Genomic DNA, 72,089 nt, shown 5'->3' with positions numbered 1-72,089 from the left:
CTAAACAGGCAGCTTGAGATGGCGCAGACGAAGGGATACCCAGAGGCTGAGATCGTCGAGGGCGTCCTTCGTGCCATCAGCCCTGGGATGAGGCTCCGGAGTTATCTAGAGAGCAAAGCCGATCTCACACTATCTACATTGCGGGACATTCTAAAGGCCCACTTCAGGGAAGGAGATGCTACCACTTGGTACAAAGAACTGTCGGCGGCAGCCCAGGGAGGGAACGAAACAGCCCACGACTTCCTCCTTCGGATGCTGGACTTGCGACAAAAGGTTTTGCAAGCCTCGGAGAAAGCAGGAACAAATCTGCGGTACGACCCAGCTCTTGTACAGCAAATGTTCTTGCATTCTTTGACGACAGGATTCCAGAACGATAATATCAGGATGGACATGCGACCACTCCTAAGTGATCCTGGAGTGTCGGATGAGGCTTTGTTTCGACATCTTCAAGCCTCAGAAACGAATGAGACTGAAAGAAAAGGTAAACAGAAAACGACGAAGGCAAAAATAAACCAGGTAGAGCCGGAGGTGAGCAGTCTTCAAAAACAGCTGCAGGACATTCGAGCTGAGTTAGCAAGCCTGAAGGCTGGCAGCCAAAACCGCCCGACAGCGCAGCAGAATAGACCACCAACCCGAGGAAGAAGGCCTGACTGGGGATGCCATGCGTGTCGACAGCAGGGCAAGGGTGCAGAGTGTACTCATTGTTTCCACTGTGGCAGTGGAGACCATTTTCTTCGTGGCTGCAGAGCTCGTTATCAGGCGGGAAACGTGACGGGGTTGCCAAGGAGGGACGACCGGCAACCTTTGGCAAACCAAAGTCCCAACCACCACGCACAGTAGGGAGAAAGAAAACACAAACACCCCAGCCAATCCACAACCACAATAAACCCAACCATCCCAAGTCATCACTAGCCGAAAGAAATCCATCTAATTCCAAGTATCCCCATGTAGGAGTTGGCCTGATTGGAAGACAACATAGGAGATTAGTAAACCTCATCGGAGAAAAGTGCATGGTGAGATGTCGAGTCAATGGTGTGTCGACCAGTGCTCTTTGGGACACCGGAGCCCAGGTGTCCATTGTCTCCCGTGCATGGAAGGACAGGAATCTGCCAGACGAGGTCATCCAACCCATTGCTGAATTGATGGAAGGGCAGAATTTGCAGCTCAAGGCAGCAAATGGCCAAGAAATACCCTTCCTGGGATGGATGAAAGTTAGCTTCTCACTGGAGAACAGAGAAGAGGCTCCTGTCATCGATATCCCGATATTGGTTACGCAAGACCCTCTCAGTGAGCCAATTATTGGGTTTAATGTAATCAGCGAGATCGTACGACAACCACCCTACATTGAGACCAAGCAGGGAACCGACACTTTTCATGATGCTTTCGACTCCAGCCCAGCCATCGTCGACTCAGTTATAGGTCTACTACAAAGCGTAGAAGAAGACGATGAACTGGGTGTGGTGAAACATCCTAAGGGTTTCACGACAATCCCTAAGCAAGCTTCAATGTTAATGACCTGCAGAGTGAGAGCTGCGGTACCCATCCAATCCCCAACTGAGGTGCATTTTCAGCCCGACTACTGTGAATTCCCCGATGGACTGTGTCTCGGTGAAGGACTGGTCTGCCTCAAACCCGGATCAAGCTGCAAGGTGGAAATTTTGGTGACAAATACGACAAAGCATGACATCACAGTCCATGGCCCAACAATTGTGGGACGGGTGCAAAGAGCGGCTGCCATCATCCCAGGTCATGTCATGACTCCCCATGAGTTGCCAGAGGTGAAGGTTGCCATGGTTACACCAGATACCCCTGCTGATAATTTCATCCCTGATGTGGACCTATCTAATCTTACCCCTGAGCAACAAGAAAAGGTGAAAAGGGTTTTAAGACAAGAAAGGGACGCATTTGCAAGGAATGACGATGACATTGGACGCATTGAAGACCTGCAAATGCACATCAATCTGACTGATCATTCTCCAGTTCAACGTACCTACATGTCTATCCCCCGACCACTTTATCAAGAGGTTCGAAACTACATTGAAGATTTAATTAGCCGTGGGTTCGTTGAAAAGTCTTCATCTCCTTATTCATCTCCAGTAGTCTGTGTTAGGAAAAAGGACGGCGGCCTACGTCTGTGCATCGACTACCGGGAGTTGAACAAGAAGACCATCTGCGACCGCCAGCCAATACCCCGCATCCAAGATGTCCTCGATGGGCTTGGAGGGAGCAAATGGTTTACTACACTCGACCAAGGCAAGGCCTATCACCAGGGGTATATGGACAAGGACAGCCAACCGATGACCGCGTTCGTTACTCCCTGGGGCCTATACCAATGGGTACGTATTCCGTTTGGTTTGAAGAATGCCCCGGCGGTATATCAACGCCACATGGAACGGACCTTGGATGGCCTGACTCATAAGTTCTGTGTTGTGTACTTGGACGACATTCTGGTATACAGCAAAAACTTTGACGAACATCTCCACCACATTCAACAGGTCTTGCAGAGGATGAAGCAACAAGGGATTAAGTTGAAACCAGCAAAATGTATGCTGTTTCAAAAGGAGGTAAAGTACCTGGGCCGGATCGTCTCCAACAAGGGACATCGACCAGATCCAAAGGATACAGCAGCACTACAGTCCTTGAGAAATAAGCGCCCAAAGAACGTAGGTGGTGTAAGACAAGTGCTTGGCCTTGTTGGATATTACCGCAGGTACATCGTTGACTTCTCCCGGAAAGCTAAGCCTCTCTATGACCTATTGAAGGGACCATCACACCAAGACCCAAAAGTAGACAAAAAGACAAGCAACGCAAGGAACAGGAAAACTAAAGTAAAGAAACATCTTGTCCCATCCAGTCAACCAATCACATGGACAAATGACCATCAAATGATACTGGAAAATCTCATTGACCAGCTAACATCACCTCCCATCATGGCATATCCGGATTTTGACAGACCATTTGCACTTTTCACAGACGCGTCACAGGAAGGACTAGGTGCCGTTCTGACTCAAGAACAAGACGGAAAGATTTGTGTGATTGGTTATGGTTCCCGGACACTGACCCCTGCTGAAAAGAACTATCACCTGCATTCAGGCAAGTTAGAATTTCTAGCTCTGAAATGGGCAGTGACAGAACATTTCCGGGATTATTTGTTTTATGCCCCTAGCTTTACCATCTTCACAGACAACAATCCCCTGACTTACATCATGACCACAGCAAGGCTAAACGCAACTGGACAGAGGTGGGTCTCAGAGCTGGCCGATTTCAACTTTTCAGTGAAATATCTCCCTGGAAAGAAGAACCAAGTGGCAGATACGCTTTCTAGGTTGCCAGTGGACTTGGCAGAATACCAGCAGATGTGCACGAAGGAGGTCTCCCCAGACACAGTTACAGCCATGTACGCTGCAGTGCAACAACAAGGGACTGAGGTAGTTTTCGTTCACGCCCTGTCCACTGACATTGCAAAAGAGAGCGAAGTAGGAAGCCCCGAGACACCACCAATCTTGACCGGCGAAACAATTCGGACCGCACAAGAACAAGACCCAGCGATCAGACCAGTCCTACAAGCCAAACTTCAAGACAAGTTCCCAAGCCGAGAAGCCCAGAAAGACATGCATCCCTGCTCTCGACGTCTGTTGCATGAATGGAAACAGTTGCATGTTGGCGAAGATGGCATCCTAGTTCGAAAAACTGCCAACCGCTGTCAAATGCTACTACCCAAGTGTTACCACCAACTAGTTCTACAACAACTACATGACAACATGGGGCACCAAGGCGCAGACCGCGTACTATCTCTCCTCAGGGATCGGTTTTACTGGCCTCATATGCAACGAGACGTTGAGCAGTACATAGGACGCACATGTTCATGCATCAAAGACAAGAAGCCAGTAAGGAGAACGAAAGCACCACTCAATCCGATCATTGCATCTCAGCCTTTTGAACTGGTGTCTTTAGATTTCCTCCACCTAGAGAAGAGTGTCGGCGGGCAGGAGTACATACTGGTTATTGTAGATCACTACACCAGATTTGCACAGGCTTACGCAACCTCCAACAAGAGCGCGAAGACGGCAGCTGACAAGTTTTTCAATGACTTTGTACTACGGTTTGGCCTCCCAAAGCGAATACACCACGACCAAGGAAGGGAGTTTGAGAATAAGTTTTTCTCACAGCTGTGTCGTCTTACTGGAATTTCAAGATCCCACACAACGCCGTATCATCCCGAGGGAAATGGGAAAGTAGAGAGGATGAACAGGACACTACTTGGAATGCTCCGCACCCTACCAACCACAGAGAAGGCCAGGTGGAAAGAGCATCTCAACAAAGTGGTCCACGCGTACAACTGTACCCGGCACTCCTCCACAGGGTATTCCCCATTTTTCCTCCTGTATGGCAGAACGCCCCGTCTCCCAGTCGATTTGGCATTTGGTCTGAAAACTGCAGAGGACTCAGGCACCCCAAAGGACTATGACGGCTATGTAGAGAAGTGGAAAGATCAAATGGAGGAGGCATACAAGATGGCTTCCCAACGAATGAGAACGTCAGCTAGACACAATAAACAACTCTATGACAAGAACATCTACAGTCCAATCCTTTCTCCAGGTGACAGAGTATTGGTCAAGAATTTGGCTCCTACAAGTGGTCCTGGAAAGCTCCGCGGATACTGGGAGGACACGGTGTACAGGGTTGTCGCTCAGAAGGAGGAAATGCCAGTATACGAGATTGCGCCAGAGAGTGGTAAAGGGCGAACTCGAGTCCTACACAGGAATCACCTTCTTCCTTGTGACTACCTTGAAAAAGAGTCCCCAGTCATGCCGGAACACATACCCCAAAGACCTGAAACTCGTTCCTCAGCAAGCCCGCCTCCGAAGAGAAGACAGCCGCCAGAGTCACCGCCTCCCGATGAGATCTCAGACTCAGACGACTCAGAATCAGATTACTACTTGGAGTACAGGCGGAGAGTTCAGGAACGCGACTCGGAAGTAAACCAGGAGACACCCTACCAATTACAGGAAGTGACTGAGAGAAATCAGATGGGTGGTGACCAAAATGTTGAAAATGTTCTAGAACACAGAGCTAACGAAGGCCCAGTTGAGAGACCTCAGGACATTGAAGAGACTCACCAACCACCTGAAAGAGAAGAAACAGATGAAAATCCAGCACCACCACAAACCCCACCGCAGACCCAAGAGAGAAGGACGTCTAGCCGCACCAGGAGACCCCCAACCACTTTCACATATGAACAACTGGGACAGCCTTCGACTATTGGTCATATGAACACTATGTTTGGCCACAGACAAGATAGTCTAGTCTATGGACCCCAACCTACAACATACAACCACCAACCTTTCCCCAACTTCTACACTGACGTGAATGCCAGCCAGCCTTTCATCCAACCCTCCATTCCTCCTCAATACCTCCTTCGTAACCAGTACTCTAACTTTAACCAACAACCTTTCCCCCTCTTTCATGTACCTGCCCAATTACATCCTCAAATGGGGATGAGTTCCAGTGGGCCGAACAGTTCATATCACCATCACCATTACCCTCCAGGCCAGATCCCGACATGATGTCCCCATGATGTCTGCTGCACACGCGAGATGGCTGCGAGTCTGCACATCATCTGTTCATGGCACCATGACATTTCCAGAAATCTACTGTCAACCTGGGCTGAAGTGCAGCGAGCTACATCGAGATGGCAAACAAGATCCTCCACAACAAGTAAAAGGACAGTTTCAACGAGGATGAGTGAAACTGAAATTTTATTAACTCAGACTGATACTTACAATTCGTCTTAGACTTATACTCAGTGTTGAAGATGAAAGAAATAACAAATAGGGATAGATGTATAGAGAGATATAGTAGAAGCAAACCTGTGCGCAGGGTTTGAAGAGAGATAATGATTCAGGAAGGTGAAGCCCATCTCTAGATGAGATAAGCGGTCTAAGATGACATACTGGAAATTACATTCCATTGTTAATTCCTGAATCCCTATTTGTTGAGAGTGTTTTTGTTGAGAGAATGCCACCGATGGCATATTATGTATCATTTGTAATCGATAAATCTAAGATAGATTGGAAGACCTATATAATAAAACAGGATATGTGCACACCCTGTTAAGGTCGTAACAGTCCCAGGAATGGGATTATGCAGAAAAGCGTGGAGGACGGATCCTCAACATTTATGATTATGAAAATGATATATTTCTATAGAAACACTCGGAAAAGGGTATGTTCCCTTAAAAGTGACTGATGTTATTGTCTGTAAAAGGGAGTTGAAGTGTTCAAAATTCACAAAGTTTAATAGAAGGGATATATCTATGCCACATTTGTTTTAATGTCGTGGAAGACATTATTTTTAGGAGGGGAGAGATGTAGAACCCACAGGAAATATGCCCCCCCCCATTTTTTTGTTATATAAGCTATGTCCTATGTGAAACAATAACCCCTCTGTGAGAGATCTTCTCTCACCCCTACACAAGAGTGGAAGAGTCGAGAACAAAGGAGAGGGTAGCATGTGGCCAAAGCAGCATCAGCAAGCCCATCACTTTTTGATTGCTGCTTGTGCCCATACAACCCACTAAGACGTGTCTCCTCCCTTCTTCTTTTGTCAAGGTAAGAAACTTCTTGATGCACTATATTCAATTATATTTCTACTTGTATGTATGATATATATATAGTCAATGGTGAAAGATGTGAGTTATAAGTGTGATTAATTGTGTCAATTTGTAATAATAAATGACAGCTTGAATGACGGGCGATATAAACAAGTTAGAGAACTTATGTTAGAGAGATTTTGGGTGTGTTAATACATGGTAACTTGTTCCGAGTATGTCTCTACTCATTTCATCCATCCTTATTATAAATGATTCCTAGAGTGTTAAATGAGGGAAAGATATCAAACAAGGTATAACAAAAAAAGGAAGACTTGTTGGTATCAAGATTTGCAGAAGAATACACATGACTATAATATGTGCATTCTAGTGATATGTTTCATATCGGATTCACCTATATATTTATATATTCTGCACATAACCATGTATATAAATATTCATCCATGTTCCTGTTAGTTTGGAGACCAATATATGTAGTTGCTGGAGTTAGTACAGCAATAGAGTTAACATAGGTTGGGAATAACTATGAGACAAAGATGTGAACGTGTTTGGTGTATACTGTGGGAACAGGCCAGGGGAGTTATATAGCAAAGGAAGTGGAAACAAAGCCTGATGCAGATTAATCTGTTTGCCTGCTCCCCCTGCACCACCTTCCATTCAATATCCAGTAGATGAGAACAAAGCCAGCAAAGTGTGTGTGTGCAACAGGGTAGAGTGAGGGCAGAAATTAGTACCTTAATACCCCTACCCCTTGCATTCAGTATCTTTGGTCTGTGTAAACACATTTGTTAAGACAAAACAAAGGTAGCAGCATGCTCCTTACAGGGGAGGCGCACTTAATGTAAGGTGTGAATTAGATGTTCTCTATAGTGATGCTGTCCAGATAGAATAAAGGGATAAGCTGGGGTTGATAGAAACTCTGGCAGAGCTTGTCTCCAGCCACACGCTAGTCTCACAAACTGGACCCATTAAGATTGGTTAGTAGTATGATATATAATTTGGATGTTGCAGTTGTCTCAAACATAATTATTTGAATGCATGATTTAAAGGAAGGAACATTCCTCATTTAGTTTAGTAGAATGAATGTATGTCTGTATATATAGTGTATTGAAGGTTTTATAAATGAGAGTAGACAAGTTTATGGACACAGGGTCTGAAAACATACACTATTCAGTACTGTACCAAGGAATGAGGTAAACTTGCTGGCACAGAGTTTGCAAACGAACGCTTTGTCTTTGAACTTGCCAAAGACGAGTAGAGTTTTCCTTGCTTTTTCCACTTGTTCCTAACTTTTAAAGAAATTGCACTTCACTTGGAAAATGGTTATTGAAATTAGACTGAGTGCAGCTATTTTGATATTTTGTGTTCAATACTATACATAAACATGATGAAAGGGATGGAATAATAGCGAGGTTGAATATGTTAAATAGTACACAGGTACTAGATTCTTTCCATATACAATTTATATCATTCTACTCACAGAGCTGAGTATTAGATGTATTGGGTGAAGTTATTATTGGTATAGTTGTTTAGTAGCATTGCATATTATTGACTAGATTAGTAGATTTATTAACAGAATATGATTACCTTATAAGAGAAGTTGTTTGATAAATCATGGTGAACATTCTGTTGGTTCAAAGTGGCAGTGTTGATTAACTCTTTTGGTTGTTTATTAGTGATGATGAGTTGAATTAATACTAAAGCCACATTATGCATTATTTGCACCATTATAATTAAGTTTGTATATAATATAATATATAGTTTGTTAGATTATTATTGGGAATGACAGGTTAAAAGATTATTGCATTGATATGTTTTACATTTATTTGGAGTAGAATAGATTAGAGTGTTATTGCAAAAGGAAGTAATGTTAATTCATTTTTATTAATTAGTTAGTTATCAGTAAATGTTATGTGTGTTGGTTTTATAGATTAGTTTTATTATAGAAGATCACACATACACAGGATGGTATATCAAATATTGGATATGGAGAATTATTGTTTTAGTATACATTATATATTCACTGTGAGCTGATGCTCCATATGATAACTATGAGAATGTATGAGAAAGAGTTATCAAACGGATAACAGTGAATGATTGTGAATAAATGATCACTTTTTGATTGCTGCTTGTGCCCATACAACCCACTAAGACGTGTCTCCTCCCTTCTTCTTTTGTCAAGATTGAGTATCACAGCCCACCCGGCCGCCCCTCGGCGCGGGTGCTACATTATCATTATTACTACTATTATTATCATTATTATCATTAGTATCATCATCATCAATATTATGCCAATGCCATTTGCAAGAAAGTAATGGCTAGAGGCAACACCTACAAAGAGATACCATGACCAGATTTAGTGATATACATGTAAAGGTATGATGTTTCCTCTTATAATTCGAAGTGTATCGTGAAATGATGCCACATCGCCGCATTCTGCTGTTGTTTTATGCACGTGGTCAAATGAGACATGGAGAACTGCAACTAAACTAAAACTCGTAGAGAAAAATCGACTTCCTATGTCAAATGCTGATTTATATAGGTATAGATATTTTGCTTTTCCACTTTAGTGGAAGAAATCAAAGCAAATATTAGTTGTTTGTTTGTAAATATTTTCCTTATTTATGATGGTGACTTAGGTCACCGTCATGACGCACATTATACTCTGAAAGCATTTAAAAATTACTCTCCCTGAACTTATCCTCATTTATTATGTAAATAATTCTCCATCATGTCAGATTAAAAGCCCGGTCACACAAGAGCGTATCGAGTCAACTATGTATGCTCAACGAATTCGAAAATTTGAAGATACGTTCGCATCCGTTGCTAATTACTAGAATATAGTTCGCAATTTGTTTGACGTTCTTTGCATCCATTAGCTTTTCGTAGGGAATCGCGGAGATACGCTGCAGCGAAATTTCATTTTGGACATGTTCAAAATAATAATGAAAGAAAATCGGCTCCAACCGCAGCGTATCTCTGCGAATCCTTGAGAACGTATCTTCAAATTTTTGAATTCGTTGCACCGTAAAAACATCGGTGTTAGATTTAACACCATGGGTGTTAAATCTAACACCGATCAAACTTCAATAGAGGACCACACCCACAGGTGTAGAGAATGCACTGTGATGGTGTTGAAAAGTGTTCACCTGACACTTCGTGGTGTTAATTTGACACTGTACCTGGTGTTATTTAGACACTGTACTGGTGTTAATTCAAAAATGACACCACATGGTGTTGATTTGATATTTATTGGTGTTAATATCAACGCTTTAACACCCGTCCAGCTTCAATAAGAGACCACACCAGCTGGTGTTACTGTGGTGTAAATTTATTTTCACATTTTTTCAAAAATCCAGTATTTTAATGTAAAATTCTTGATCGTCTTGTTTAGATTAAAAATCAACAAGAAGTGCAGTTACTAAGAAACTCTTGAAAAAACAGTTTTATATTTGGAAATGACACCCGGAGGTGTTAATTTAACACCATAAATGAGCACCGAAAATTTAACACCAGCTCGGCGTTCACTATTTAACACCGGACTTTTTGCAGTGTGGGTATTCCTTGGTTCGATATATTATACGCTCTATAATTGTGGGACGGCGCCCTAAGTCTTTGTCCAAGGTTGCCAGTGGGGAGGGGGGAGGGGGGGGGGGGGGGAGGGAGGGAGGGTCGTGATTCAGGTGAGAGAAAGTGGGAGAGATCGTTATTGTCACATTTCAAGGTTATAGATCAGTCTTCTTAGCTGCCGTTTAATGAAATATTAAGTAAAATGCAAAAAGACTAGTTTGGGGAAATTTTGGCTTTCTCGTTACACACACACACACACACACACACACACACACAAACACACACAAATACACACATACACATACTATATCCATACCTGTATTTTAAAACTCCACCTATACCGATACGTCTTTCATATTGATTTTTGTCCAAAAATTCTGAGAGTTCAGTAATATTAATCTTTCTCTCCTTGATATTACTGATCATTTGTCCTTTCGCGTCATTGATAACACAATCGCTTCACCATGTTTTTAACAGCCAAAACAGATTGAAATTCTTATCAGCAGTCGAGAGTGTAGAAGTTTTGATATGATTATAAGGTCGTGACCAACGTATCGAGAAAATGCGTAAGAGGGAAAAAAAGGAATGTGTAGCCCATGGTAGTGATAGAAAAACTTATCCGTATAATTGTGATACAACCGTGCAGTGCGTGTTCATTTATTTGGTTCCATGACATTAGTTTGCTCCTGCGACAATGGATTGTTAGCTCCCATGAAATATCTGCACGTATTTCTTAAAGCCAAACATAAATTCTACCTACACACATAACCCTAACTCTAATCCAAATCCTCACATCAAACTAAACCTAAAGCCCTATTACAAGCCTATCCCTATGGAACCCTTAGCCCTTCATAGTCCTTCCTGGAGAAAATAAAAGACCGGAGCAATATTATCATTGTTATTACAATCTCAGTCGTTGTTTCCCCATACCCAAGTCCTTACAGTGTCTTGTAAGCAGATAATAATATTGTTGCAACATGTGGCCTTTCTGTATCTTATTGAGTAACATTATTTGATCATTTTTGTTTGTTTTAATCGGTTCCCTCAGTCATAGTATGGTCTAAAAAATATCTGTACTAGTATTTCATAATTTCCCTTATCTGATTTATCACGGGTCCTGCGGCTGTACAAGCTTGCTTTTACGCAGGCCTCATCATATCCTCGCATTATGACCATAGCTCAGCTCTGATGTAAGTATATACAGACCTTGTGTTTATATACCAAGACAAACTTTTGGTCATTACGTTGAAGTTTCATCTGATTTATGTTTTGTATAATTTTCGTATCATATAATTGTACTTTTTTGTGCTTATTTGTGAGAAATATGACAATAAATTGAAATTGAAATTGAAAATTGAAATTGTCGCAGGAACGAATGTGATATCACCCTTGCATTTATACCAGACCATTCAAAGAACCGAGGGGAGTGTATAGCCTACATTGATGTAGTCACGGTAGACTTTGATCAAACTCTTGCGCAGTTTCCGAATTTACTCTTCACCCTTCATAACTGGTTGAAATGATTCCTAAAAGTATTTAAAGTCACGTCCTCGGAGTGTTTTGTTTCCGGACATTGTATGAAGATAGAAGGCATTCGCGCGCCGATCGGCTAATTATAATGTAGCAGACAGGGAATTAGAGATTTTCAGAAATGAGAAGAGAAGGGCACAGAGGGAAAGAGAGAGAATTAGTCAGACACAGAGACAGACAGAGAGGGAGACAGAGTGCATAGAGTCAACACATTAAAGAGATTACACATCCGCCAAAAGTCAAACACAACGATATCAGGTGTTAACTATCGCGATCACGCCATTCCAGGGACAACCGTCTGCTCCGCAATGCGGTCGAGACCAAGGCTTAGTAGCGCGCGTTATCTGCGCCGCAGGCTAGAAGTTGGTTACCCCCATATGCGAGCTCTACATCTCCCCCCCCCCCACAAACAAAATAGAAAAATAAGGGGAGAATAAGAAAAGAAAGAAGAGCAATTAAAGAACTTACAAGGTTTATTCTTATTTGCAGGCCATTATTGCCGCATTTTTGGGAGCATCGCGTTTTCACAGAAGAGTAACGTACAAACTTTCCGGGAAAAACATTTTCAGAAATTGAAATTGCAATGATTATAATTCTAATGTAATGTAATAATTCTAATTGTTTGAGATACAAAGATTACATTCTACAGTCATTCTCTCTATATGGTTGTCTATTGTTGGAGTTAATTCTCATGAACGTGCTGTAACTGAAATGGTTGGCTGTCCACCAACAATCCTTATATTCAACAACACCGTGAATATGAAGTGTGTCACTTCAGACATAAGATTATTTCATAACATTGAATGTGACATTCAGGTAGGAAATTCTTCATTTCACTGGAAATGACATTACAGATACGAGACAAGCACTTGTCACATCTAATTTTGTGCCATTTTCCTGAATGTTATTAGTACATAAGCACAAATATGTTTCACGAATGTCCTTTTCTTTTTTTCGGGAGTTATTAAGTAGGTGGTCTTGCATCACTTTCAATTTGACTGATTTATTGCTCATGCGCGATATTATATCAGTTACAGGCAACTACAATTCTCAGCGATATGTTTGTCAAATAGCGTGCAACCAAAAGAAATTGTGCTCAGAAAAGCGCAGGAATTTTGCAATAGAGTAATCACTGGTGGGGACGGTAGTACAATATCACTTATATTTCAGACAAGAGAAAAGACAAAACAAATTTATATGTTTTCACGAACATACCACACACACACACACACACACACACTCACACACGAGATAATCTGTGCGGGGACACAAAACTCCTATACACACAAACACACATGGACGCACACACACACACACACACACACGAATGAAATAGCTCCACAAGACCAGGATATAATATAGCAATACCCTCTTTGCCCCCTCCTCACTCCCTCCTTTTTATTTTGAAGTTGACAGAGATGACAAGATTCGCCACAAAACCATTCGTATTTTTTTTCATCGTCAGTAGATGTGAAACAATCATCTGCACGCATGAAATCTGACACAGTTTACACTTAAGCCCGCCGCACACTACACGATTTTGCCCCGATTCACCGGTCTTAAGACCTAAGACTATAAGTGTGACGTCACAGTCTTGCCATTTTCTAGTCGTACGACTGGGTCTTAGCGCCAGTCGTAGAGATTTGACATGTTGAATTTCTACGACCGGTCGTAGGCTTTCAGCCATTCACAATGCAGTAAAATGCAAGCGCACGCAGTGCGCACTGCGCGCGCTTTACAGTCGTATAAGCATACTCGTAAGGTTCGGTCGTATAGTGTGCGGTGTCCGGTCGTACGACTGGTCTTAAGACCCAGCTTGGCTTAAGACTTTAAGACCAGTCTGATTGTGTAGTGTGCGTTGGCCGTAACTTCTGATGCGGGAGGGGAAGGGTGGAAACGGATGGTGGGCATACACAATCCGCCTTTGGCAGTGAGAAAAGATGATATTTCCCTTCCTTCCTCTTTTTCTCCTCCTCCTCCTACTCCTCCTCCTCCTCCTCCTCCTCCTTCTTCTTCTTCTTCTTTTCTTCCTCTTTCACCGCTTTGGGTTTTTTCTTGATAAACTGAAACACAGGGGTGAATAGTTACTCCTATCGATGGGTATTGAGGTAAAATGTTTACAACGTGAGTGTGAGCCAAGGAAAAGTCCATTCTATTTTGAAATGGCCAACATTGTGTGTGCAGTGAAACAAGGGCTGCTATTACTAAAGCTTTAGAGCATCACCGCTGTCCTAAAAGACGAATATACACGCTCGTTTGATTTTTTGTTGTTATTATTGTTGTTCTCGGGTCATACAAGATGTTTATACCATTATCTGCATGGGACAAACATTTTTCTGTCATATTATCACGCTGATTTCTCCTGGTTTTCATCTATACTGGTATAGAGGGCTGTTATCTTTAACCTCCATTTTTTCCGAGTGGGAATCACAGTGTCCGGCTGAGGGCGGCGTCTTAACAGGTTACTTGCTTTTTGGATGAAATCACTGTAGGCACTGTCTCGGTCAGTATATATAGGAATGTGGTTGTTCCCTCTAAATTGCTGACACGAATCACTGATTTGCGCGTAAATTTATTGGGCGCGCCGAACAATTTCACAGATTTCCGAAACGCTGAATAAAGTACTTTATTGCGTTGTTCCCGCATCAAAGATATTACGGCGTTCAGAATTAATGAATGTCCAGATTATGTCTACATTCCTCACAGGGTATTTTTGTTCTAACATCTGAGAGCTCGCAAGTAGAGCGGAATTCCGACGACACAGAAATCGCATCAGTGAACAGGAATATCAATTCGCTTCTTTTGTCATGATTTTGTATCACTTTAACGTACAAATTCATGTAAAGGCAAACGGCAATGCAGAATGCTCGGCTAGCGCAGAAACCACTCACGTTTGTCTGGGTGGAATTATCATGAATCAAATAGACATGAAGTTGCTATCGATATTCACAGGAAATTGTTTTTGTTTTTGTTTTTTTTTTTTGGGGGGGGGGAGGTGTTTCAAACGTGAAATTTGTTTCAAAGTACCGTTTTCGAAGCGCCCTCATGATAGTGTGCTGTCTGATTGGCTGAAGTATATTGAAAAATTCTTACACATAATATTCTTAGGAAGTTCAAGTTGAATACATGCTTCAAAGCGTCGGTCATTCATTGCAGTGCATTGTTCAAATCGCAGGACCCACCTCACAAGAATAACCGGCTATCAATTTCTACCTTGCCCATAAAATGTAGCGTTGCAGCACAAGCCCCGACAAAGCCAAAGTTACCCTTTTTAACGTTAATGGCAAAACATAAATAGAATTCAAACCAAGTATAAGGAAGGTATAACACAAGCAAAAAGATTTGGGCAGTTTGAGGAACGCTGGGTCAGAGCGACAAGTCGCTCAGATCACTGAAAGTTCCAAGTTTATTCTGACAGGAACCCTGGAAATCTATCCGCTGTGAATGCGGTTTTTCATAACTATCCATCATGGTTTGCACTATGCGGCGCCTTGCATTTGACGTCAGCCGCCACAAGGCGACGAAATGACATCAGAACAAGACAAAACAAAATGAATGAAATAAACTCACGATATAACATGAATCAGAATCAAATGAACACGGAGCTGCAGTGTAGAATTTATGTGCTTGGAACAGCACGAGACAAACAGCGTTGCACGATGTATAGTGACTTTGTTAAACAAACAGACAAAAAAAAAAAAAAAAAAAACTAACAGAAGACTTGGCTTCCGATACATCTAGGTGTAAGATTACCCGGGATTCGCATTGTCCCAAGATGACTCAGATTTTGATACATGGTTACTATATTTGACGGGTGAGCGATTGCGCAGTGCACCAGTGTGGAATTCGGGCGTGATTGCCGCCAAATCTTGTCGACGTGAGAAAATGAGATATTGCGCCTTGTGCTTGGGAGCCTGTGCATCTCCGGACAGTGCTCTCACCTTTTGGTAACTTGGGCTCATTCATACCAGCAATCGAGATGAAATGCTCCGTGTGAAATGCGCCTAATAAAAGCGACCTGATCTCACTCGGGCGTAGATAATAGTAGAACCACCATTCACACGTGTCTATGTTGAAGGGTGTAAGAAGCCAAAACAACCTCGCAGTGCCCAGGTGCGTGCAGAGCAGATCACGACAGAAATAGCACAAGTGCCCCATTTTCTCGTATTCTGAAAATCAAATCGCAGCGACGTTAGATAGGTCGCTGTTATTGCCGGACGTATCACTGCTCAGTGTTTGGAATTGTATCGAGAGTGGCGATGTAGAACTCGGTTAGGTGATTGCAAACTGAAAGCTTGAAGGATTGTGAATAACGAGTGGATATTTAGTGATATCTTGAGCATAAAGGAGACATGCATGTGACTCGCAAGGCGATGGTGACTTGCTGTCAACATACATATTCATCAACTTGAGATAACTGACACTAAAGCTGCTTGGAAAAAGAATAACACATCTAAATTATAAAATGTTGATACTTATAATGATATATCTTCACAAATATTTCTTGTTTTGTAACGAGTGCGGTATCATGGAAAAGTTTACTTTTTTCTATTTGATGATGACCTTTAACAAAAATTGAGAATGTTGTTTATCTGTTTTTCATTCAAGTTCATCATAATCATATAGATAAACAAATAAATAAATAAATATATATATATATATATATATATATATACAGAGAGAGAGGGGGGGGGGAGGGAGAGAGAGAGAGAAAGAGATGGGGAGATGTATAAATATACAGATATAAGAACATAAATAGATGAATATATTGAGGATTTTATTCCATGGGTTGATTCTAGGACACAAAAATTGAGAGATAGAGATCTGTAATGCATCACTAATGTCCATTGTATTGTAATGGTTGCACCAAAATGTTGTCTGGGATCCCCGAAGGAGATGCATGGCGCGTTGAAAATCTGGTGCACTAAAAATACATTGGACATTGATAATGCATTACGGCTTAGGCCTACTTTTCATTCATTTGTTGGAGATACTAAATTATAGATGATAACATATCTGTGTTTGTGTGTATGTGTGTGTGTGTGTGTGATGCTGTGTTTTCACGTTGTAAGATGGTATTTTTTGTGTCGCGTCGGATGCAAGAGACCACTAGTCGATGATTCCTTTTAAAGGGATGATACAGTATTGATGGAGATGAAGATTGGGCTTTTAACTTTTTGCGAGATACCAAGAAACCACTTATAAAATAGTACAGAGCATACCATTTTAAGAGGAATTCAAAGTTTGTTTGATGAAAATTTGGTTTTGGAAAATTGGTTTTGGAATGGCTGAGATATCCAAAAACAAAGAAAAACAAAGCTATCATAATAAAAGGTAGGTCCCACCTTTTATTTCAATCGCTCTGTTTTGGATATCTCAGCCTTTTCAAAACCAATTTTCATCAATTTTTAAACATTGAATTCCTCTTGGAATTACATGCTCTTTCAAACTTCATTAGAAGTTTTTCAGTATTTCACCAAAAATGTAAGAAAAGGATATTTAGGTCTCAACCAAAACTATACTATCCCTTTAACATTTCAAAACGATCATAACATATTGATGACGTAACTGTCCCCCTGTCTCAGTTCCGAGTGATACGAGAGTGGCGCGGATGACTCGTGGCAACAGCCTCATCATCGAGTTCCCGGACCAGAGCACGAGGCGGAATTCGATCGCGATACCGACCAAGGAATCACTCTTCCTCGCCTCGGGACGCGAGTTCGTGAAGAAGATCTACCGCAGCGAGAAGGCGCTCAAGGATGAGCAGCAGCGGCAGCAGAGCATTAACCTCTTCGTCATCCACCCGTTCAGCAACTTTAGGTGGGTACTAGAATTTCACGCATTTCATTCCACGTCATTTCATTTCATTACATTCTGTTTCACTTCATTTCATTTCACTTCATTCCATTCCATTTTACTAGTAATTCATTCCATTTCAATTCATATCATTTCGTGTCATTTCATTTCATTTCATTTCATTGCATTCCATTTCATTTCATTCCATTTTATTCCATTTCATTTCATTTTCGTTTCGTTTCATTTCATTTTTGCTTTCATTTCCAAACAATATATATATATATATATATACATCGGTATTTTGCCAATGCTTGCACCTTTGTCTTTTGCAATTGGTTTGATTCTGATAATCATGGTGATGGTACAGGGGAAAAAAGGAATGCCTTCTCCTTTACTAGAAAGTTGAATGAACTCCAAAATGCTACGCTCGATATTTTGAGGTAAAGTTGAGCACGTGTACTGCTTTAAACTGCATCTAAGAGGGAATCTCGTTAAATCAGAGTGCAAGCTGACCGTCACGTCAACTTGTTTAATGCTTTGCACTAACATGTAGATTTTTATATCTTCTCCTTCTCACGTGGAATAGATTGTAATACTTTCAAAAGTTATTGCCTCTGAGAAGCTTTGTTTTTTTAGTTAAAGGAAAGAGTAAGTCAGAGTTTTATCTCCGGAAGCAAATAGAAGCTATTCTTTTGAAAGAATATATTCGAAATTAAGGATTATTAAAGTGATGTATAGCCCGAGATTATGGACGTTTTCATGCTCATCGCTTTTCTGAAGATGTCGCCGTAGGCACATGAGATTTTTTTTTCTCTTGTAAAGCTATTGCGGTAGCGACAACTAATCGTCACGACAAACAGATTTCGACAGATCAGACGATGTTTATATTTCCCCAAACTTGTCAAGATATCCTCATGGGCCATATTGACGCGCGTGATGAAAATGGTTTCCCCCACGTCCATAATGTTTCCCAGACCGCTCCGGGAGCGAGCCGGCTTGTCCGACATGCCTCGTTACAGAGAAATGTCGTAGAGAATTCCCGACATGTTGCCATGAATATACACAACGGCGCGGCGCTGAGAACTTGCATCACAACATAATTCCACCCCACGAGAGAGGGGGCGATCGCCTATCCCGAAACCTCCATTAGTTCCCGATACTCGTATAGTCGGCTTTCTTTCACGTGGCCTCAAATCGACAACTTTGTGACGTACATACCCAAAGTGGCGGAAAGAAAAACTCTGCTTCAGCGGTGATGCGTGGAACTCTGGTATTGAAGATCTGTAATACAAGCACACCCCCAAACTCCATACACAGTGCCGAAATTAGTTGCTGTGCCAGTAACCTCTCATAATAATTATGAAGTTAATTTCGGCAGCAAAGCGTCGAGACGTACGAGCCGACTGTAATTTTCTTCTTCAAAAGTTACTGTCCCATTGATATATTTTTAGCCTTCACCAATTAATACCTATCTGTTGAGACCCACTTATGAAACACCGTCGCATTTACATGAGGTAGAAGCGTGCTTGAAAAATGTAAAGGCACGATTATACCCCGGTCTTGTTCTAACTTTCTAATGTTACAACATGCACACAATTCAGTGTTTGTTGTTGCTGTTATTATTTGGGATGTAACAAAAATAGCAATGAAGGGCAAAAATTTTGTTAAATTAGCGTCTTCATTGTCGGTTATCTGCTTTCTGTATATCCTCCCCTTTCCTTCTATACTGTATCAAAATGGACTCATTATAAACAAATCATTTCGTTTACTTTGAGATAATCATCTCCTTTTTTTTTTCCTCACACTCTTTAAAAAATTAGAGCGCTTATAATAAGAGGATCCGCTTTCTGGGAATCTCCCTACGCGGTATCTTTTTATCATTTCTATCCGTATGTTAATTCTTCGTGTGTAATAGCATTTCTTTGTAACATTTGATGTGATGTGCAACTGTGATAATCATGTAGGCCCTATTTGTATGTAAATTGCTCAGCTGAAAGATAGTGTGACAACTAGTATTTAAAGGACAAGTTCACCTTCATAGACATGTGGGTTGAGTGAATGTAGCAATATTAGTAGAACACATCAGTAAGAGTTTGAGCAAAATCGGACAATCCGTTAAAAAGTTATGAATTTTTGAAGTTTCTGCTCAGTCACGGCTGGATGAAAAGACTACTATAGCTTGTGAAGTCACATGAGTACAACGCTATAAAGAAAGAATAAAGAAAATTCAACATATTTCCATTTTTCTCGCATAACAAAAGAACACTCAACTTCTCTCTTTCAGAAGGCAGGGGGAATAATATTACCCTTAACATACGTCAGTAGCAAGTCGAAGAAATGTGCACTTTATTCAAAAAGTAAAGTTTTGTGAAATTCTCTTTTTATTTTCCTTATGTAGTTGTACGCATGTGACATCATACACTGTAGTAGTCTTCTCTTCCAGCAGTGACTGCGCAGATACTTCAAATATTCGTAACTTTTGAACGGATTGTCCAATTTTCCTCAAACTTTCACTGATGTGTTCTACTAATATTGCTGCATTCTCTCAATCCTTATGTATATGAAGGTGGACTTGTCCTTTAAGTTGAGTTAAATCCAAGTGCAATGTTGGCCATGTATTCCATGTATAACGTATTCTGCTGACTGACGATGTAGGCTATAGACCAATGTGAAATTAGGGATTATTACGTCCTTCTCATTATTTTTTTTTTCAACAGTGCTTTAGAAATGTCAATGGCAGTGCAGATAGCTCTCCATGGTTGCGGAATTTAGCCCATTTAAAATAGATCCCCATCACCCCCTCATCGATGAGACTGATTCTATGTAAAAGACAAACAAAGGGAGTGGGAAGGAATGGGTTAAGGACGCCAAATAATACAAACAATCAAGTCTGACTGTTTACATCTGTATTTCATCAAACTCCACTGAACACACAACATTATTCCGCTGTGCGAGATATTGTATGTCGTTTGGATGCTCTAGCATCCGAATGTATACACCGATATGTCACATTTGAACAGACCACGAGTTTATCGGGCGAGCACGCATTTCAGTACCTAAGCAGGAATGCTTTCACGCTGGCTGTCCGTATATAAAGTCTAAATCTACAGTAGATTGCGAAGCGAAGGAAGACATACATCATTTATTGATTTCATTTTCATCTTCCAAGCTTAAAGTTGCTTCGCTTTTCGGCTCTCCTCATTGTCGAGTGTGTGTGTGTGTGTGTGTGTGTGTGTGTGTGTGTGTGTGTGTGTGTGTACGTGTGTGTTTCAGATGTAATTTTCAAAAGAAGGTATTTTTGTGTTCCTCCAAGGACATCATTAGATCTAGGTCTTTGAATTCGCAGAAATGTAATTGTATTATCCAAGCTATCGTCCGCGTGTAAGTACCTTTAACTTGTCTACCTACGCTGTCTGTCCTTGCTTACAGAGATATATACGGTGTAACGTGCAAAGGAGTTGGCGTATGATTCAGAGGAATCATACTGTATGCGAAGGTTGATATATATAAAGAATGGAAACAAAAATTACAACGTCAAGAACAGAGGTGTCAGTAAAATGTGATATGTGATATCATTATAATTATATACCTTCTCGCGTTTACTGGGAGTCCAATTGACACTTTTAAGCTACTCTATGCAAATTTGATAAGTCAATAATGACATCTTCTCAGAAGTCCCCAATGAGCTTTTTACAGAATTTCGCTTGATTTCTTTCCGCTCTATCCCTCTCTCGCCCTCCCTCCATCCCTCTCTTTCTCCTATATGTCTCTTTCTCTCCCTTTTTCTCTTGATAATAATAATAATAACAATAATAATAATGATAATAATAATGATAATAATAATAATAATGATAATGATAATAACAATAATTGACTTTATATGGCGCTTTATACTGGTGTTTCTAAGCGCACTGGTGCTTTTCATACAAGAAGACTAGAAAATACAATAACATTATATGACAATGCAAAACCTAAATAACAGTAACAAAAAAGAGAAGAAGAAAGAAACACAATACATGTGATACAGTGATACAATAATTAATAACTGACTCTCTTTCTCTCTCTCTCTCTCTCTTCGACTGACCGGAAACCCGCAGGTGGTACTGGGACCTTTTCATGGTCTTTCTACTGCTGGTGACCCTCATACTACTTCCGGTCAACGTGGCCTTCTTCAGCGACGACATCACCCGCTACTGGGTCATCATCAACTGCGTGTCGGACTCTCTCTTCATGGTCGACATCACGCTCAACTTCTTCACCGGCATCGTCCTCAACGCCGAAGATACGGTGAGGCATACTGCTTCCCCTTCCCCCTCCCCAATACGCTCTAACACATGATTTATTGCAGTTCGTTATTCCGAAGGTTCGTTATTCCGAAGGTTCTTTAGTCCGAAGGTTCGTCATTCCGAAGATCGTTATTCCGAAGGTTCGTTAATCCCAAAATGTAATAAGGTTTGTTATTCCGAAGGTTCATTAATCCGAAAATGAAATAAGGTTCGTTATTCCGAAGGTTCGTTAATCCGCAAATGAAACAAAGCTCGTTATTCTGAAGGCTCATTACGGACCCTATTTCATTTTCGGATCTACAAACCCTCGGAATAACGAACAGAGATTGATAAATCATTATATTTAACGTATAATGATACATACATGCATAAATATATATGTCAACATTACATACAGTAATATAAAGGCTGAAATATACATTCAATTCAATTCGGTTCATTTATTTTTCATTCTCATTTTTCTTCCAACTAAACATAACACAGAATAAATCAGGAATCATATCATAAGTATATATATACATTAAAATGTGCGAAATATACGAAAAATATGAACATAATAATCATATCAAATATATTCTGAACAACGTATGTTATATATCATAATTATATGCAAACTGTTGATTTTGAGACGATTTTTTATAGCTCTTCATTCACGTACACTGTTGGAAATTCCATTTAGATATTAATCAGCAAATAAACTCAAAGTGTGTACACTTTTTCTAATGCGAATTAAAAGAATATTGGTAACTTTCAATTCCTCTTTTCACCTGAGTGCGTAAATTCGTGTTTCCCGAATCATTGGAAGGCTTTCCCGAGTTTAAGAGTCCCAGTATGACCAGGGGGATAAGGTTGTAAGATGTATAGTGAGTCATCAGAAAATGCTACAGTGGTCCTCGTATATATAACACTGTCGGCGTTTAGAAGCTCTGGGCGACTCACCGCAATCTAAGGAACAAGTTATATTTGTTTCACGAGCAACTATTTGATTTTAACAGAGTTAGCATGAATCTCAGGTTTTTTGTTCTTTTCTTAGAGGGTCGTCAAAATAGTAATTTGCACAGTCTTCTTTTAGTCTGCACCAAAGCAGTTTCCTTCAAAATATTTGAAGTTATTTACGAAGACCGTATGATTATGTAGGAAATAAAACTCAAGACTGAGTGAGATATGCATAAACAATGAAAGAGAGAGGGGAGAGAGAAAAAGAGATTGACGAGAGAATTCTGCCGTACGCATAGTCACAAACACATATAAACATACATACACACGCAAATACACACACAAACACAACACAAAAATGCACATTTTAACTCATTAACACACGTTGGACGCTTCAACGTTAATTATTCAAAGATGACAACTACCAAGCCCATTATGGAATTACAGAAAGGAAATTTAGCTCAGATTCTGAAGTTTTTGGTTACAGAATCTCAGAATTTGTCTGCAATTGATAAAAAAAAATCTCCCTTTCCTTTTCGTTTCAGGTGATATTAGACAGACAAAAAATCGTTTTCCGCTACCTGCGAGGCTGGTTTTTCCTGGATTTCATTTCGTCGTTTCCATTTGATTACATCTACCTGTTTCTGGAAGGATCCACTGTCGCCACTCAAACGGCTCTCGCCTTCAGAATATTGAGGTAATTGCAGCTACAACCAATGCCATTGTCATTAAACAGACTACGCATGCGTAGTGGTCGCGTAACGGATGTCACTAAACTTCGGAATGTATACGTGTATTCATAGAATATACAGAAGGATGTAACAAGACATAGCAAAGAATTTAAAGGCATATATTGTATAAGAAATGAACCGGAAGTGATAGTGATAGAAATAGAGTACCACGCAATAGAAATGAAAGGAGCACATACCACTTTTATGCAAAGTAAACTTAATGAATTCGCCGGTATTTTCAATGAATGCTAATGAAAAGTAATAACTTGAAGAAAAAAAAAAAGGATGCAAATGCTGTTGTATGAAGTACAGTCAGCTATGGACTATCCCATAATACTACTCGTCTGAAATGAACAGATTTGTAGAGAGAGAAACGAAAAACTTAAATTCAGAAATTTCTTCAGGAATGTCTCATATTAACTATTGTTATAGAAAACATGAGAAACACAATCGTGTGATTACCATCGCAGTATAGGTAACACTGGCTCATGATATTATCATATAGGACAGCAAAGACTTAACAGTGCACGTAGGTTTGAGTATCAATGAACATCTAAATGTACCCAGGGAAGTGTTGTTTTCTAACACTTTTTAGGGAAGCAGGCAGTTGGTGCATGAATATTTGTATCGATAATGCATCGATACCCAAAGAAGCCCAGTGAAAAATCGTTCAACCTCATTCTGCTTAATTTTTGTATCTGTGTAACAAGAATGTTTCTTTGAAAACCATGCATGCACATTGCGCTGGTAATACGCCAATTTACAATGCATTGAAATAATACGATATGGATAATAATTCATGTAGCCTCAAAGTATGTATATCAACGAGCTATTCTGCCGTTTCACTCTTCTGCATAAATACATTTCAATGCTTGGTATCCAGTTTGTATGCACTGTTCAAAGCCATACCGAGCAAGCCCCTGACAAGCTTTCAACAAACCCTAATGAAGGAATGCATAAACTTTCAATTATTGTACTATTATGCTATAGTGAATCCGTCTAATGTGGCGCAATGGCTATTGAGAATTTGCCGTGTAAATGCAGATGTACTCTCTATCGCTCTTCTCGCTCGTTCTTGTTTAATTTTTTTTTTCACAAATTGTCTTTCTCGTAGACTGACCAAAGTACTTAGCTTGCTAAGATTACTGCGACTATCACGTCTTCTACGGTACATCCATCGTCTAGAAGAGGTTAGTTGGCAACCGCATTTTCCGTTTACTTAATATTTATTTGATGTTTTCTTTATTTGGCCTAATCGTGAAATTTGTCCCATTTCTTTTCTGCGTGCAAAGGCTATGGAACTGGAGCTAGTATCTCTCTGAAAAGTGATAAGACTCTTTTAGACTTGCACAAACTACAGGACATCCATATCTAATGCAGTTCGTAACAATTGCAAAATAGTTTGCCACTGAACGGCAGTTAAAATGAGTGGCGACAAAAAGAAAACACAAAGTAACATGATAATGCCCTTTATCAACTGTGTATAGTACAAAAGAAATGTCTTTGCGATAGCAGCCGCAAAAAGTGCATACCAGATTGTTGTTGGATGAGTAAATTCGGATGAAATTACAAGGTAGTAATTTCTTCATAGTCCCCTCAGCATAGTGTAAATTATAAAACATAAACAACAACAGAATCAAAGCCGTGGAATTCCGTAATTGATTCAACCAATGAAAATCAATATCGTCACTTGGTGTAGCATTATTTAGTTAGACATCCCTCCACAAGACTTTGAAAAGCTATCATTTGAAGACCACCCCCCCCCCTTTACACCTCATTTGGTATAATTGTGTTATCAATGCCTGCATCGCTCTTTTTTCCATCGTGGTCGTCCGCACGTGGTCATCGTTCGTCGACAGCTGCTAAATGTGGAGACTGCCGTCATCCGTATCGTTCACCTCGTCCTTGTCATGCTCCTACTCATGCACTGGAACGGTTGCATTCAGTTCCTGGTCCCCTTTTTTCAAAACTTTCCGCCCGACTGCTGGGTTGTCATCAACGGTCTGGAGGTAAGATTGGCAGTTGTTTTATTGGCTTATAATGGCCCAAATCTAAGAAAGCGTGACAATGTTAAACCGTGAGACGACGGTTTGAAATGCCCCCGGTTTAAAATTGTACCGCTTTCGTGAACTTGGGCCAATGGGTCTGTCTTGTACTATTTTTTTCCCAAAGACACACGTATTCACGTTGGAAAATATAAACAAATTGAAAACTCATTAAAGAGCTACGAAAGCTTTCATGCGTTTTGTATTAATATCCAAGTAAACTAAACTTCTTTTACTTTGATCTTTATAAAATTTTCATTTCTCTTTTCTGCTCAAACTCCGCGCAGACTTCAATATCTATAAAAGTAGCTTACTGTCTCAGCGATGAGAGTTTGCAAAAACAGCCCGTATCTTTGCAAATCATTGCTAAAACAAGGATATAGTCCCCCAAAAATTGAAATCAAGGACAACAAACCTACAAATAGAACTGGATTTTGTGCAAGAAGTCACCCTCGTCAGCTAGTGCTGACCATTTCAGATAAAGTTGCCATTTCTGTGTGGGTTTTCTTTCTTCTGCCGATCTATCATAGTACATGTGGTACGACAAAGAACTGGCGCACAAGTTATTACAATCTTATTGCAGGTGAAGAATGCATAGATAATGTCGCGCATGCGTATTTCGGACCACAAGGACACACAATATTGCTTAGACTCTGACGGCTGCGCAAATACCGATCCTTCGCGGACGAAAAAAGAAAAGGGGAACATTCCTCGCAAACGACAAACATCGGGTTCTCCCAGGCGACAAGTTCAGCACTTTAGTCTCGTCACAAAGGCTTGGTGAAATGATTAACGAACATTCTGTCGTTATCGATAGTTTGACATTATTTCAGGACCACTTATTACGTGATGTGAAGGGCTGACAAAGTTTAGGTGCTGTTTTGTTTTGCCGCTACAGAAATTTGAGTACAGAACGTCCTTGAGAAAATTCTTCGTGGGGCAAACCATCACTCATAACATAAAGAAAGGCATAGTTCACATTTTCAGCGACGCACGGTAAACTTGGGTGCGATGATCCGAGATATAAGCGTGTTGTTCTTCATAATCATCAACAAAAGTTTAAACTTACAAAGTTCCTGCTATGAAATCTGGGGTCAATGGCTGTTAAACAGTTGGACAAGCTGTCTATCATTATAAGATTATTATCATTATTATCATTATCAGGTTTACGCTTGTAGTCTATAGTAACTCGCTTACAAATATTAGGTCCCTTTCAAAATTAGCGCTCATTTCGTTGTGGCAGTCAAATCACATTGTTTTAATCAAGTTAAACAACTCGTGGATTATCTCACTTGAATTCTCAAATCAATTAATGAGCAATCGTTAGTAACTTACCATTTCAGCCTGTGTAACCAGGTCATTATCACGTGCAGGCTGGCTAACCCCATAGGACTGACCCTTATTACCAAATGCACATTTTAATATCATGCCATAAATATTGTGTTTCGTTTAAAATGAATTTTTTAAATGCAATAAAGTGCAATTAAATCAAGTACCGACGTTGGACCTATGATATAGCCGATGATATTTGAGATCTGAACAGCGATGTCCGTTGAGTACTTTGAAACGAGGGAAGCTGCGATACACCAAAATGAAACTGCTGTAATTCCGATTTCGGTCTGCAGAACGCCAGCAAGATGGAGCAGTACTCGTGGTCGTTCTTCAAGGCGATCTGTCACATGCTGAGCATTGGCTTCGGCCGATTCCCGCCGATGAACATGACGGAGATGTGGATGACGACGTTCAGTATGATGCTCGGCGCCACGTTCTACGCGCTGTTCATCGGTACCATGTCCACGCTGCTGCTTGCCGTGGACGCGTCGGGAAGACTGTATAACGAACGGGTAAGCGATTTCGCATGTGTGTTCCGAACTCTAGGAGTATGCTGGTTTTTATCTGTTTCGTGACTGGGGAAACAAAAATGCACTTGGCTTATATAAGAGTCAATATCGGAAAAAACGCGATTTTTTAAAGTTCTTTCGCCGATCATGCATACTTTTTTGTGACGTGTTTCAAAGCTGTTGCTTAATTTCCACCAAATTCGTCCCAAAAAGAAGCGAATTGAAGGCATTATGACAAAGAAAAGATGTAGAAACGTTTTTAAGCAAAAGGATGATTATGCAATTTAAAGACAGTCTTTTATAGAATATTCCTCTGTAGTGTGTCTGGTGACGAAAATGCCTCAAAAAATGCTGTGCCATCACAAAACGTGAAATTTCATTAATAGCAACAATAAGGATATGGCTCTTTGTAGCAGAATTCGAGTAGTAATGCTCATTTTTACTTGTGCAGAAGACGACACTGATATCGCTGGATGACGCAAAAAGGGCAGTGTACACCTCTTTTTGTTTTGCTTTCTAAACCTGCCAGCTAAACCAAGTCAAGGAATACCTGAGATTCCGCAAGGTGCCGATGAAAACGCAACGACGGGTGCTAACCTACTACGAGCATCGCTACCAGAGGAAGTACTTCAATGAGAGGATAATACTCCAGGAGCAGTCACATCCAATCAGACGGGTAAGAGCCATCCCCATGGAAACTGGGCGTGGCGCCCAAGACCCTGGAGCCTCTGCCAAATGCTACGCTTTCAGCAATATAATGTTGTACAACATTCTCACGTATAAGAGTCAAGCCCATAGCAAAATCGTATGACCTTTAGGATTATCGAGTATAGAACAGAGTCAAATATTCAAAGCAGCTTTACGAGGCAGGCTTTCTATTTTATTACCACATCGATGATGTGGAATCTAATAGCATGCATAGTTGAAATGAGGCGGATCGCCCTATGAAAGACCACTTTTCTTCCCATTGATGGATTTTACCCAGCATGACTAACGTAAAAAACAAAGTGAGTTAAAAAAAAAATGAATGAATATACATAAATGAATAAAGGCGTAATTAGGTAAATAGATAATTTTCCAAAGCTGAGATACATACTTGTAGATTTCCATGATGGAAATTATCAACACAGATAACCTCCTGATTCTGCGAATTCTTAGCGGTTGCCAAGGGGCTGACCGTCTCTCTGTTCCCTGACAAGACATTTGCTCCTGCGACAATGGCTCCGGTCTTGTTTTCTCCAAGGACTTAGGGTTAGGGTTAAGGTTGTTAAAAGGGTCTTAGGTTTAGTTTGATGTGAGGATTAGGGTAAGGGGTTAGGGTTTTGTTTTTGGGTAGAATTTATGTTTGGCTTATACATAGCGTGCAGATATTTCATGGGAGCAATAATTGTCGCAGGAGCAAGTGTCATGGAACCCTCTGTTCATCTCTCATTATCTTCTTTCCCCCTTTGGGGCACTATGGCATAGTGGATAAGACTCTCGATTCCCAATTGGAGGACCCGAGTTCGATACCCGCCCAGTGATTACGTCCTTGGACAAGATATTTTTACCCACCATGTCCCTCTCGACCCAGGTGTATAAATGGGTACCTGGCAACGCTGGGGTAGTAATAATAATGGCAGAGCCCTCTGGTATAGAGCAGTGGCAACACTGCCCTGGGAGAGGCTACCCTGGATAAAGAGGACCTTATTGTTATTATTTCTCGAACCTTATTTCTCCCTTGTCTACTCTGCAGGAGATCCTCCAGCATCACTTCACAGCGTTCATCACCAAGGTAAACTTCCTGAAGGAAGCCGACCCCGACTTCGCCTTCGACGTCGTGGAGAAGCTGACCTTCGAGGTGTTCCTCGAGGGCGACATCATCATCAAGGCGGGCAGCTTGGGCGGGGCCATGTACTTCATCGAGCACGGCTCGGTGGAAGTGTGGGTCGACGACCGGGTCGTCAACCGACTCAGTGATGGCGACCACTTTGGGGGTGCGTGAAGCGGAAGTTCATAATTATCCGAAATGGATTAACTATAGCTTTGATTATCATGAAAACCCTTACAGCATTCCAAATTTGTAAATCCATTTTGGTCAGGTTGATGACGTTTATGCATTTTCTCCCCTCCTCCCTGCGTCATCTTTGGTTAAAAAACAACAACAACAAATTAACCTATTTGTTCCCTGGACTAGGAAAGTAGGCTTATTAGAGAAAGGATGTATAGTCATCTGTAAAAAGCAGTGCTACTGTTGCAGCTGCGTAGGAGCAACTGAGCCGTAAGTATATTATACTGCATGGGTGGAAATTCTGTTTCCTTCGCCAATTTAATGAATGATCTGGTTCTGGAGTACAGATGTCATCGATATTAAATTTGTACAACTGTAGGCACACACACACACACACACACATACACACACACAAAAACACCTTAAAACAAAGAAACAAAAGCAAGCACATCTACAACAACAGCATGGTTACAGACCTGTGAGTTCTAATAGGTGACGAAATGTCATCTTAATTCTTCGCCAGTCGATATCAGTATGACTTTAAATGAGTATCAGTGCTGTCGATTGTAAAGATATCGTTGCTATCTATATGGCGATCATGCGTCAATTTGATTCTTTGACAGTCGATGTCAGTCTGATTAGAAATGATTATCAAATTCTATCGATTACAGAGATATCGTTGCTGATCGACGAGCGGCGAGTTGCTTCCATCGTCGCTGCCACAACGTGTGACGTATTCTGCCTCAGCAGGGATGACTTCTCCAAAGGTATTTTAAAAGGATGGTACAGTATTGGTGGAGATGAGAATTGGGCTTTTACCTTTTTGCGAGATACCAATAAAACACTTATGAAATAGTACAGAGCATACCATTTTGAGAGGAATTCAAATTTGATTTGATGAAAATCGGGTTTGGAATAGCTGACACATCCACAAAAAAAAAAACCCAAAGCAAAACAAAACGTTCGTAATAAAAGGTGTGTCCCACACTTTATCAGAATCGCTCTGTTTTGGATATCTCAGCCATTTCAAAACCAATTTTCATCAAATAAACGTTGAATTCCTCATGGGATTACATGTACATGCTCTTTCATATTTCATAAGAGGTTTCTCATTATCTCGCCCCAAAATGTTAAAAACCTGAAGTTAGGTCTCAACCAAAACAATAAGAGCCATTTAAGTAAACATCTTTATTCACCAGTCAGACTTACATGTAGCACCACGATTTGCCATTACTGCTGCGTCCCATAATATTACCCACGCGGTTAAAAGTGTAGTAAATGCATGAGAGATATACTGCGGCCGACTCAAGCGACACCGCAGTAAAATGTCATACACAAACCAATCCTCGTCAGGATCGGTTCGGTCTATATAGCACACAAATCATATTATTTTCTTTTCATTCATCATTCGTTTATTTCATTGAATCACGGTACTAACATCAGCCACCGCTGTTTTCAATTAGTCCGTGTTTTCGTTCTTTCTTTGTGGAGCTACACATACATTAACTACATGATGATGGTCACACTGCTAGGACAACAATTCAAAACGTCCCTCTCAGGTTTAGTAAATAGTTTGGTGTTTTGGGTTTTTTTTAATAATGAAAGCAGGCGATTATTCGGCAGATTATCAAGCAGAGGGTAAAACTCATACCTCATACTTACAGTTTTGTTTAGTTTAGCGTTAATAATGCTCATGACGAACTAAAGTAAGTCATATTTCGTCAAAGTGAAATCGCTGTGAGGATTTCGTGATCTCGATCTTAGTAGATGAATTAATATCGTTGTTGTTTTCTTTTTGCCTTTGTGTGGCTTTCTGCGGTGGCTGTGACCCAGTTCTCAAGGAGTATCCAGAGATGGGAGCTAGAATGGCTGAAATCGCTCAGGAGCGCCTAAACACAATCGAAGAGAACGAGTAAGCTGTTCCAATGCAAGTCATTATGATTCTCTATCTTCCTTTTGCATGTTTTACGTTCCTGGAATTTTGAGAAAAATAGTGCATGTCTGCCTATCTATATACCCATCTATCTCTCTTTATCTCTATCTCTATCTATTCATTTATTTATCAATCAATCTATCTATCTATCTATCTATCTATCTATCTATCTACCTATCTATCTATTTACCTATCTATCTATCTATCTATCTATCTATCTATCTATCTATCTACCTATCAATCTATCTATCTACCTATCTATCTATCTATCTATCTACCTATCTAGCTAGCTAGCTTTCTATCTGTCTTTCTGTATACGTAAAATATTTAGCGAGTCTAATTTTTCTTTCGCAAATTATAGAGACTTCCCAGCAATTTTGTGAGTGGTTAAATTCACACTCGTTGTCTATGAGTAAGGCAGTGGAAGCAAATATTTATACATGCGCACGTCACATTGATTCTTGCAAGGATCAGAATCAATATTTTCATGTGTTTTAAAATTCGCTAAGAGCACCCAACTCGCGAAATTCAGGAGATATATGGCGTCTACAGTATCTATTTATCGATTTTTTTTTCTACTTGTCTACTTGTCTGTCTACATACATATAGTGTACATGTATTCTATTCGTGTCAAACTTCCTAAACTATCCTCAGTTCTATGAAGGCCTAATAAACTATTTCGCGGTAAATTCAGTTATTGGAATTGTACCTTACGGACATGCTGAAAACAGCCTAACAGCAGAAAGCAGCCCAACAATCGAAGATTTTTTTTTCCTTTTATCTACGCGAAAAAAAAAAAACCCGAACGCAATTACTTTGTGATGTCGGGGTCTTTCCCTGTGCAACAGGTATGCGGTTTTTCCGTTCACCCGTCTCTTCAATAGCATCCTACATAAATTTTGATGACTTGGATCCATTCTATTTGGCATTAATTAGTTGCTGCTATGTCGGGAATACCTACATGATTTGCATGAAACTTGATTGGTTAGTTTAATAAATTAGTTTATGATATGAGAATCAAAGATAAATTTACACTGTCTTATGCTAGAACCATGCCATCATATAATTCTATATTTTTTAATGGACCCAAAATTTGGAATGCTATTCCGGTTGAAATAAGACAGAGTTCAGCGTTGAATGTGTTTAAAAGAAAATTAAGATTGCATGTTTTAAATCAGTATGCCGAAATTGTGTGATAAACTGTTCTCTTATGAAATATGTCAGTGTGTGTGTGTGCGTATGTATGTGTGTATTAATTCATAAAGAAATGTATTCAATCAATATTTTGATATTTTATGAATGAAATAGTATGGGGACAGGACTTTTATATAAGGCATAGCCTTTCTGTCTCTGAACACTTTCAAATGTATTGTATATTCGTAATGTTACACTGATGCCTATTGTGATCATTCTTTTCTTTGTTATGGTAAGGTGTTGTCAATTTTCTGTATTTTTCCTCTGTTTTTACTGAAAGTGTTGAATAAATTGAAATCTACTAAATCTACTAAGTTTACCATCACACATTTAGAGTAGAATATACTCGGCATTTTGTCTCATGACCATGGAATGTATGGGATACCGCACTTTTAAATGTATGCCAGTGGTAGGACTCGTTAGATTCCAATCAATTACTTCTGTCGATGGAATCTTATTAACAATCATGAAGTGCACAATAATTTTTTTGTATGTACGAGACAAACATTTAGAAGTCTACAACCTCAAAGATTTGGCAATCGAAAACAAGAATATTGAAAGTGTTTGGGTGTTAGTGTGGATCTGCCTATGAGGATACTTATAACCTTAAAAGCACACCAGTCGCAATAAGCAGCCACAATTCAGGGGCGGAGCCAGGTTTTCCGTAAAGGGGAGGTGCCTTTACAAAATTAACCCGTTCCATACGCGAACCTGGTGGCCTGTGTATTAAGTCTATGGGAATTTCAGAATTCAGTATAGAACAGGTTAAAGGGGGGGGGGGGGGGGCACACACCCCAGCTTTTTTTCTTGTTATTTCTTTTGTTTTAACAAAATACTTAAGGGTTAAGGGGGGCATGCGCCCATTGCACCCCCATCTGGATCCGCCACTGCGATTATATGCATGGTAAGTATCCACGTAATGATATTTAGGATCATTAATGTGCTGTACATTTACAGATGTGATGTATGTACATGTACTATACATTTACAATTATGATAAGACTGTAGTGCACTTTACAAAATTTTTCATATGCCATTCATATGCAGGGAATCCACAGGGCAACCAAACAGCAATGCAAACAACCGCGTCGAACCAGACAACAAGAGTAACAAAAAGGACAACAAGCAGAAAATCAACGACTGGCTGAAAGAAAATTTCGCCCAGCAAATTTGAGGGAGATCAAAACTTTTCTACCGACAACTCTTCTCCTGCAGCAGAAATCTAATATTTAGAGAAATTATATTTCCTACCGACATATGGCTGTGATATTGATTGGCTGAGCTCGATATGAAATTCACGCCATAGGCTAGATAGAGATTCCGCCCATCAGAAAACAATGTGTCAAGCTAATCAGAACACTCTCCATCCCAGTACTAGAAATCATGGAGTCATAAACCCATCACAGTACTTTTCATAAAGTTTATTCCGTGCCATACAAATCTACTACAAGTGTATATCACCAAAGTGAAATGTATGGCAGAACAAGGAGATATCGTGATTCCAAAGGTATTTAATCTCTTACATATTCTCATGCCAAAAAAAAAAAAAAAGAAGGGGAGATAGCTTGCAGAAAGATATGAAAAATGAAATGCCAACAAACGACCGACACTCCCAGATTTTATTCACCTCTTGCAGTCAAACAGGACTATGTGTGTGTTAGCTTCTTAGGTATGTTGCAAAAAACAGTAAGCTGTAATAAATTATGACTTAAAGTACAACTGACAAAGTGTGCATTTTGTCTCTGTACATGAGAAAGTTGTGTATTACATTCAAGATTGACATTGGCACCATGAGACAACTTTCATAAAGGGCAAATAGCAAGCAATGATCAATTGTGCGTCAGATAGATGTATGTCAACAAGATGTGACAGACAGATGAACATGAAAAACTAATCCACCTTGGGGTGGATGAGAATCGTCATCTATCCAATATGTGCAGATTCGACACAACAAAATGCTCATTACTGGGAGGGCGCGATGAGCTGACGTACTGATAAGGTTCCCGTCAATGCCACTTTTCTGGTCTGGCTCTGGCTCTGGCAATGCTCGTTGGCAAATCAACGGCAGTTTTTTTTTTTTTTTTTTTTTCAGCTGTCGTGCTCTCCAAAGCCTTATTGTTTGTTGTATGCAAGTATGACAAGCATTTGAACCAAAGGTGAGCTTTAGAACATACACACACACACATACACCTACTGACAGAACTCGATTATCTTGCAGCAATCTGCATTTTGTAGTTGAACAGGGGTTGATGGTGAACAGCAAGGGGCAGTCTCATTTTGTTTTGTTTTGTGGGGTTTTTTGCCAATTACAGTTATACATGTAGATACCTTGCACACAAAAACCAGGATATTTTGTTAAGGATCTAACACGGTAATTCAGTGTCTAAATAAATACCATAAGACTTGCTTGGTTTCAAATATGCAGTGCATATTATTTACCAATTTATTTTGAAGTCACAGAGGACTTGTGTTGGACAAAAATGCAATAGAATAACTCCATAATTATTCACTTTAAAACATCTTTTGTAGCTAATATAATAAGTACATTGTATTGCTTTAAATGGCTCAAGAGGAATTGCATGAGACTTTCTGAGCATTAGCATACAAGTTAACTTGTACATTCCAGTAATGATGACTAGTGGTTTAGAACACACAATCACTTCGTGAGATTTGATAAATCAAGTCAAGATTATTACAGCACAACATAAGTTTGTAATTATTATTTACAATTCAGGGAAGCTCCTACCGGCATTATGTATCTGTCATCACATCACACATGTTTCTCTCTGAAAAGCGTTGACTCTTTCAGACTTGCAGAAAGGGTAGGACGTCCGTATCAAATGCAGTTTGTAACATATGCAAAATAGTTTGCCATTGTGCTGCATTAAAATTCACTCTTCAATATACAATATCATTTACAGTGCCCGACCCACATTTCAAAACTCTTGTGGTAGTGCATTATACACATGCTCTATGCATCACTGTGTAGTGGTGACTGATAGAAATTGCCACTGTGCATCACTGCACTGGGTGTCAAGCTTTATAGATCAGACAGTTGAGATCAAGGCTGGTAGCTGCTTAACCTTAGGTCTGCAAAGACAATATTTGCGCATGTTGGCCCTATCAGAATTGAAGCTGGAGGAAAGCATTGACTTTAAAGGTGGCAAGAGTCGACCACATGATTTCCCCTTTAGCTATACCAGTTACAACTTTCTGAAGCGAACTTCTCCAAATGATGAATTTCGGTTTTGCCAATGTGGGTGGGGCACTCCATGCTTCTGGGGCAAAACGCTGCCCTTCGGCTATTTCTTCTGCGATGCTTGTGTTGCGGCCTGGACACACTTAGCCATGGTCTGGGATGCCCGGCTGATGGCGTCTGTCATGTAGAAGTCTTGTAGGGCTGTCTGCCGGACTTGGAGGGGAGCATCGGACAGCTTGGCACTGACCGTCTGTGGATGGTGACACAACGTAAAGTGTAAAATAAAAATATTCAACCTCACTCTCATGTTTTTGTACCAATCCAATATATAGTATAGGTATACTCACGCTAATATTTAGATACACCATGTTCACAATATCTTGTATCTAAGATTTATGTTCGATTGAATATATTTCAAAACACATGCAACATGAACAGGTACATAAACCTGTAACTCTTCACAGAAGACTTATATGTATCTGAGTATGATGACACAATAAGCATAGTATCATAAGTGGCTGGTCCGTAATAGAATCATCTTTTACAGTCCAAAATAAATCATTGAGCAAATGCATAGTTTGTGTGAAATCATCTGTATTCATACAAGCTGCAAGATTGAGAAGAATGCTTAAAAAATAGAGACAAAGAAATCATAAAATGTAATTCATTTGATTTAACATAGAACTGTTCAGAGATGAAAAAAAGAAAAGAAAGAAAAGAAAGAAAAGAAGATATGATACGGCCCTGGTAACTCATTTCACTAAACCTAGAAGGGTTAAAAAAAAAATAGAGAAAAGGAAACCACAACATGGTTTATGTAATTCATCTGATTTAACATAGAACTCTTTCAAGATGGAAAAAGAAAGAATGAAAAGAAAACATGATACGGCCCTAGTAATTCATTTCACTAAACCTAGAAGGGTTAAGTGATCTGTGAAGTAAATGCTGCTGTCTTACCTTGCCAAGCACTTGGGACTGTTCAAAGAAATTGGCCTCCTCCACATCACCATAGCGTGTCAGGTTTGGAGAGACCTCACTAAGCCTGTCCCTGACTTCCTGGATGTCATCGTATGGAAGCTGCTGACCAGCGACCTGTTAGTAGGGGGAGAAAGATGTTTGGTGTTTGATATCAACTGGTTTATGGATGGAACTTCGATATGATCAGAAGAATACACATTTTTCTACGACAACTTTGAAAACATACACACTTCCCTCTCCTCATACAGTGCACTGCCATTATAATGAACACGGCTATAATGAAATTTCATGACAACACAGTAAAAATTTGATCCCGTAATCATTATCCACATTTCTTTAAATGCTTTGTTTGTTCAGCTATATGAAAACATAGGTGAAAGAACACCGTTGTTCCTCACAACAGGAGTGGCCCGTACCATTCTTCACCCCACACAGACAAGAAAAATGCTTGTCTGCCTGCAACACACAATTTCTGTTTTATCTCTATCTCTTTTGTTGTTCTTGTTTGTTTTGTTTTTTCTACATCTCTCTCTCTCTTTCTCAACACTCTTTCATTCCTGAAGACATCTTAACTGTTGAAATGTGTAAATACACTTGATTTTACATTAGAACACCAGTCATAGAGCATGTTATTCTCGTGAAACGTAACTGGATATCCACAATACCAGTTATGGTGACATGGGATCATCAAATTGTTATTGTAATTGTCATTGCATAGTCCACATTAAAGTTGGTGCAAAGAGCAATGCCAAAGTGTGTACTTACATGAAAAGAACATGCAAACAAACAAAAATAGTCTCTTTGCGCTAGTTATGGCCTGAACTGACCACCTACTCACCTCAGACAGGGCCCTGAGTATCTTCCAGTCTTCACGGGCAAAGCCTGGAGGACTGACCGCTAACCTGGAGGTCAAAAAAGGGGAAAATACTTGTCTAGTTCGCATTCAGTTCTTTAACAATCACATTGCTCTATTCCAATATGTGGTTTGCCACTGGGAAAATCACAAGTCAACTCTTCATAAATTTCATATCTCCCTCAAATCTTATATATATTGTTGACAGTGTTAATTTCTGGAGATAAAGGAAGTGCTGAATCAAAAGGAACATCATAATGTCTGTCACTCAAAAACAGTTATGATCAACTCGGCAATTAAATATCTACTGAAGAGTGCATTTTTGGTGGAGATTCAAAATTTCATTATCACTGGAATGTTCATCAAATCTCCTCACTTTTGTTTACCTTTCATTACAATTGCAAAGGCAACATTTATTAATTTGCTTGTAGAGATGGGTGATTCAAGAAGCACATGTGCCCTTTGATCATGGCTTTTTATAGAAGCTCCAGAGTATCTCGCTCTTACAATGGTGAAATTCTACATTGCTCTCTCATTCACAAATCAGGTTGGAAGTTTTTTCTCCAACACTCACAATGAGGTTGCTTAATAGCTCACAAACAAATTGAAAACATTGATTAAGTCATTCATTCACTCATTCAATCACTCATTCGTTTGTTCGTTTGTTTGTTTGTCCGTCCGTCTGTCCGTTCATTCATTCATTCATTCATTCATTCATTCATTCATTCATTCATTCATTCATTCATTCATTCATTCATTCATTCATTCATTCATTCATTCATTCATTCATTCATTCATTCATTCATTCATTCATTCATTCATTCATTCATTCATTCATTCATTCATTCATTCATTCATTCAATTTGCCTTACTTTCACAGGTTGGCTCCATCAGTTAGTTGAAGACTGTTGTTCACGGAGGCCCTTGCATGAACAATATACAATAATTATAGGGTGTCCCAAATTTCGAGTGTTCATATATATGAGTCTGCATATCAACCCCCTATTACAACATAAGTTCTGGCAGCTCAAAATATGTTGACTGTGTTACTAACCTGGTTTGCTGTGCCCGGCCCTCTGTGTTGATATAAGTGGCAGTCTTCTCTGTGTAGGCTGCCCCTGGAAGGACCACATCGGCCATGGTGGCTCCTGCATCGCCATGGTGACCTGACAAGCACGAGGAGACAAGTTAATGTTATTTCTAAATAGAATATTAATTCTAGCCTCTCGCACAACTGAACATTCATAGTGATATGTTACAGTTTCTGTTTTTAACATCTGCACATATGTGATTGTTTTTTAAAAGAAAGGAAAAATAAAATCAAAATAAAAAGAGCATTTCTTCAAATTGTAATATGTTTACTATACCAGAGAAGTTTACTTAACCTTCAGTTTTAAGTGCTGAACAATATGGTTCAATGTCCTCTATTCTGACAAGTGCTACATTCCAAATGGAGAAAGAATGTGTCAGAACTTCAACCCGTTTAGGACAGGCTGATTTTGCTATAACACGCATTTCCCATAGGCACCTGTCCGAGTATACTCTGGGCTCTTCTTCAACATGTTAAGATTCTACAACATGTCTAACTATGTCAGGACTCACCACTGCTCACTTAAAGAAACAAAAGTCATTAGATAAACCGTATTTCAGATCCTAGGTCAGGATGAATGCCTTAACATCATCATATAAGCTCTTGAGGAGTTCACCTGCAATTTAGGGTGATGTCACCTTTGCTTTAAGCAGGCATTTGCAGTAAGCATTCTGGCTACACAAACCTAGTCCCATCCCTATCATTTGGTGACTGTATAATGCTAACAACAAGAGGTACGCAAAGGACACATTGATGTGGACTGACCTTGGTAGACAATAAAGCAGTCCTTGGGAAGGTCGGCCCTTGTGATTGTTCCCTCGTCAGCTCCAAGCAGGAACAGGACCTTGGGCTTGTTCTCGCGGATGTAGTCCACACCAGGCCTGTAGCCCAGGTCCAGAGCAGCTACTTGGCTGGCAACCTAGCATACAATGTAGCAGTCATGCAGTGGTTTACACTGAGGAAATGTCTTCATGTGATCAATTTGTGCATGCCAATTTGAGTAAGATTGATCGCAACTTCAAACATCTCAATTTGATCAAAATTTGCTCAAACTTTTCACTACCCTGTCCCTCTCATCTTTCTGCTTCTATTCACACAAACTAATTTTCAAGGCGGATTTCCCCTTTATGCATGAAGATAAGTCAAGCACAGTACTTCATCTATTTCAACTAACAGAATATGAGAACTTTCTGGTTTCGATCAGAATCATCAACCTCAATAACTTTCACATAATGGAGAAAGTGTTTCTAAAGTCTTAGAAAATGTACAGCACTCACAGCCTGACAATACAGTTAGGCCAATGGTGATGAATAAAGCAAATCCTAGCTCACTCTGTTTCTTGTTTTGATAATACTTCATCTTATTTTGAAAGGAACATTGCCATCTAAAATTTCATTCAAACATACAGCTACATAAAAGACTGCATAAGGCTTCAAATTACAGAGTCCACAATAGAAAGTTAAAGGGATGGTATAGTTTTGGTTGAGATGGGGATTCAGCTTTCAACTTTTGCACGATAATTAAAAACCGCTTACCAGTATATCAAAGAGCATACAATTCTATGAGGAATCAAAAGTTTATAATGATGAAAACTGGAGTACAACAAAGTGGTCCTAATAAAAGCTGGTTTCACCTCATGTAGGAGACATTTATATGTTTGTATAGTTGTAAAGTAAATTATATGTATGTGTGTGTATAAGTGCATATATACATATGTTTTTCTTCCCTTCATGTGGGTCATAATCATTACCCATAGTGGATCTATCAGTAAGAAAGAGCAAAGTGATCTCACCCTGTGCAAAACATTAAGAACCTTCCAGTTCTCGGGGGCACTACTGCTGACCCTGGCGCTGTGAGCGAGGGAAGACACGGCGGCATGGATGGCCGCTCCGTCCTCTCGCTGGAGGGCACCGCTCCCGACCACGATCATGGGGTTCTTGGCTGCCTTGAGGGTCTTGGAGAACGGGTGGGAGCCGTTGGCCAGCTGCTCCAGGACTGCCACGGATTCACCCACATGCTGTACAGGAATGATCGGTGGAAAAGATTGAGAAAAGAGGGGACCAACTGACTAAGATGTAAACTTGATGATGATGATGATGATGATGGTGATGATGATGATGGTGATGATGGTGAAGATGGTGATGATGGTGATGACGATGATGATGATGATGATGAAGATGATGATCATGATGATGATATTAGTAAAAATGATAATACGAACAATAACAATACCACTACTTCTATAAACAGTAATGGTAATACTAAGTATCATATATTAACATTTATGATGGTTATGATTATAAAACTGGAGGTAAATTAACAAACATGATCCTACATGGCAAAGAGAATGTAGGTCACGGTGACAATGATACAGAAAGAGTTACAGAAAACATGAGAGGAGAAATCAGCAGAACCTACTATTCAAGAAATACTCATACACCAGTTTACCAAAGACACTGTATTGAATCGAAGGGCTTCGATAGTCAAGATAAAACTTTCTTTGGAGACAAGAACCAAGGTGATCATACCTGGTAGTCATATGTGAGGTCCACCTTGGGGCCCACCATCGCCACCTGGAGGTCGTTGTGGATCCAGCTCTTGCGGATGCGGGCGTTGAAGAGCGGGGCCTCGTACCGAGGATTGGTCCCGACCAATAGGACCAGGTCTGCCTCCTCCACTCCTGCAATGCTGGTGTTCAGCAGGTAGTTGGAGCGCAGGTCAGTTCTGGATTGGGAGCAATTCACATACAGATACCAGGAATTCAAATACAGATACCAGCACTCAATGCAGTCTAGCCATTTAAAGTGCCTCCATTTGGTAAGTTCTCTTGAACTATCTTTCATTACCAATTCTGACAAATCCAATGTTCTTCTTGATTCATCATTATAAGTTAACAGGAATATGGTACTTCTGTTCTAGCTGCCTCATCCCTTAGAAAGAGCAAGTATTTTGCTGGTTAAAGATTACGCATCAGTCGTGCGGAGGTTGAGAACGCATTCCACTCAAGGAAGAGCAATTCTTGATTATAAGTACAATACAAAGTTGTACATCATTTTCAACATCAAGTTGCACATTATTTTCAACATCAAGTTGCACATTATCTTCAACATCAAGTTGCACATTATTTTCATCATCAAGTTGTACATTGCGGTCATGATATTTATCATAGGGGATGTCTGTTTCCAGGTGAAAGCATCATGATTACTGCAACTAATTGACAAACTGCCCTACATCGACATAAATGTCATGATCAATGATGATCAATGGTCATGATCATGATCATGATCATTGATGATGATGATCATAGATGGAACTGACCCTGCTGCATCCATGGGGAAAGTTTCTTCTGTGCAAAGACCCTCAGACCCAAGTCTGTTGAGTAGATCCTTGAGAGCAACTAGAGCCTGAAGGGGATAAACAATAGCAGTCATATAAATGCTGCTTGCATGATTGTATTTGATATATTTTTTTCACACATCTTGTTCATTGGTAAGCATTCACATTTCTGACATTAAAAATCGAATGATACATGTATTCAACAAGCAGTCACCCATACTTTCTAAGCTAAAAATAATATACTGTTAAAGGAAACCAAAACCCAAATAAAAATGTGGATCGAGTGAAAGCATCAATATTAATACAACACATCAGTGAAAGTGCTCTTTCTCTTTCAGTATGCCAGAAAAATGAAAATACGTTGATTTTCTTTTTAATCTGTCCACAATGACGTCATAAACAGTAGTCTCTTTATCCGCTGATGACGGCACCAAATTCATTACTTCTGAATTGTCTAATTTTCTTCAAACTTTCCCTGATGAGTTCCACTAATATTGTTGCTTTCACTCAACCCACATTCATATTTGGGTTTAAGGTTTCCTTTTATTGCTGATGAGGGTCACTCAACAAGAAAGGTCTATCAACTCAATGTAACAAACCTGATTAATGGTAGCTGTGTATACTTTTCTTCCTGAAGCTGTCAACTTTTACAGATTTCGAGACATGCTTCATGGTACTAAATTTTCATGATCCATACAATCAACATGTCAGAGTTTATCCTTTCAAGAATCAATCCAATTTAATCATCCATTCTTAGCATTTTTCTTGAAGATACAAAATTTCACTTAGCTGGTTTATCCTAGACCAATAACACACACCAAGCACCTGCTCAGTCAAATTTTCTACTGCAATTCATGACAGTACATCTATTTGATTGAATTTCCTATTTTGGCTCTGGAGGCATTATGCTTTTACTTTCACCTCCACCACATGGAAAATCTCTATGGTCATACAAATGAATAACACTGCCACAGCATATTCATAAACTATTAACTGGGGACTGCTACTCATAGAATCATTAATAGCATGTTTTCTAACTTTCAACAACACTGTTATTTTTTTTATTTCTTCTATTGGTCCTTTTGTCCTTACCTCAGCATCCACCTGGCCACCAGCAATGGCTGCAACCTGACTCCCATCAACCCCAGTGAGCTGAAAGAAAATGAATATGAATTGGTACCTTTCATAATTGCAAACATATCAACCTAATGACAATTTTGTGCCAAAACACTGCAAATAAAACATTTAGGTGGTGCGGAGTGCATATCAAGGAGATAACTGTACTGCACTGTCAGGGACGAAAGACATGTTACTTTGTAATTAGGGTATTTACTACAAAACTGTTCACATCTCACAGCGATTTAACAGACTTAAGCAATGCAAATGGATGTTGACTTGTGTTGATTTATGACACCCTGATCATCACCTATATGGCAAAACGAATATAGTCTTAGCCGTCACCCAACAAATATCTTGTTATCACAGCATTATTCCACACATTTCTTAGGCATACGTGTACATTTGGGAGCGAAATTTGTCGATTCTGCAGGTGTACAAGAAGTATGTTCTACCATATAACATGCATTTGCATTGCAGTGCTGCCAACATTTTGGCATTGCACAGGCCATTTGACCAAGGATGAAAGGTCTTACCTCAGACGCCACCCTGGTGAGCGCTTCCTCCCAGTCAGTTGGGGTGAGGTTGCCCTCCTCATTCTTCACCATGGGAACGGTCAGTCTCTGCCGCTTGAGGCCGTCGTAGGCGAACCTGCTCTTGTCCGACAGCCACTCCTCGTTGATGTCCTGGAGATGGCGAAAATTGGAATACAATGGAGGTCTCTTTTACTGTATACGCCATATATTTAGCAAGTCTAAATTTTTGTGAATCAGACTTTCCGATGATTTCACAAGTGGTTAAATTCGCAATCGTGGAGTACAGTACTGAATGGAGAAATGTATATGTGCACGTCACATTCATATCAGGATGTGAGTCAATAATTTTGTGTGTCTTTAAATTCGCGAATAGCATCTGACTCTCGAAATTCACGAAAATAAAAACCTCCCAACACACACACACACACACACACACACACACACACACACACACACTCTCTCTTTTGGCATAATTAGAGACATACAGATACGCCTGTTTGTAAAGACCACCCGAGGGAGGCAGAAGAGGTTTCCTTGTGTAGGTGGCCTTTCTAGACAGGTTAATGAACATGGACTGTGCTCTAAAGAGAAAGCAAATTTTTGGTGGTCTTACTGGACAGTTGGTCCTTATAGACAAGTGGTTACAAAAGCAGGCTTGACTGTATATCATATCATTTTACAGATATTTATTGGTTCATGAAAACATATCATGTACCTTCATCCTACTTCCGTTTAGCTTTACAATTGTGAGGTGATAACATCATCAGCTCACTGATTTGAATATATTCATATCAACTGTTTTGGGATCTGTTTTGTGAAATTAGCTAATCTTTAAAATTTCAGTACTTCGTTATCTTTATTCCCATTCTTTCATTTTAGTGCTTGCTGATTGTCTTTTATTGAAATCAAGATATTTCTGGTCAAGAATTCTCCTTAAATTTCAATGATGTTTTGAGACAGTGAGGTCCTGACATGATTATGATTTAGTTGAGAAGAAATAAACTGATGAACTGAACCAACTTACCTCATTCATCCGTGGCAGAATTCTCATGACCTCTCCCGACCTTGTGCTAACCACGATGTTGCTTCCCACAGCGTCCATCACATCCACTGAGTCGATCTTGCGCGTCTCCCACGGACGAGCGGTGAAGGCGTACGGCTTTGACGTCAGCGCTCCCACGGGACATAGATCTGAGGCACGAGACATTTGAAACCTTATCTTTGTTCATTCAGTTACACATCTATGCTTCTGTTTAATTTTTTCTTCTATTCAATTCAACCTATCCACATCAAGTAGCCATTCAGTAGTTTCTGCAGGTAATTTATGAGACTATGGCTCCAAAACAATTATACATGTCACACTGTAAATACTCAACTGTTATGTCACAAACACATGAAATACAGCTAAACCTGTCTCTAGTGGCCATCCAAGGGAGACAAAAAGGTGGCCACAATAGACAGGGTCTTTAACATGGCTTTTCTCTCAGAGTGATTTTTTTCTTTAGTGGATGTATATGGCAGGTGGCTGCTATAAACGGGTGGCCGCTTAGGCATATTTGACTACTACGTATATTAAGGCTCCATGTTCAGCACCACGTGATATACTTAACAGAACAACAAATTGCAAAGCAGCATTTTCTAGGGAAGATATATCTTGTATCAATGTTATAATCCTGAAAGTTCACAACATACCCATGTGTCACAAGTGTAACCACCATACTCTCTTCACAACATATTCTATCTGTACATGAACTCTAATAATTTGAAAGTGTTTGGAAGAGGAGACACAGGTGGGCACAATGGAAAGCACAGAAATCAAACATATCTTACCGATGACATTTCCTGATAGCTCAGAGGCAAACATCTTTTCAATGTATGTTCCAACCTATTGAAAAAGACAATACATTGCAAAGCACAATATCAAAGAAACACTGCAAAATTATCGAATCGATGTGCTGCATACTGTCTTGAATGTTAGAATCTTTTCTTCTAAAAAGGGGAAAATACTCATTTCTCACTCCGTAACTATGGTTTGCGGTCTAAAGTCAACCACCCCTGAAATTGGCTAACAAGTATAAATTTGTGAAATACTATAATCACAAAACATATAATAAAGCATAGACAACACACAAGCAGTATCTATGTATCTCCTTTTTTCTCTTCATTATGTTTCTATATGATTTCAGCAATTTGAAGATTTTAATTGCAAAGCAGATTAAGAGCCATTTCCTAACATTTTTAAGTCCATCGTCAGATAGAGCAAAATAAAACATTTCCAGTGATACCTCACTTGTTGCATTGTATAACAAGGAATATTATTAAGATTTATTATTCAAAACATTCCATCTTTTCTTGTCATTTTCTTTGTCTTGTAGCAATATTAACTGCAAATATCTAAAATTTACAAAAATGGAGTGAACTCATTTTGTGATCCACCTCTTCATCTGTTTCAATGATTTTTTCTTCTCACAACCAGTACCTGCATATCACCTCCCCTTCCTGTGGTTCCAAGATCATCAACACCAGCAACCTCACTGGCAAATCTTTAGGGACAAAAATAACATGAAGGAGTAAGAAATCATTGTTGTTGTGATGTTAACAAACTCCACATGTACAAGTCTGTTATGAAACTTGATATGATGGATCCAGAATCAAAACGATAATAACATAAATAAGCAGTGGATCATTAGGATGCTGATGACGAACTCCACAAATAAGTCTGTTACAAAAGTTGAGTATGGCACAAGAATGCGACCATGATGGAGCCATGATCAAATGACATGTAAGGAACCAAACATGCAAAGTAGCCACAGTGTTCTGGGTACGCTACTCAAAAAGCTTGTATCTATTCAAAACTTATTTGGGGCTTACTTAGGGGAGTATACAAGAGTACTGGTGAGTGGGGTATGCATGTTAACCCGTTGATGGTTTGATTTTGCTGCAAAACACATTTTCCATAGACACTTGCCCGAGTATACTCGGGACTCGTCCTCAACAGGTTAAAGCAAAGTACTGTATTTGTTGTAACAAAAATTGCATTGAGTTGGAGGGGAAAAAAGACTGATAGATTTCACACGTCCATAGTTCTGAACTACTTAGTTTTTCACTAATTTCCTCTGGGAAGATGGCAGCGACATCAAAACTCATGGTAACAAAATGGCAATCCAGAAAAGTGATAAATGTACACATCTACTTTTAATTCATACATTGAGTGAGGCTCATTGATTAATTTCATGATATGAGATGCTGGTTAAAAAGCAAACAAAACAAAACATGGATTACTCTGGAAACACAGTGATAGTGTCCTGTAAAATCTCACCAAGAATCACAGAAGAGCAATGTTTTCTCACCTGATGCAGCGAGTGCAATGAATACACCTTGTCATGATGGTCTTGATTAGGGGGCCCACATTCTTGTCCTCTACAGCCCGCTTCCCGGAAAACTGGTTGTCAACAAACCGACTCCTGTCGCTACCAAATGCCAGGGATTGGTCCTGTTGGCAATACAAGGAAAAGCGGAGATGACTTTTGATATCTTATACAAGCATGTTGATGAATGTGCTGGTGGTCTGCAGACAAACAATACTCTGCAGCATGCTATTTATGACACAAACATTTTATAATCACTAGGTGTAGGTTTTAGCAAATTCTAGCTATCCATGTCAACTCAAAATTTGCATAGTAATTCATATACCATTTCAGAAATATTCTCTCCACTTTCTATGAAGTCCTTGATAATCAAATGTGAGCATAATGTATTGACATATTTTGAGCAGAGGTCTTAAATGATCATCTCCTTCAGGAAGTGTAAAATGAGAATTTAATGCAAAAATGAGTGCACAATACAGACATAGTATGAGATTTATGTTTGTTAACACTTGTAATCGTTTACATGATTTAAGTTTTCTCTTGATCTGTGTCCCTTTGCTCCCAGTTTAACAAGTCTACTGCAGTTCTTCCAACAGTTGTCATTTAAAATGTGTATGTACATGTACCCCACTACACATACTTTTGCCTTCTCAAGTGTCTTTTCATTGTCCTTACTAGTTTTCACATTGCTTTAACATGATCATCTTTAGCTGCAAATTTTGGGATGGGCCTTCAGAATTCAAGACATATGGTCGTGCAATGTCTTTTGTCAAAATGTTAAAGTACTTTTCCTGTATCATTCCTACATGTATGTTTTATAGAATGTACTGTTCTACAATTCTTCATGATAATGTTTGATCGGATGTGTATAAAAAATAAAAAAAACTAATAAAATGCAATGAAATGAAACACACACACACACACACACACACACACACACACACACACACACACACACACACACCTTCCTTAATGGCAAGTAATGAGGAGAGTGTACCTGAAGGTCACATTCCCCTCCCTGGTCACAGATGGGGCAGTCCAGTGGGTGGTTGACCAGGAGAAACTCCATGACTCCTTCCCGCGCCTTCCTCGTCATCTCAGAATTGGTCTTGATTCGCCATCCCTTCATGACAGGCATTGCACAGGCTGCAACAGGCTGCACATACACAGACACAAATGAAAGGCACCTTTAACCTATCACTTATAACCAAACTGTGAGATTCAGAGTTTATGGCATCTTCATTCATCTCTAAGATTACTGGCAACTTCATTTTTAATGACACCTGGAGAAGAGGCTAAGTACACACTTCATGGTTTTTATATCTCCTTATTAATGTTTGCTCTGTCTTCACTCCTGAATATGAGATTTATCAAGCAACAGCTGGATACTGACAAAACTGGGAGTACATCAGGTATAACCTCTTGCCTGTGAAGTGTCTTTGTGGTTTCCTCTGTTTTCACGACAAATTACATGAATTCATTTACAGCAACAAATACCTTCTGAACATTTTTTTTTGCACTCTAACTTTTTCTTTGCCTAGAGGATGGTTTTATATCCATACAGTGTATAACATGGGTGCATCTGAGCTGACAGAATGGAGTGATTCTGATGTATAAAACTGTGCACTACAATCATATCTTGCTTGGCAAAGACAATTATTACTAACATGCACAATTACATCACAACACATCATCACCTCTGCATTCCATACCAGACTGCTTTATAGTGTTATCTTTCCTTCCAAAGAGATCGACTGAAAGGTATCCGATGTAATACATAAACCTGTTTCAGTGGGATCGACTTAATGGTGTGCATCATAAGTCTTATCTCATAACTTCTTAGTGAGCATCAACTTACCTTGGCAGATTTCTCTACTTCCACCAAGCACATCCGGCAGTTTCCAGCCACAGATAGCCTCTCATGGTAACAGAACCTTGGAATCTCTACACCTACTTCTGCACATGCCTGTATTGGAAGATGGAGATTTGTGTAAAATTGTAATAGGGAAGAAGACAAACATGTAATTCATCAATGGGAATGGAAAAGTTGTATTTTATATTTGTTTCTAAATTATATCTATGATGAAAATATGTGACTTGAACGCTAGAAATAGCTTTACAACCCACAAAGGAAAAGTATTCACATACCCTTCTTGACATTAATCTCATTACCTGAATTAATATGAAAACAGCATCATAAGGCCCCCCCCAAAAAAAAAAAAAATGGCTTGTCTGCCCTTCATGCCAAACGAAAATCACGGAAATTTCGGGTAGGTTTTTTTTTTTTTTGCTCTTTCAAGTTTATTTTTTTCCACAAATTTTATCTTCTGCAAATTTGTGAACGGTTTTAAACCCAAAATTATCCATTTTAAACTAAAGAAAGAATGAAAAAAAAAGTCTAAAAATGTTTTTTCATCTCATCGACCCGTCGTAATCGTGTTCGGGCCGCGCGGGGCCGCAGGCTACGTTTAATAGCATGCATTGCATGCTAGCTACCTTTTCGGCTCACGTGCATAGGTAGTGCGGTAGCATGCATTGCATGCTAGCTACCTTTTTGGCTCACGTGCATAGGTAGTGCGGTAGCTAGCTATACCGGCCGCAGCGCAGGGCAGCGCGACTGCATGCCAAGATGGCTACTTTTGCAGCATCTGTTACCAGCTGTCATGGCACCAAAACTGTTTGGAGTTCAGTTGCCAGCATCTCACTGGAAGGTACTTTTTTTGGAGCTGTTTGCAAAATTTAACAAAAAAAATGAATGTTATAAGTGTTTGTCAGTGCAGTGACACTGAGTGTTTCTGCCTTGCCTATCGGGCCCTGGCAAGACCTACATTTGAATGAATCCCTTGGAGTTTTGAGTGCATTAAACTTGCGCCACATCCTGTACAAAGTTGAACTAGAACTCGAAGTATTGCCACAAGGATGAGTGTACGAGATGCCCTGCCAAAATTACAAAATTACATGCATGGGTAAAGAGGGTATTTAAAAACAAAACAAAACAAAAACAACCTACCGACCCTCTTGGGTTTTGATAATTAAGGGCAAACAAACAATTTTTTTTTTTTTTGGCTTAAGTGTCAGCTAACATTCTGCTTTTGGGAATGTAAGAATGAAATTGTACAAATGTACAATGTATTAGATATATAAGAGATGAAATAGAATGTAAGCCTTAACCCACTGACCACGGTTTGATTTTGCTACAACACGCATTTCCCTTAGATGCTTGCCCGAGTATACTCGGGACTCATCCTCAACGGGTTAATGAGCAGCCATGTTGTATACAAACCTGAAGAACTGTTGTTCCGGGCTCCACGAAGACGCTCTGGTCATCGACAAAAACTTCTATCTTCTCTGCCGCCGGAGATGTCGAGGAGATCAGGCGGGAACTCTGGGGCAGCAAAAGTTGCCGTGTTGCCGACCAGGCCTTCAGAGCTGGTGCTCGCAGCATGATGGCTGAATTTTGGAAGCAAATACATGTAAGCAATAATTATAATGCATCATTTCAGGGTTATCCCTAACCCCGGGACGCTCCGTATACACAGTTACACACTGTGGGAGCGTCCTGAGTCAATAGAGTGCTATATCGGTAAGCTTGAAAAACATACACAGTCTGTCACAGATTTTCGCACCTCCGTAAGTTTCGAATATCACGAGGAAAAAACATACTTTTATAGTATACATAAGATTCTTATCTAATTAATACCCTTCGTTCACCTTGTTCGTGTTCACACTGGTCCAATGATCTTGAAAAAAACGTTTTTTCACGGCCATATACGGGTCCGTAGTCCTAGCTCCCCATCCCATTCACCATTTTCGAAATCAGTATGCAGTACACTGCGCACGTAAATATTCATGTGCTGGCGGAGTCGCGATGCGTTTAGCCTTCTGACAAGGCCTGCGCGCGCGCACCCACCCAGAAAGCAACGCAATATACAGCGAGAGGGTTTGCCAACAGTATGATAAGGCCTTGCCACAAAGCTACAAGACTTGACGGCCAGCGCATGCGCACAAATCTCAAATCCATTGACTGTATAAGATGTAGTTCTCCCGAGTTCCTCTCGACCGAGTCGCATTTAACTCATCAAACCGAGCAGAAAGGGACTATTGCCAGAACCAAAAGTTGAACGCAGTCAGTCTTCAACATTACATCTTCACCTGTAAGTCTTCATATTGCAGAATTTTTGCGATTTCATATTGATTTTTAGGCGCTATACTTCGCCTGTCATGATCATGTCTGCTACAATGCGCAGCCCCAACACTGCGTGTTGGGGCTGGTCGCAGTTAGGTTATCCCAAGCTGAGGAAGTGAGGTAGTCCTAACCTAGGTTAGTGGGGGTATAGCCAGGTGCCCGCACCTCGTCAGGGGCCCGAATACCGTCACCCCGCTTAAAATTGTTTTAAGCGCACTAAACAAAAATTTATGCCCGGGACTGTGTTCAGTATGCTTGAAACTTGGCAGGCCCAAGCAAATTTTGGTGAAAACCGAGCAGTTTTTCGCGAAAATCGGAAATTTTAATCGGAATAGGACCACCACTGTCCCCGCACGCATCTTTTACGTGTATGTCTATGGGAGCATCACGGTCACCTGCACACGTCTTTTACGTGCTTTGTCTATGGGAGCGCGGGTGACGAGTTGCGGGCCCCTTCCTTAGTGCGCAGCTTTTTCGCATCGTTCGCGTTTGACGACGATAGCAGCAAATTTTCGAAATCGATCAGTGAACTTGTGATTCCATTGGAATTTTCAGCATTTTTCCTGTATGTGAGTTGGGTTTCAAAGAATTTCAGTGGCGAAATGTGATTCAAATATGCGTAAACATTAACTATGACGAGGTGCGGGTCACCCAAGTATACATCAAAGGAACTCTTCCCCAAACTACTAGCAGTCAGCAATTTAATACATACAAATGGGTCTCCGCAAAACCAACCAACCAACAAAGAGAACATACCGTATAGGTCTAGGCCTAGACATCTAGGCCTATATACGAAGCTTTCATTATGATCGTATACGGCAAACTTCACACATTTTTGTTCAACTTTTAACGTTATGGTTCCGTTCCGGCATTGCCCAGGCGTGAGTTAGCTAGACAACCACATGTACACGTCTGGACCGACAGCTTCAGCAATCCTGCAGCTACAATTGTAAAGGTTAAATATACCTTAATTCTAACTCAAATCACTGTGTTGAGAGCTGGGTGCATTTACAGATTTAATTTTACTATACTTATAAATTGTGCACAGTGTCAGTGACACAGTGTAACCGGCAGGGTACATATTCGTCAACGTGCAAACGGTACGAACGTTCACAGTGCATAGTGCAGTGAGTGATGCCTGGATCAGTGGATGCGAGACGAGCCCAACACTACATGTAATATTGATAATTCTCTTCTTAAATCTGTATATAGCCTATCAAAGCCACAATTTTTATCCCTCAACTACGAGACAAATCCGTAAAACTAATACGAGCATTTCAACAGTCCGAGAGAATATAATTTTTTAGAGTAAATATTACCTTTTGGCGTTGGCTTCGCCTTCAGGACACTTCTATCTGCGCAGTTGTGGCTTCTGAATCTCCAGTTCAGCGTATACATGCGCTGCGCATTGTACGTACATGTACGTATCACACTGTACTGCACTGTACTCTCACACAAAATCTAGGATTACGGAATACCGGCGAATGACTATGGTATCTTCTAATCCATAAATACCATTCGACCAGTACATTCGACTAGTGTAGCACTGCATTCAAAACAGGCAGGACTGGGAGTTTTAGTGGGAGAACTAGACCCCTATAGTAGGAGTATGATAATGACAACATTAATAAAATGACTGAAGAATTCTACTTCTGTTGAAGACAAAGAGGAATAGGTTGACATACTGGTAATATTGCTTTATCTGACAGCAGAAAAGACAGATAGGTAAACTACACTCCCCACCACTGATTGATATGGACAATCGAATATATTATTATGACGTAGGCCTAATGGGTCAACAAATTTTCAGTATGATTTAAATTACAATAAAAACTAATGATGATAATAATAAGCATGATGATACTCACAATATTGATTGTTATTATCATCATCGCTATGATTATATTACAATCATCATTATCGTTATTATTATTATCATTATCATACAAAATCATCATTATCATCATCATCGTTATAATACCACTCATACAACTCATATATAAAATGATGTTTTTATCTTCTAAAATTTGTGTAGTGACCAATACTGACAAGTGATCTATATCACACTTATATTTTTTGTTGAAACAAAAGAAATAAAAAGAAAAAAATGGGGGAGGGGTGCGTGCGCCCCCTTTAATTTTGTAGACGTGCCCCCTCTTTACGGAATTCCTGGATCCGCCCCTGCGAGAGTGACTAAAGCCATTCAGAATTAATGCTGAGCTGTATAAAATGTAGTGTCGTTGTGGTTACGTATGTACAATAATCATTATATTTGATTATTTATGCAAACAACACAGTCAAGTAGGCATATTCCTTTGTGAATTCTGTGCGGGTGAAAAGTACAATTCCACATACTCTATTCTGGTTAACCTAATATAACGCAAGGGAAATGAATGGTAGAAGTCTTATCAAATCGGATATGAACTTAAAAAACACACAAATATATATATATATATATATATATATATATATATATATATATATATATATATATATATATATATATATATCAAAATAAGGGGGTGCCACATAATACCTCACAACTCTCAAATAGGTTTGTACCCCCTCAAAAAAAGAACCACCCAAAACAGCACAACACTAAAGACGATGCGTATAGATTGTGATCCATAGCAACTTCAAACTATTCATTCCCTTAACAGAATATACTATACAGAATTCGATGCATGTATCAGATACATCTTTATTATGCTTATTGAATATACAAGAAATATAAGTAGGCCTATATAGTGAAGACTTGTGTATGATGGGTCACAACCAGAGGTTTGTTTAGCGATCGATCATTGACCTGTCAATTTGACCATGTGGTTACAATACCGTATGTCCCAAAAAAAAAATTACAACGGGGCCCTACGCAATGATATCTTTAAAAGTATTGTATCAATCTAAATCAAAATTAAGGGGATGAAACTACAACTCATTGCCCACATCTTACAGAAAACCCCATTCGATTTGCTTCAGTGGTCAAAGAGAAATGAGGAATTTTGTAGAGGATGTTGGGAATCTCTTTTGTCCAAGTTCTGTCTATTGTTCACACACAAAATCATCGAAGTGCTAAACTTGGAAGAATCAGACTCATGACATGGTTTACTACAATCCCCATTTCTCTGTGACCGCTCAACCAAATTGAATGGGGATTTCTGCAAAATAGAGCTAAGATGTTATATTTTAAGACCCTGAAGTAGCATTGAAAAAAGATAATAATATTGGATGTTATCAATGCGAAAATCTGATTGTAATTTTTGTGGGACATACTGCAGTATGTCCCTCAAAAACTACAATCAAATTTTCGAATTGATAACATCCAAAATGATCGACCTGTCTAAGTGCTACTTCGGGGCCTTATAGAATATAACATCTTAGCTCTATTTTGCAGAAAACCTTATTCAATTTGGTTAAGCGGTCACAGAGGAATGTAGATTGTTGTAAAGCATGTCATGAATCTAATTTTCCAATTTTAGCAATTCAATGCTCTAGTGCGTGAATAATAGACAGAACTTGGACAAAAGAGATTCCCGACATCCTCTACAAAATTCCTCATTTCTCTTTGACCACTGAAGCAAATCGAATGGGGTTTCCTGTAAGATGTGGGCAATGAGTTATAGTTTCATACCCTGAATTTGTATTTAGTTGGATTCACTATTTTTTAAGATATCATTGCGGGGGGTCCCGTTGTAATTTTTTTGGGGGACATACTGTAATATTATCCCTGATATATTTACAATATGGGAAAATTAAAATTCCGTGACTTTTTTATGTTTGGTATAATTCTGACATGAAACCTCTATCCTGTTGTTCATCTGCTGGGAGGTGCTTCATCAATTTAGTCAGCGCTGACATTTTCAGCAAAATCCTCGGTTTTGATTGGCTAAGAAGCTCTTGTCACTGACTGTTACAATGGTAATTGTCAGTGACTGACAACTTGTCAGGGCTAACAACTTTCATGAAACGGTCCCCAGGTTTAACCTTTTACGGGCTTTGAGTGCCGATCAGGACCGAAAACCCCTTGCGTTGTGTATTTTTTTATACAATTATACCGTCCAAAGTCCATGACAGGGAAGAGCTTAACTCTATCATTCGAGCGAACTTAAAAATTGTGTAAAATTTCACACCAAAGGCTTTGTCAATCATTCACTTCTTTCAACATAAAAGAAAACAAAAAGGGTGCTGTATAAGAAATGGCAATCATTATCCACTATGTCAGTAGCCTAAGCCCCAAATGATCCCAGATCTTTCTTCCTTTGTTGGCCCTCCTCCTCCTCCTCCTCCTCCTCTTCCTCTTCCTCTTTCTCTTTCTCCTTCTCCTTTTTAATTTTTTCTCTTCTCCTCCTTCTCTTCCTTCTCCTTTTACCATACACTCGCTCTTTTCTAAGTATTCTTTTCTTCCCCGTTGTCTTTTTCTTCTTCGGTGTTACAAAAAAAAAAAAAAACTTGCTTAATTAACGTATCATAGGGTAATGAAATGGGTGTATGGAAGCGTTCTTGTTAGTATAATCAGCAGGGAAATATAAGGTCAGGAAAATCATAAAAGCTTAATGAAGTTCAGCAATTTTCTGCTTCTATCACTTGACGAAAATGATGATTGATTGAAAATGATGATTGATTGCAGAGTATGCAATCATTTCTAAATACAGAATTGCAATAGCAAAAACGAGTGCATTACTTGTATGTTTCCATGCATGTTGCTCATGATAACAAAAGACGCTGCAGGGAACCTTGCATGTAATCCTTGGTTTCCATGAAAGATGCATTTCATATCTTTTGCTTAATCCAACATTGTATAACATTGGTATCTACTGAGCAATAATTGACAGCTGGGTTCACAGGTAGAGTCTTGGTTTGGAATATTTTTCTTTTATTGTTGGCGTATCCGAGTACACTGAGGAAAAATGGTGGAAAAAATATCATACAAGATATGGCATATATAAAAAGATATAGATAATACCGCGTATTTAGATGTCATTCATTTGGCCATCACACAAAAATGACACAGAGGGTGAATCAACACACGATCAACAAGCATTTGGAGTTCAAAGGTCATATAACCCTTTCAGTCCCGTCGCTAATAGGTGTATACGTACACATCAAGTTAGTGAATATATATCTTTTACATATAGACTTTGGAGATCCTGAGCTAGTTACAGTAAAGAAAATAAAAAGAGAATCCCACAAACTTTTCAAATTCATTCGAGGTGTTTTTTCATTGCGACTGGTTGACAAATTGCCCTACATCGACGTAAATAAGCACTGAATTGATCTGTGTTTTAGTAGTATAGCCGTGATAAAAAATCATGAGCATATACACCCATGAAGTACGCCCATGATTTTTTATCACGGCTACTACTAAAACACTGATCAATTCAGTGCTGTTTTACCCCACAAACTTTCTTTTAAATAGAAAAACTCACATAGCACCTTATAGTTGTTACAGACAATAATTACATTGAGGGTAATCATTCCTTCGACTTCTTAAAGAGGTAGGCCAAGTGTTTTGTCACGATACAGGAAATGACAATTATAACCATGCAGTTATATCATAAACAAACAACAACATGATTTTTGTTAGTGAATGGATTGTCCAATTTTCTTCAAATGTTATTGCGGTATTCTACTAAGTACAATTACCCGTATTCTCTCAGTCCCGTTTTGGGTTACGTTTCCCTTCGATAACTGAATGTGCTTGCTTGGATGGTAGGAACAAAATCCGGCGGCATGAAATCAATGCTCGAAGCAGGTTATATAACTGACAATGATGAAAGCTAAATTTCGGTATACAATACACTCTCCGTTTATAACGAACACATTTAAAACGAAATTTCGTAATACAACGAAACAAGAATAAAGGTCCCAAAATTATTACTGCAAGTTCCAAATGCTGGAGGAAATGGTGTCAGAGGTAAAAATATAAGAGGTAATTAACAACATTAAAGATAACTGCCAGAGGTAAAAATGTCAGAAATAGCTGTCAGAGATAACAATGACAGAGATAACATTGCACGCAATGTCAGAGTTAATGATGTCATTCGTTAACATCTCTGACATCTTGACATCTAGCGTTTTAGTTTTACATCGAACTAATAATAATCTATGACTTTTTTGTTCGGCTTTAACGAAATTCGATACAGAGTAAAACGAGAGAAAATTGCCGGTCTCCCACGGACCAACGTTGCCAGAGTTGGCATAATAATACTTTCTGGCATAATACGCTATAGCATAATTTGGCTGTTTTTAGCATAATTCTGACATAATTTCTACTTAGAAGATAAAAATCTCCAGGCGATTTTTGTACTGTGGTACGTCTTTGGTTGGTTTGTTAGTTGGTTTTTTTTTTTTAGCTTGTCAGCTTATCGGGCACCATAGTGCAGCAAGAAAAATGGGAGGACTATAATTCATGGGCACCACAGTGCGATTGGGACCATAATGCGATTGGGCATCACAATTAAATTTTACTCATTTTTTGCTTGTCAGCCGACCGGGCACCATAATTTGTAGCAAAAAGAAATGTGAAGACTTTCTTTTTTGCTTGTCAGGTGATGAGGTACCACAATTTGTTGACTGATGTGGCATAATTTCATGGCAATTTAGCATATAATTTTAGGCCGTTTCAACCACAACCCCGTGTTTTTCGTAATGGGAGTCACCAGGATATGATTATAATTTTATCTAAAAAAAAAAATAAGTACAACTCTGGCGTGATGGCATAGACTCTATACAGTATTGACAACTTCACTTTGCGGATATGATGCTAGTTGACGTGTAGAATCCTGACGCGTAAATGTTGCCATTATGCTCAACAAGCATTCACAATTCAAGACTCATTTTTTTTTTTTTTTTTTTTTTTGGCCATGTTCACAGCTTCTGACATCAAAGACTATACAGTGCATGTATTCCCGTTACAACGAACACGGCTACAACACCAAAATTCCGGTTACAGCGAAGAAAAAGTCAGACCACAACATTATCCGCTCTATATATTTTCATCGTTCATTTCGGTTATAAAAAAAATTTCGATAAAGCGAAAGAGAACAGCCGGTCCCTGAAGGACTTATGGACTGTAACGGGAGTCCACTGTACTACTCAAACGAGATCGGGATATCGGATCCTTCCATTTGCTTCCGATACCAGTCATCGAAGAGTTCGTTCTGAGCTACGGTAAAGTGGTTCTTCCATCTTCCCGCTACACCTGTTAAAAAAGTGAGAAAAAAAAATGTTCCAAGAAAAATTTCATGTTATTCATATAAGGTTACTTTTTTATGCTGCGCTTTTTGCCTATTTCCTATTTTTCCCATGTATACCACATTTTTTATCATAAGTCGAAATAACTAATTGCACTCAAATATATCTTCTCTAACTACTTTCAGGGGTGATTTTGAGCGAAATTTATCGAGACATCATTGATAAATCAAATTGAACAATTATTTTCTACAATGAGATATGGTAATTATAAGCTGAAAACGATGATGTTCTTGGAAACATAATGTATAGCACAGTTATTAATTTCACTGCGATATTACGACGGGTTTTTAATCAGAAAAAGAAATATAGTGATTTTTTTATTTTCAAATGTTCTTTTTTTTCAGAGTATTACGTCACCTTTAGAAATGAACTGAAGCCTCGGCACTTGACAATTTCTGTCCTTTATTTCGCCAACCTTCCGATAAGTTTGCTTCATTTGGTCAACTGAACTGTTCTCGACGACTCGCTGGAAAACATCCGCCGATAGAGGGCGACCGAGGTGCTGGGCAACCATCTTGACATGTTTGAGTGGATCCTGCATCGCAAGCACATTACAATGCAGGAAATGAGTGAAATAAAGGCAACCGAATCAGATTGAGGCTTTTAAAAAACTGTTGAATAGACGGAACACTTAAACTCACCCTGCCGTGAACTTTGAGATGTCGATCAATCTTTTTCATGGTGTCTATAGTATAAATAGCTGCATTCCGCCTTTATGCGCTTGTATTACAATGACATTCTTGTAATTCTCGGAGTGACTGCATGGGTTAATGAAATATGTTTACTGCTCAAGATTGTACAATATACGTTTTTATGCTATTTATTAACTGCAAAAGGTGCATGCAGTACATGGCGAGTACGTTTTTGTGATTGCAGGCTGAGAACTTCAAAGAAAGTGGGCCAACGTTACAACCGTACGCGGCAGACATTGAATCAGCTCGACGTATATGTCTCTGGCATTCAACCAATGTCAACTACTTTATATTGCCACAACAATAAAAAGTTTGAATGTAAAAAACATAAAGACTGTGATTCATGTGCTATTCCTTAGCATGACATACACGACATTATGCATTACAGTTGATTAATCAGCAAGGTGTGGGGTTGTTTGTTTCACTTGTTTAATTTTTAATGTTACAGAAAGTACACGTAAATTTTAAAGCGGTGTTCTACATGCTGAAGAAGTGTCGCTCATAACTCTTGTATGCAGAGGCTTTAAAGGAATGCACTCTATACAAGTATTACACGGTATTATGACTGTTGGTATATTTGAAAAGTCTATTCTCTGTGAACGATAAGAATCATAAAAGCGAACCGTGTGCAAACTAGTGTTTGTACTTAGTACGTTTTTGACACGTATAGATCGTATATGATTTCATATTCGATTTTGTTGAAGCTGGGGAAACAATAAATGAATGCAACTCAGTAAATAAATATTTGAAATTACATGTACGACGTTTACGACGAGACAGTGTTCTCCAAGTGTACCTCTGTTATATCCATAACGTGTGAAGTTGTAACTGTGTGCCAACACACATCTGTGCAAACATGCATTTATGTTGCACTAAAACCTTATTAAAAGTTTACACTCTCTAAGTTGTTTAACATTATGTTTGGAGTGCGTGTTCTCATGGTTTTGTTTGCTAGCTGCTGGCATTTTCGGTATCCTCTTTTCAGGTTGTGCAACAGATTGAATAACAGACACACTTACAATGGGCAGATTAAATTCTATGTATGAATATTTCTATTCTTTATGTTCTTTTTTGTTTACGAGGTTATGATGTCCGTGAAAAAAACCCACACTTTTATATCATCAGGTGTGTATCCAAACACTGACTTATTTATAGGCCTATATTACAAATGCTTGCTAGATACTTACATTTAAAACTGTGTGATGCTTCGATCTGTTTTCTATAGTGCTGTACATACATTTAAAAAGTAATGCTAAAACATTTGGACGCTGTCACGTATGAAAAGCAAAGATGACAATGAGCACCCTCTTGAGTGTCCATAATTTATTGTATAGTCAGAGAAAGCGGGGACAATTAAACCTGATTTCATACACCCTCTAAGAATTGTGCTCTATCGTGGGCACCTGTTTTGGTGGGTGAGCACCACGCTCTTATGACAATAATGTGGCAGCCTTTACAGGTACCAAAACGAACTGTCTTTTCTTATAGTCATGGGTATAAACAAGTATAGGGTATATGGTGCACCTACTCGCAAGATGTCCTCGTAGAACAGAAAGAGCACGCCCTCCTCGTCTCGAATTTCCCAGAATTCCCTGACGTGTTCCGGCCACGGACCCCAAGCGGTTTCTAGCGCAACAAGAATCAAGTGTCAGTTTTCAATTTTTTACCAATGACGTTGGGCAATGCATTTTTTAAAGCAAATATAGTTTTATGTATGGAAGGCCTCTTTACAATCTTGAACAAAAGACATTGATTAACCAAAGTTAGACCCACCTTGAGTAGCAAATACATGATTTGTGGATTTTGTTAACGGAATTCGGGTCACTTTGAATACTGACCAAGGTATTAAGGTGCCTTTTTTCGTACTGAACTTTCTTGAAGTTTAGGAATAAAGACTTATTTACAAACTCATGATAAACCACCAGAATGGGGGCATGATGTATCGCAAATATATAGTTACCGTTATTTGTTATTTCGAATGTTCTTTATTTCGAAGATGCATAATTCCGAAAATGAAATAGGGTTCATTATTCCCTATACATATAGGTTCCTTAATCAGAAAATAAAATAAGGTTTGTTGTTATTGATATAGTAGTTGAGCTTCTATAGCGTATATAACTAATGTTCCCTATTTTATGCGCTTTACAATAACTCTTATTCATTTTACACACACACTATATCACAAAATCATATTGACAACCCTTACATTCGAGCTCGTATAAAAAAAAAAAGAATTATCCGAAAATTGAAAGAAGGTTCGTGACCCCGAAGGTTTGTTAAAGTTGGTAGGCCTACACACTTTTTTTTTTTTTTTTTTTGGGGGGGGGGGATAAGCGACCTTTTTCCGATTTCCGGATTAAAACCTTATTTCATTTACGGATTAGCAAACCTTCAGAAAAACGAATTTTTCCTAACTTTCGTATATCATAATTCAAAAACACACTCTCGAAATAACGAACCTTTTTTTTTCCATTTTGGGATTAAGGAACATTCGGAATAACAAACCTTACAATGTATTTCATTTTCAATCAACGTACCTCCGGAATCACGAACATCACCCGCAGATGTTACTTCATTCATCACAGAGTTCTTCCAAGTTCATTTATTCTGAACAAAGAGAACGTTGGGTGAAATCTGAAACCTATTATAGTGCGTTTATACTTCCAGACTTCTCCTCAAGATTCTGACGAAACTCCTCTAACGATAATGAGGCATCAACATTTAAAACCTTATGAATGGCAGGAATTCAGAAATGTTATAAAATATGTGATCATCACTGTAAAACACAAAACCACGCCCACACCCACACAAACACACACACACACACACACACACACACACACACACACACACACACACACAGAGTGGTGGATTGGGGGGGGGGGGGGAACGCACCGGGCGCCCCCTTTATTTGTGCTAAAAGAAAAGAAATAAAAAGAAAAAAGTTGTTGGTGGTGGTGTTTTTTGTTTGTCAGTCGATGAAACCTGGAAGTGGCACCATATTTTTTTTTGCGACACCCCCCCCCCCCTTTTCGGAATTCCCGGATCCGCCCCTCCACCCACGAACACACACATAAACACAACACACACACACACACACACACACACACACACACACATACACACACCGATTAATGGATGAATAAATTGGAGGAAAATGGTGCTCACCTCCTTCAAGAAAGCTCTTTAAAATGCCCTCCCAGGATCGATGGGTAAAGTGTGGCAGATTCTTGTTGGCAAAATGGAACCACGAAGTTACGACGTCTTTAGGATTGCGAGCCAAGTAGATCACCTGTTTCACGATGACATTGTATTGTGAGATCACAAGCACGCTCAAAAACGAGGCTTTTCGTGTTAAATTATTCCGCACTTGGCAAATGCTGTTTACGATAAGCTATATACACATTATTATTTCGAAGGCTTTACTAAAATCTAAGAAGACGACCATCAACATGCACCCACAATGTAACAAGTCTTGACTCCTAAACATTTTAGTAACACTATACCACGTGCTTCTGGTGTAGGTGTGTGTGTGTGTGTGTGTGTGTGTGTGTGTGTGTGTGAAATGTCAAACATACAACGACTAAAAAAAATGAAAAAGCAACAACAAAAACACCTGGTCCCAATAATTCTCCGGACAAATATGGGGGGGGGGGGGGGAATTACTCCAAATCATTTGGATTTGGTAAGATCGATTTTTTCTTTCCTCAGCACGACTTGTGAAAAATTCATGTATGGCCTATTATGCTTATGATTTATGTTTTTTGTTTTTGTTTGAGTGATTGATTGATTGATTGATTGCTTTTCGTTTGATCACCATTTTGGCTAGGTGGACCTACTACATAATATTACCTTCGCTTTCTTGGTCATGTCCCGCGGGAACCGAGCTAGCCTGAGGTGACTCTGGATAACTCTCGGTGAGGGCGCTTCGTTGAGGGTCTCCAGGAATGGCTCACGCGACTTGTCGCCTTCGTCACTTTCGCCCGTTGTCTTCGATGCCGGTCCGTGATCGACCGACATCTCGATGCACCGCGTCCAAGTGCGGTCAACCTTCTCTGGGTCGCCGTCGTTGAGGATTAGTCCCACGATTTCCATCATCCAGTGAGTTCCTGGTGTCGGCATTTAGCATTGTTATTGAGATGGTTTTTATGACCTTTTTTTTTTTTTTGCGTTGAACGTAGTTCAGTGTCTTTTTGTTTTATCATCCAGTCATAAATAGGTAAGAAAGACTGGCGTTACTGACGTTTTGGTTCAAAATTCTAGCTGTGTGTCGTTGAAATGAACCTTGGCTAATTTACAATACATGATTTGGTTCCATTTTTTTTCAATTATTTTTGACAAAGAAAGTCCGACATTCGATCGTTTTCTTACGGCAAGAAGTGAAACATCATGTTTTCATCGACCATAAATACATCCCTTATCTCGAGTTTTCGAGAAATAAGATAAGTTAAAATTGATTGCCTTTATTGTATGTAGACCATCAGCATTACAGAAGATTAAATATACGTTAAACTCACAAAAAAGAAACAATGAAGGAATTATCTTTCTCTTCCACATAAAGACAAGTTTGAATACACACGTGCAATTATAGGGCCTACCTGGATGCATATACGCTCTCCGTTGACAACAATTATGCCTATTGCAGCCACGGACACTTCACAAACACAAACATGAACACTCACACACACAAACATGTATGAATAGCACAGGCAAAATCATATACACAATCGCTCCAGAGAAAACGGCACCTGATTTAGGATACGTCACAATCCAGACATCGTCGGAGCGGACTTCGAAGCTGCTCAGAGCTGTGATGCTTGACTCCAGGACCATCTTGGGGAACCAGATCCCTTCGTGGTAGAACTCGCGTGTGGTGTCAGGAGCTTCATCTTTGAAAGCCATCATACTACCACAGGGAAGAAATCAACTTTACTGCTGGTGTAAGGGTTACCGTCGATCCGAGCTGAACTCTGTCCCTCCAACTCCTATAGAAAACAAACAAATAATAGGACCTGTGTGGAAGGGACAATACTGACCGTTTGCCTGTGCAGGTAACAGCAAATACAATTAGTGGAACAGCTTATCATTCGGATTAAAAGACACGTTTCTTTTTCTCTTTTTAGGGAGGGTGGGATGGGGGATGTTTCGACTAATATTGATAATAATCGAGTGTTTTCAGCAGGAATCTCTTTCAGTCTTTTTATGTACAGTATGCCAGTGGGATTTCGGAACGGTGATCACGAAAGGAATAAACTGTAACTACAATTCAAACCGACAATTGATGTCAATAGATATATCTATTATGTTGATGTGAATACGTTCCAGGGACAGTGTTTGCAGCTCCGTTGGCGGTTGTTGATGTGAATAGAATGAATCGTCACGCATGAATCATTCTAAGATCCATTCTAACTCTTTATATGTCTCATGCAAATTCGAAAAGATGGCTGTGAGCTGTAGCTACCGAGTGTTTTTTGTTGTTGCCACCTAAGCCTGTAATATAAAATGAATGTTAGAATTCGATGCACTAGAAAAATTTACCTTTATGGCGCTAAGCACCACCTCTCCTAGTCTCCAGTGTCCGCCGGTCCAGGCCGCGAGGCACCTCCCTGCCCTGTCGAAGACCCGTCGTATTCTGGACTCTTCAAGCGTAAAACTAAACCATGGAGCTACTAGTGGCTCCATGGTTCTGTAGTTGTTACGCCACAGAGACTGCCCCCCCCCCCCTTCCTGTGAGAAAAAAAAATGGGGAAACCTTTCATGTGAATGTGTAAAGTTCGTATGCGCGTGTATGTGGATGTGTATTTACTTTTCTATCACTGGACTTTGTAGCATAGCGTGCAATGTACAAAAACCCTATCGATGCCGTGTGTTTGGCCTTCTAAGGGAAAAAAAGGGGGGGGGGAATAGATGATTTAAGTGACATTCTACTAAATGTTATGAGGACTTTAATCGACACAGGAAATTCAAACGGATCAAATCAGCAACTTTCATTAAAGTAGGATCGACACACACACACACACACGACACACACACGCTCAAAATAAAAACAGAAACTTACAGCACTTCACTATCATGACATTATTTTCCTTGAACATTAATTTCCTTTAGGTTATAATCATAATAGGCCCTATGCAATTCCAATGAAGTGTTAATGTTAATGTAAGAATTCATGTGATTACGTCATCATCTCTTTTGAATAGTTATGTGATTGTTTACAATTTCATTGTTTCCATGAAACTCCCTGACACTTCATAATTTCGTCGACTCTCTTACAACCTTTAGTTCACCACTTTAAATTAACCACTTCCTGTCTTCCTGTTTTCCTGTTTCGTTTAACTCGCGGCAGTGAACTCTCGAGAACATGTTGTAGAGTGTCACATTAAAGGGATGCTATAGCTCTGGCTGAGGTGAGGATTCAGCTCTTTTAACTCTTTGCGAGACACTTAGAGAGCATCTATATGAAAGGTTGAAAAGCTTACAATTTCAAGAGGAATTCAATGTTAACTTGATGAAAATTGGTCTTGAAAAGGCTGAGATATCTATAAAACAAAGTAAAACGATGTGATCCTAATAAAAGATGGGGCCCATCTTTTATTAGGTTCGCTTTGTTTTGGATATCTCGGCCATTTCAAAACCAATTTTCTTCAAATAAGCTTTAAATTCCTCTTAGAATTTGCTCTTCCATATTTCATAAGAGGTTTTTCATTATCTCAGAAATTATCATCAAAAGAAGTTGGAAATCTTACGTCCCAATTTAACAAAAAACCTGCAGGTATCCTGCGGTCCCCAATCGATGTACATGACCAGTATCTCGTCATATTTATGCTGTCAATCACGCGAAGCGGGTCCCGCGTTAAGTAGCTCCATGGCCGAACTGAGGAGGGACCGCTATACCGGAGCTTGCCACCATTGTTAAAGGACAAGTCCACCTTCATATATACATGTGGATTGAGAGAATGCAGCAATATTAGTAGAACACATCAGTGAGAGTGCAAAATCGGTCAATCCGTTAAAAAGTTATGAAATTTTGAAGTTTCTGCTCAGTCACGGCTGGATGAAAAGACTACTATAGCTTGTGATGTCACATGAGTACAACGATATTTTTTTTATAAAGAAAAAAAGTAAAGAAAATTCAACATATTTCCATTTTTCTCGCATAACAAAAGAACATTCGACTTCTCTCTTTAAGAAGGCAGGGGGAATAATATTGCGTCAGTAGCAAGTCGAAGATATGTGCACTTTATTCAAAAAGTAGAGTTTTGTGAAATTCTCTTTTTATTTTCCTTATTGTACGCATGTGACATCATACACTCTAGTAGTCTTCTCGTCAAGCAGTGACTGCGTACTTAAAATATTCGTAACTTTTGAACGGATTGTCCAATTTTCCTCAAACTTTCACTGATGTGTTGTACTAATATTGCTGCATTCTCTCAATCCTTATGTATATGAAGGTGGACTTGTCCTTTATACCCAATATGTCAAAAGCAATGTATTTCTGTGATATATTTTTTATATGATTTTTCTGCCATTCTTATGTTTTTGTTCACCACAACATCGACAATAAAATGAACTCAGAAGAATTATACTATTCTGTATGACTATTGATCACAGTTTTTTCTTTGAAGAGAGGGAGAGAGAGAGAAAGAGAGAGAGAGAGAGAGAGAGAGAGAGACGGATGAACAGGTTTCAATTAATTTTAATGATCATTATCGAGGAGTGATCGTTGATCGAGGGGTGATCGGCGAAGTGCAGGGGGAGTGGAAAATATGCTCTCTTCCAAGATTAGGACTGTTTCAGTGTTTCATAAACTCAATACAAGAGCACTTCAATGATTTTTAAAGGACAAGTCCACCTTCATATACATAAGGATTGAGAGAATGCAGCAATATTAGTAGAACACGTCAGTGAAAGTTTGAGGAAAATTGGACAATCCGTTCAAAAGTTACGAATATTTTAAGTATCTGCGCAGTCACTGCTGAAAGAGAAGACTACTACAGTGTATGATGTCACATGCGTACAGGGAAATAAAAAGAGAATTTCACAAAACTTTACTTTTTCAGTAAAGTGCACATTTCTTCGACTTGCTACTGACGTATGTTAAGGGTAATATTATTCCCCCTGCCTTCTGAAAGAGAGAAGTCGAGTGTTCTTTTGTTATGCGAGAAAAATGGAAATATGTTGAATTTTCTTTATTCTTTCTTTATATCGTTGTACTTATGTGACATCACAAGCTTTAGTAGTCTTTTCATCCAGCCGTGACTGAGCAGAAACTTCAAAAATTCATAACTTTTTAACGGATTGTCCGATTTTGCTCAAACTCTCACTGATGTGTTCTACTAATATTGCTGCATTCACTCAACCCACATGTCTATGAAGGTGAACTTGTCCTTTAAGGTAGTTAAATGCAGTTAAGATTAAAATTGAGTTAAGATACAGGAAACTCAGTTTCTTGTACGTCATATTTCAAGCAATAGGGAGCTTTAGATTTTCGCGACGTGGACCTTAGAGGTTAGAGTAACTGTTCAGCGCATGGGCAAATTCGCCTACTTATATCAAAACGATCTCGGGTCGTTTGAGTTTTCACGGTCAGTTCTGCGTCCGCCCAAATTCACGACGTAGAGAGCTGCGTTAGGCAGAAATCATAGGGACGCCATTTTACTTTGTGTAGGCTGCCCCTGTCAGTAAAGCGAAATCTAAAGCAACTACGTAGCAACATGACGCAGGGAGAGAGGAGAACGGCCAACGCAATCGTCGTCTAAAACGTCAAGGTATTAAGCAAATTTAAAGCTCCCCATAATAAGAGGTCCATCTTTGCGTTATATAGGCCTACCATTCCCTCGCGGAATTTCGTTTTCTTCCTTAGTTTGCAGTGCCAAGCTCTTTGATAATAATTGTTAATCAATCTTTAAAAGTTATCTCAGATGAGGCCCACAAAAGACACTGTTGTAATTATGAAAGTGTCTTTTGTGGGCCTCATCTGACAATTGTCTGAGATAACTTTTTAAGATTGATTAACAATATTTATTATTATCAAAAAGCGTTTTGACACTTCAAACTGAGGAAGAAAACAAAATTCCGCGAGGGAATGGTATATTACGCAAAGACGGACCTCGGTTATTTACCTTGATTTACCTTGATGTTGGGCATCGAAACTCCTTTGCCCCTCTGCATTTTTTTTTTCAAATCGGGTAGAGTCCGATCGATGGGGTACTGTAGTCAAAAGTTAAGCAAAGTCAATCGTGCCCCTCAGATAGAATACAATAATTATTATCTAACATGGGTTGCTCACCGACATTTCCAGTCGCAGTTTCATGTACCTTTGTGATAATTTGCTTGTACTATTCAATAAGAAGTAATGTAATTAATTTCATTTTGCGGAAATAAAATCAAACTGAGGCTACATACAGTGCTCACTCGGCGTTGGTCCTGTATGGCACCAGAACAGACGGTGTTCCGGCATTGTGACAAAAACACAGAAGGCTCTGACAAAAACGGTGGAGTAGCGCCACCTAGAGGTGACAAGCAGACAAGGTTGTTTTATCCTACATCAACCACATTGGCTCTACACACATCAACCCACTCATCTCTCTTTCTGTTAACTTTATACATTGTACTCCAGAGATCAGTGCGGTAAGCATGCAGCTTACTCCTCGCCATGGTAACCCCCGGTCACACAGCACTTTACGATTTAATCACGGCCAAAACACGTCAAATAAGTGGTCTCCCGCGAAGCAGACGGTGTTGTTCGCGTTGATGCCGAGGTTCAGACGAGCTACGGTCGATTTATAGATGTGGCAGAACGCGGAGAAAAATCTGAACGGCGTCGGACGCGGTAAAAAGTTTTGAACTGCTCAAAATTTTATTCCGCGGACAACCACGGGCGGCACACGTGGTAAAGACGTGTAACACACGTGAAACACACGTCATAATCCGTTTTCCGGCAGTGATTAAAACGTGGGGAGACGCGGTAAAGACGCGAAAGTTTAGCGGTCTGTCACGGGCAGAGCACGGTCATCTGACGCGTGTTACGCGTTGGTATCACGGGAAATAGCGTGTGTTTAGCGGCTTATCGCTGACAAATGGATTTTTCCGCGTACACACACGTGGCTGGACGTGGTTAGCCGTACTTAGGCAGTGCTTCAGCAGTGGAACAGCCGCCAACGGCCATACCCCGTATCAACAAAGCACGGCCAAACCAAAATTGATAAAAAAATTACCACTTATACGACCGCGTCCACCAGATTTTCATAACTTTTTGTACGTGATTTGGACGTGGAGTGCTGTGTGACCGGGGCTTTACGCAGAGCGAGAGAGCCCAGCATTTATGTCACAACCGAAATGCTATATTAAGCATTATTGTTCTAATGAACCACTTGTTGCTAGGAAGTGTTGTGTTGATTTTGAAACAAAACAATACACTACATTAACTGCTCATTGATTTACAGCATCTGTATTTTAGGGAACACATAGAGGAACATAAAAGGAACTAAAAAATACATTTTCCATTGATATCACAATTTTCTTATACTTGCATAGTTTTCCATGTTTTAGTTTTATTTTGACAAGTTTTCTGCACTGTAGAAGGGAAATGCATATAATAGTGCGAAGTATTTCACGGGGAACAATGAAAACTTACAAAGTTTCTCGTGGAAAGTGATGACTATTGCGCGCTGCAGCTGGTCGAAATAGTCAACCGTATTCTTTCATATTCAAAGCAGTATGGTTGCCTTTTTCTTCCGTTTACCTCATCTTCTGTCTAAAATCTGCGACGTTCTTTCCGTATTCCGTATTAATTCCGACATATTGTAGACAATCTGGCAAAGTGTCAGAGGTAGAAATGTCAGAGAAAAAAAATCAAGGCGACAGCGTCAGGTGTAAAATGTCACAGGTAAAATGAAAAGAGTCTAAAATGATATTATATCAAGGGCAGAGATAAAGATGCCAGAGGTGATACGGCAAAGGTAAACATTTCAGACATAGAGTTCAGCCGAAATGAAAGAAAAAATATCAGTCAAAATTACTGCGATACCATTAAGTTTTGCTATTTTACCAGCATGATATCATATATTTCATTCCCGCTGCAACAATAAATCTGACGTTATTTTTTGGTCTTTTTTTCTTTGTTTTTTTTTTTCTTGCTAATTCTGACAATCTTACACCAACCCCATTTTTCCCCATCCGTTTCTACCTCTTAATTTGAGGGGAATATTTCATCAAGAGTGTGTTTTGTCAGTAATTTTCACTGTAAGGATTTCAGTAGCTTAAAAGACTCGCAGTGATTGACAATTTTAATAAAACGCTGCCCCAGACTCCTCCCTTTAATTTGGACATTCGGCTGTTCAAAGCCGACACTTCAGATCCGAAATGTGGCGCCGGGATTCCATAATATACTTTCAAAATAAATTAAGCTGAATTGCCAAACCGAGAATATTCATGGACAACACTCACCACTCCTAATTCATGGAGAAAGAGAATTGCACTACAAAAAAGACCGAGGGAAAAGTAATCAGCATGATTGATGATATAGACAACAAAATGACCGAAAATTTCATATCTCTTTGAACCTCTACACCATGAAAGCTATATGTTCTCCGCATAGGCTTAGCAAACAAAATAACGACTGTAAAACAATTTCTAGGGTCCGTTGCATAAAAGTTACAATTATGGTAACTTTTTCCATCCAATAGTAACTACCATGGCAACAATACTCAACAGCCAATCAAAATCAAGAATTACCATGGAAGTTACCACTGGATGGCAAAGTTACCATAATTGTAACTTTTATGCAACGGGCCCCTAGTGTTGTGCAAAACAGGGTAGTCATTGCAACAACAAAAAAAAAAAGAAAAAAAAGAAAGAAAAAAGAATGAGTTACAGATTTTATTCGCAACAGAGAATACTTGCAGACGTTCAGACATTTAGCATGCAAATATAGTCATTTGTTTTCTTAAATGTCATTATTGTTTTTAACTCAAAGCACCTGTGCTGCGCGAGCACTCTCTCCTTTTTATACACCGTGTATTGCGTTCCGATACCACTGTCCATCACATTAATAAGAACCATACGATTGTTTCAGACTCTAACTGGTATCACTTACGTAGTTTTCATGTTATATTAAGATTACCAACCAGAGCGGCTATTTGCTCAAGAAAGTCGGCGCATTTGCTCCCGGCATGGGTTCATTTTTGTAACCACGGGCAGTCCGTCTGTTAGGGTGACCTCAAACAAAGCTGTGACGTGACCTCAGAAGTTAAGTGGCGCCACCTGTAGTTAGTCCGCTTCCAGGTTTCTTCATGTGCTTTTACGTTTCCATGATGTTGTGTTATCATTAGCAGGGGACACCATAGGGAGAATTAAATTTTTTATAATCAGCATAGCGGAAGCGAATCTTTTTGATTGTGAAACAGTTGCAATATAGGTTGCAACTGTTGTATGTTCCGCCCTTGATTCAGCGCATGCGCATAACCGCAGTAGTGATTTGTTCTACGTTAGACAGTATAGCTGCACTTATGTTATTCGTTAGCTCCTCGTGCTTAAAACATTTCTCTTTCTTGTCAAGTTTTACCCATTTTCCCCAGAATAAGCGCCATAATCTAAGAGCAAATTGAATGAAGCATTGATAGCACTCAAATGTGCTTTTTCCATTAATTAAAACATAAAACGTATGATTTTCTATATAATTTCTTATGAAGAATTTGCCAACTAAATTTCCCCTCACATTCCGAAGTCGTTATATTGCACGCAAGCTCCTAAAATCGCTAAAAGGTTTGATTTATATTTTCTTTGCCAGTTCAGTTAAACACGGACATTAATTCTTGTGTACAAAGTAATCGGAGAGTCGTGAGGTCATGACACTCGTCTTATCTACTTAGCATATAAATAAGTGCCTGAACAATATCACTCGACGTGAAAACGTCCATTCTTCCTATTTTTATTTTTTTTTTCCAGTGCTAAGGACTCTGTTTCACTATCCATTGAGAAGTCAACTTGAATAGCTTGATTAATTGATTGATTGGTTG

General features: G+C 39.5%; 3 protein-coding genes across 3 annotated transcripts; 1 reads left to right on the top strand and 2 right to left on the bottom strand.

Moving 5' to 3' along the window:
- Positions 1 to 17,321: 17,321 nt before the first annotated feature.
- On the top strand, positions 17,322 to 33,636 carry LOC139716671 (potassium/sodium hyperpolarization-activated cyclic nucleotide-gated channel 4-like). Its single transcript, XM_071628200.1, has 11 exons — positions 17,322 to 17,530; positions 21,604 to 21,793; positions 23,274 to 23,425; positions 24,574 to 24,649; positions 25,319 to 25,468; positions 27,130 to 27,348; positions 27,875 to 28,021; positions 29,081 to 29,321; positions 30,007 to 30,102; positions 31,169 to 31,247; positions 33,510 to 33,636. Exons 1-11 carry the CDS (start codon positions 17,322 to 17,324, stop codon positions 33,634 to 33,636), a joined length of 1,686 nt encoding a protein of 561 aa, XP_071484301.1.
- Positions 33,637 to 35,472: 1,836 nt separating this feature from the next.
- Positions 35,473 to 52,465, bottom strand: LOC139716720 (NADH-ubiquinone oxidoreductase 75 kDa subunit, mitochondrial-like). Its single transcript, XM_071628250.1, has 18 exons — positions 52,444 to 52,465; positions 50,222 to 50,388; positions 48,797 to 48,904; positions 47,936 to 48,094; positions 46,921 to 47,063; positions 46,050 to 46,113; positions 45,401 to 45,455; positions 44,595 to 44,761; positions 43,571 to 43,720; positions 43,011 to 43,070; positions 41,901 to 41,986; positions 41,111 to 41,306; positions 40,375 to 40,599; positions 39,348 to 39,501; positions 38,547 to 38,658; positions 37,478 to 37,541; positions 36,619 to 36,753; positions 35,473 to 35,911 (listed from the first exon to the last, which is right to left on the bottom strand). The coding sequence occupies exons 2-18, from the start codon at positions 50,381 to 50,383 to the stop codon at positions 35,765 to 35,767; spliced, it is 2,187 nt and encodes a 728-aa protein (XP_071484351.1). The 5' UTR covers positions 50,384 to 50,388; positions 52,444 to 52,465; the 3' UTR covers positions 35,473 to 35,764.
- A 5,750-nt stretch (positions 52,466 to 58,215) lies between these two features.
- Positions 58,216 to 63,972, bottom strand: LOC139716670 (sulfotransferase 1A1-like). The gene is made up of 6 exons (XM_071628199.1): positions 63,819 to 63,972; positions 62,923 to 63,179; positions 62,239 to 62,362; positions 60,599 to 60,696; positions 58,736 to 58,913; positions 58,216 to 58,325 (listed from the first exon to the last, which is right to left on the bottom strand). Exons 1-6 carry the CDS (start codon positions 63,970 to 63,972, stop codon positions 58,216 to 58,218), a joined length of 921 nt encoding a protein of 306 aa, XP_071484300.1.
- Between the last annotated feature and the right edge of the window lie 8,117 nt (positions 63,973 to 72,089).

This window comes from Diadema antillarum, unplaced genomic scaffold (assembly GCF_040938485.1).
Source record: "Diadema antillarum isolate AM-2024a unplaced genomic scaffold, OU_Dant_1.0 scf00000069, whole genome shotgun sequence".
Classification (NCBI taxonomy): domain Eukaryota; kingdom Metazoa; phylum Echinodermata; class Echinoidea; order Diadematoida; family Diadematidae; genus Diadema; species Diadema antillarum.
Note: the sequence above shows the minus strand (reverse complement) of the source record. Positions and strands in the feature narration are given on the sequence as shown.

Bases quoted from the DNA above. Each gene is read 5' to 3' on its own strand.
- LOC139716671 (XM_071628200.1), top strand. From the start codon at position 17,322: ATGACTCGTGGCAACAGCCTCATCATCGAGTTCCCGGACCAGAGCACG. The intron at 17,531-21,603 runs GTGGGTACTAGA...GGAAACCCGCAG, and splicing joins CACCCGTTCAGCAACTTTAG to GTGGTACTGGGACCTTTTCA. The intron at 28,022-29,080 runs GTAAGAGCCATC...TCTACTCTGCAG, and splicing joins AGTCACATCCAATCAGACGG to GAGATCCTCCAGCATCACTT.
- LOC139716720 (XM_071628250.1), bottom strand. From the start codon at position 50,383: ATGCTGCGAGCACCAGCTCTGAAGGCCTGGTCGGCAACACGGCAACTT. The intron at 47,064-47,935 runs GTACACTCTCCT...TATTGCCAACAG, and splicing joins GAGGGGAATGTGACCTTCAG to GACCAATCCCTGGCATTTGG. The intron at 35,912-36,618 runs GTAAGACAGCAG...CACCATCCACAG, and splicing joins AGTCCCAAGTGCTTGGCAAG to ACGGTCAGTGCCAAGCTGTC.
- LOC139716670 (XM_071628199.1), bottom strand. From the start codon at position 63,972: ATGGCTTTCAAAGATGAAGCTCCTGACACCACACGCGAGTTCTACCAC. The intron at 62,363-62,922 runs GTAATATTATGT...ATCGTGAAACAG, and splicing joins ACATGACCAAGAAAGCGAAG to GTGATCTACTTGGCTCGCAA. The intron at 58,326-58,735 runs GTGACGTAATAC...CTTTTTTAACAG, and splicing joins GCTTCAGTTCATTTCTAAAG to GTGTAGCGGGAAGATGGAAG.